Source organism: Hibiscus syriacus, unplaced genomic scaffold (genome assembly GCF_006381635.1).
Source record: "Hibiscus syriacus cultivar Baekdansim isolate YM2019G1 unplaced genomic scaffold, ASM638163v2 tig00117048_pilon, whole genome shotgun sequence".
Taxonomy (NCBI): Eukaryota; Viridiplantae; Streptophyta; class Magnoliopsida; order Malvales; family Malvaceae; genus Hibiscus; species Hibiscus syriacus.
The window spans coordinates 2,820,344-2,892,432 of NW_024063538.1; the positions used below are offsets into that span (position 1 = coordinate 2,820,344).

The 72,089-nt window shown below is 35.2% G+C and overlaps 1 protein-coding gene and 1 pseudogene across 2 annotated transcripts; one reads left to right on the forward strand and one right to left on the reverse strand.

The window, feature by feature from the left end:
- The first annotated feature begins 26,904 nt into the window (after positions 1 to 26,904).
- Positions 26,905 to 29,636, forward strand: LOC120197412. Of its 2 annotated transcripts, none has more exons than XM_039198949.1 (9): positions 26,905 to 27,073; positions 27,162 to 27,346; positions 27,515 to 27,696; positions 27,786 to 28,070; positions 28,149 to 28,207; positions 28,290 to 28,326; positions 28,422 to 28,493; positions 28,644 to 28,967; positions 29,096 to 29,636. In XM_039198949.1, the coding sequence occupies exons 1-9, from the start codon at positions 26,956 to 26,958 to the stop codon at positions 29,157 to 29,159; spliced, it is 1,326 nt and encodes a 441-aa protein (XP_039054880.1). In that variant the 5' UTR covers positions 26,905 to 26,955; the 3' UTR covers positions 29,160 to 29,636. The 2 variants fall into 2 exon arrangements, with proteins under 2 accessions (XP_039054880.1, XP_039054881.1); XM_039198950.1 differs by having other exon boundaries at positions 26,915 to 27,073; positions 28,644 to 28,961; positions 29,089 to 29,636.
- A 14,632-nt stretch (positions 29,637 to 44,268) lies between these two features.
- LOC120197364 lies at positions 44,269 to 45,596 on the reverse strand (annotated as a pseudogene).
- Positions 45,597 to 72,089: the final 26,493 nt, after the last annotated feature.

Below are 72,089 nucleotides of genomic sequence, written 5' to 3' on the forward strand. Positions count from 1 at the left end.
AAAGCTCGTCAAGATTGGTTTATTGAGGGTTTGAGGCCTAAGTTGAAGGAAATGATGTTGGCCTTAAACTTATCCAGTTTACAAGAGGTTATAAACAGATCGAAAGTTATTGAAAGAGCTCAAGAGGAAACGTTAGCAGCAGATCATAATTTTCAGACGGGAAAAAGAATCGGAACGCCATCATTTGCACATCATGCAAAAAAGGGAAAAGGCTCAGGTTCTCAATTCACAAATAGAACCGATCATTCTTCAGCTTCAAGGAAAACTAAGCAGTCTCATTCCTATGTTGTTAGCTCAGGCGGAGCTCATAGAGAGAAACCTTTATGTCAGACGTGTGGCAAGTCACACGGGGGAACATGTAGGTTACTTTCTGGTACTTGTTTCAATTATGGTGAATATGGTCACTTTGCTCGAAATTGCCTGACGAAGTATGGTGATAAATCCGTACAATCTGAGAGATCGGTGGCAGCACCTAATAGAAGCAGAGAGAGAGGAAAATCAGGCGGTCAATCTGAGGCTAGCCAGAGACAAGAAACTCGGGGTGTGGCCCGAGTTTATAATATAAAGACCAAAGATGATCGGGATGATCCAGATTATAACAGGTACATTTCATCTTTTTGATGATCCTATTTTTGTTCTAGTTGACCCTGGTTTGACACACTCATATATTAGTACCAGGTTGATTAAAACTAGAGAAATTCCTTTAGAACCAATCTCTAGTGAAATGATAGCAGTAAACCCTTTGGGGCATAGTGTAAGGGTAACTCGAGTATGTAGAAAATGTCAAATTAAGATTCAAGGGGTTGTGTTCTTAGCAAACTTAATGGAATTACCTTTTGATGAGTTTGAAATCATTCTAGGCATGGATTGGTTGTTTTCGAATCATGGATGGGTGGATTGTCGAAAGAAGCGATTATTTTTGAAGGATGAGAAAGGCTCCGAAATAGTAGTGATTGCTGAAAAATCGAAATCACCCTCCAGTATGATATCAGCCATGACAGCTAAGAAAATGATGGCAAGCGGTTGTGTATCTTTTCTAGCTAATGTGGTAGATACTCGAATACCGAAGGTGATGTTAAAAGATATTCCTACTGTTAAGGAATTTCCAGAGGTATTTTCGGAAGAGCTACCAGGTTTACCTCCAGATCGCGAAGTGGAATTTAGAATAGAAGTTTATCCGGGTACTGAACCTGTTTCTATGGCTCCGTACAGAATGGCTCCAACGGAGTTAAAGGAATTAAAATCATAATTGCAGGAGTTGTTGGATAAAGGATTTATCAGACCCAGTGTTTCTCCTTGGGGAGCACCTGTGTTATTTGTGAAAAAGAAAGATGGTTTCATGAGGTTATGTATCGACTATGGTTAATTAAACAAGGTGACGATGAAGAATAAGTACCCTCTTCCGAGGATTGAATGACTTGTTTGATCAATTAAAAGATGCATTAATATTCTCAAAAATAGATATGAGATCGGGGTATCATCAGTTAAAGATTGAGAAAGAGGATATTTCCAAGACGGCTTTTCGAACTCGATACGAATATTATGAATTTGTGGTAATGCCGTTTGGATTGACGAATGCTCCTGCAGTATTTATGGACTTAATGAACAGATTATTTCAACCATTTTTGGATTAATTTGTGGTAGTGTTTATAGATGATATTTTGGTTTATTCCAAATCAAAGGAGGATCATGATACTCATCTTGAGTAATCCTTCAGATACTTCGTGATAAAAAGTTATATGCCAAATTGTCCAAATGTGAATTTTGGTTATCTGAGATTTCTTTTCTCGGTCATATAGTGTCGGTAGAAGGCATTAGATTGGATTCTAAAAAGATTCAAGCCATTGTAGATTGGCAATCTCCTAAGAATATTACAGAAGTCCGGAGTTTCTTGGGACTTGTTGGTTATTATAGAAGATTTGTGAAGAATTTTTCAATGTTATCTCTACCGCTAACCAAATTATTGCGAAAAGATGTGTCATTTGTTTGGACAGAGAAATGCCAAGACCGCTTTGAGATGCTAAAGAAAATTTTAACCGAGGCTCCAGTCCTTGTGCAACCTGATTCGGGTAAAGAATATGTAGTTTATAGTGATGCATCTCATAATGGGTTGGGTTGTATGTTGATGCAAGAAGGAAAGGTTGTAGCTTATGCTTCTAGGCAATTGAAGAATCATGAGCGAAATTACCCGACACATGATTAGAATTGGCTGCAGTGGTTTTCACTCTAAACATTTGGCGACATTATTTGTATGGTGAGCGCCATGTTTACACAGACCATAAGAGTCTAAAATATTTGTTGACTCAAAAAGAGCTGAATTTAAGACAACGAAGATGGATTGAGCTCTTAAAGGATTATGATTTGGTTATTGATTATCATCCAGGAAAGGCTAATGTGGTAGCAGATACGCTTAGTCGAAAGACTTTTGCAGCTCTAAGGGCTTTAAATACACATGTTTCATTTAATGATGATGGTGTTTTAATTGCTGAATTAAAATTAAAGCCGATATTTCTAGATCGAGTTAAATAGCTACAAGGTCGAGATAAGAAATGCTTAATGAAGTTGAAGCAAGTTGAAAATGAGGAAATTAAAGACTTTGAAATAAGGGATAATGGATGTTTATATTATCGAGGAAGACTTTGTATTCCCGATGATGAGGAATTGAGGAAAGAAATTCTTTGCGAGGCACATTACAGTCCATGGACGATGCATCCTGGTGGAAATAAGATGTATCAAGACTTAAAGAGTCGTTATTGGTGGCCAGGTATGAAAAGAATTGTAACCGAGTTTGTAGCAAAATGTTTGACATGTCAGCAAGTGAAAGCTGAACATCAAGTACTTTCCGGGTTACTACAACCAATGTCTATTCCTGAATGGAAGTGGGAGAGAGTTACAATGGATTTTGTTTCGGGGCTACCTTTGTCACCAGGTAAAAAGGACTCAATATGGGTAATTGTAGATCGATTGACCAAAACAGCTCATTTTATTCCAGTTCGAGTAGATTACTCGATGGATAAATATGTTGAATTGTATATAAATAAATAGTTAGATTGCATGGAGTGCCGATATTGATAGTGTCTAATCCAGACCCAAGGTTTACCTCAAGATTTTGGACATCTTTACATGGAGCATTGGGTACTTGATTGAATTTTAGTATAGTTTTTCATCCGCAGACAGATGAGCAATCAGAGAGAGCTATTCAGATACTATAAGATATGTTGAGGGCATGTGTAATTGAGTTTATGGGATCATGGGAAAAATATTTGCCTTTAGCGGAATTTGCGTATAACAATAGTTATCAATTAAGTATTAAGATGGCTCCATATGAAGCTCTGTATGGGAGAAAATGCAGAACACCATTAAATTGGTTTGAATTAAAAGATCGAGAATTGGTTGGGCCGGATTTGATGAAAGATATGGAGGATAAAGTGAAAATTATCCAGAGCAATCTAAAGATAGCTTCGGACCGGGAGAAGTCCTATGCATATTTGAAAAGGAAAGAAATAGAATATCAAGTTGGAGACAAAGTGTTTTTGAAAGTATCACCTTGGAAGAAAGTATTACGTTTTGGGCGAAAAGGAAAACTGAGTCCGAGATTTATCGGACCGTATGAGATTTTAAAAAGGGTTGGACATGTGGCTTATCAATTGGCCTTACCTCCGGACATGGACAAGATCCACAATGTTTTTCATGTATCAATGCTTAGAAGGTACAGATCAGATCCTTCGCATGTTATCACTCCGGATGAGATAGAAATTTGACCAAACTTGATATATGAAGAAGAACCGGTACAAATCTTAGCAAAGGAAATTAAGGAATTACGTAACAAAAGGATTCCTCTAGTCAAAGTGCTTTGGCAGAATCACAATGTGGAAGAGGCTACCTGGGAAAGGGAGGAGGATATGGAAAATCAGTTTCCACATCTTTTTAATTCAGGTACTTCTTTAAAATTCGAGGACGAATTTTATTAAGGGGGGAATTGTAATGCCCCAAAAATTTATTTAAGGACTAAAACAAAATAAATAAAAAATATGAGGATTTAATTAAATTAAATAATGAAAGATGAGGATGAATAGAATTCATGGTTTAGACTAAATTGTAAGAAGGGATGAGTAAAGGGATAATTTAGTCATATGGATTAAATTGAATTTAATATTCAATTAGTGGGGAATTAATATAAGAGATAAGATGAAGAGGGGAATAGGAGGTCAACCATTTCATCTTCTTCTCTTCTTCGTGGAAAACTCACCCCTTCAGCTCAAAGGTAAGGTTTTCGATTTAATGATTATTTCCTTCGATTTTTGTTGGCGATTGAATCTTTATATGTTGTGGAAGCTAAATGAAGGTTTAAATGAAATTAAAATTAAGTTGTTGATGAGATATTAGGGAATTAAGAAAATGGGTTTTTAGGTGATATGATAAAATATGAAGGTTTATGGATGTTTTATGGTAGAATTGACTTGTCATCAACTTAAATAAGAAATATGAAGTGTTAGAATTGGAATTAGAACATGTTGAAAATTGGGTATGATTCTTGAATCTCAAGTAGGAGATAAGATTTTAAGGTTAAGGATGTGGTAAATGTGTATAAATGAGTTTAGATGAAGGTATTTGAGTTAAGGGTATAAAAGGGGTTGAAACATGGAGCATTTGAGTTGGAATGAAGTGATTTTCGTGCTCAAAATGTAAATTCTGGGCAAGATGCATCGATGCATAAGTGAGTGCACCGATGCATACTTAAATAAATAAACATCGAAGGTAGTTAGTGCATCGATGCACAGGTAGTGCATCGATGCACAGGTAGTGCATCGATGCACAGGTAGTGCATCGATGCATCCCTTAAGATGAAAACATCGAATGTAATATATGCATCGATGCATAGGTTATGCACCGATGCATCTATGAGAGAATGCATCAATGCACTATGAAATGTACCGATGCATGAGTTAAATAAATAAACAAAAATAGCCTTTCTTTTATCTTAAGAAATGAAAGATTTAAATATACTAATATATGATATGGAATGTGTCTTTAATGGATACTTGAGTAGATCGAAACCAAGCTCCCGAGTCTAGCAAAACGAAAGGCAAAGACAAAGTAGCTGAGTAATCAGATTTGCGTATTGGAAATAATAGCAAGGCGAATCAGGTGAGTGCATTTAATTATGTACATAAATGTGGTAATAGCTATAATAACATAATTATAGTTGTAAGTATAGTTATTACCGAATGGAGAACTTTGTGTGCTAAAACGATAAGGAAACTATATTGAGTGTATAGATTTCCATATGGAGCACTTAGTGTGCTAATTGATAAAGAAATCATATTAAAAATATGGATTTCCATATAGGGCATGTTATGTGCTAAAATGGTAAGGAAATCATACTGAGTGTATGGATTTCTAGATAAAGCACTAAAGGTGGTATAAGGATAAGAAAATCATACTAATGGTATGGATTTTCACATAGGGCATTTTATGTGCTAAAATGGTAACAAAATCATACTAATGGTATGAATTTTTGAATAGGGCACTTCGTGTGCTAAAATGAAAGAGGAAGCATACTATGTGTATGATCTTCCAGATAGAGCACTGAGAGTGCTATTATAAAAAGGAAATTACATGAATTGTATAAATTTCCTATGGAATGTATGGATTCCAATAATGATTGATAAATGAGTTTAATGGCATCAATAATGCAAATTATGGTATATATATATTGGAATTAAAGAATTCTTGAAGGGTATATACCAGAATATATTTTGTGTATAGAATTGTTACTTGTGAATAAGTATGCCTCACTAAGTAATACTTAACGTATGTTTATTTCATGCGTAGGTTGAATATAGTTTAGTAAGCAGATATTTGGACATTCAGTCAAGATCGCCTCATCAGTAACCGTATGACATAATGAACTATTTTAGTTATATTTTAGTCGGCATGTAATAGATTTTAATAAAAGTGGTTAATGTATGTTTTTGCTGGAAATACTGTAGGAGTACTGTAGCTATGTATCGATGCACTGTAGTAGTGCATCGATACACATTTAATATTCGATGTTTTATGCATCGATGTACTATTCACGTTACTATAGCAATGCATCGGTGCACTGTTCACTGTTCACGGTATTGTTCATTACTGTTCACAGGTACTATTCATAAAAGAAAATCTTTTGTTTTAAATTCTATATAACGAAGCATAATTTGTATGATATGATATATTTATAATAACATTTATCTTTTAAAAAGAAAATTATTTTTGAATGGATTTTTAAACAGTAAATTGTACCGAACGTGATGGGACATCTGTATCTTGTATACATAAAGGTATATGAGAGATGGGTGTTACAGACCTATTTCGGGAATCACCAGTAGTTACCCCCTGAGCATACTTGTGGGAGACATACCATTAATTCCCTAATAAGTGAACATTTCCTTATATTTTAAAAAACGCAATGCAATCAAACAAATTTTTATTTAATCATGATTAAGCTAGTGTAAATTAAAGGCTTTTTCTAGCTTAAGGCGTCAAATTATGAAAATTAAAGGACCTAAAGGCACAAACCTAGAAGTGTAGGTTCTAATATTAACCTTATTTGATTTTTTACTCAATTATTAAATCGAATAACCAAGATGGTCCATCGAGCATTTAGGCGAGGGCCAACTCGAATTATTCCCTAAATTAAAAGACTAGTTTGAAATCTAGCTAAAAATGGAGGCTCTATTTAACATATTTAATTATGTCAATATTAAAGGTCTAATCAAAGTTCAGGGACTAAAAGCTCAAAGGACTAAAATATCGGGCTCTAAGAGACTAAAAGTTTAAGGACCTAAATCAATAATTTCTAAAGTTGAGGACTAATTAAAACCTAATTACTATATAAATTACTAAACCTAAAGTATTTTTTTAGAAAGTATTAATTATTAATAAATTTTAAAAGTCGAGCAATCGATTCGAGTAATCGTGCATCTATTGTGAAAACTCGACTAGAATTGCTCCCTAATTAAAACTAATGTGAAATCCTAATTTCTAAGCTTATTCGAATATCAATCTAATTTAAAAACTAAATATAGAATTTAAACTATGAAAAAATAATTAATAATAATAATAATTGAAACAACAAATAATAAAAAAATAATAAAAAATAAACATAAACATAAATATAAATATAAGGACCTAATTACAAAAATATTAAATTACCAAGCTAAAAAGAACAAATTGAACATGCAATAGAGACTAAATTAAAATAATTCAAAATGTAAGGGCTAAATCAAAATAAAATAAAATAATAGATTTAGGGATTAAAATGTAAAAACATGCGAAAGTTATAGAGACCAAAACACAATTTTCCAATTTATTTAAACCTAAAAACAATATGTTAAAAATAAAAGGAGAAATTACTAAATCAATCCACAAAATTTTAAAAAAAATTAAAAGGCCATTACACATGACTAAAGTGTAAAAATACGGTTAAATAACAAGGACTAAAAAATAATTTTACCAAAAAATATATATCATGCATAAAAATGGGTAAATCACAAAATCAGTTCCTTTAGTGACCAAAATGCAAAAACACGCTAAAGTTAGGGGATTAAAACAATGAATTTACCGAAAAAGTACACACATACATGAAAAAAAATGAAATAACAATTTTGGGTCCCTTCAAGGACCAAACTGCGAAAACATGACAAACTAATAGGGGGCTAAACGTGATTTTCCCCTTACTTTTTCTATATATACCAACATCTTCCTTTTTTTCATTTTTACACAAAACACAAAAAAAAAAAAGAAGTTCTCCCCTCTCCCTCAGCCGGTCCACTATCGACCACCATGCCTCACCTCCGACCCTCGCACACGGTGGCCAGAATTCCTAAAATGGTCCAACAAATCCAAAAAAAATGTAAGTCACCCCCTAGAACCTCTTTTAGCACTAAAACCACCGAAAAACATTCTAGAAACCCCCTAAATCGCCAATAAACTGTTCGACTTTCCCAACTCCGACGACCCAACGGTGACTCTTTTTCGACTCGAAGGTAACCGATCTAACCCTCTTTTTATTTCCATATTTTCTACATAAAAATAGGTTGGTTACATGTGTTCGAAATTAAAAAATAAAAAAAGGTTTATATGTTATTTGAAATAGAGAAAAAAAACAATTTCTGTGTTCGTTCAAAAACAAAAAGGAAAAGAACTTGCATTTCTAGTGATTTAAAACTAGGAACAGTAAAAAGGTTACTTGAATATAAAGATAAAAAAACCTTGAATCGTTTTTTGCTTTGAACCAGAGTACAATCTTTTCCTTTTTGGAATCCTTTTTATAGATTTTTCAATCTGGTTTTATACCCATATTACAGAAAAATAGAAATGAATCAACTTTTTTTTTTTGCTTTTTTATCTTCTGGAGGCATGGAGATGATGGCGTGCACGGGATGGCTTTGGCCGGTATTGGGCCAGAGAATGATGTGTGTTGATTGGTGGATTGGGCGGTGGGTCGGGTCTTAGTTTCGGGTCAAGTTTGGTTTATTCCGGAGTCGGGTCCTAGGTTGGGTTTTGGTTGAAAATGGTGCTCCCAAAATTGAAAGAAAACTTGGAGATTTTGTTTCAAGTTTGAGATATCAATACATTATTTCAGAGACTCCGCTTAAATATGGAGCAATCCAGCTTGACGACGACGACGATGTAGTTATTATGGTTGGCCTTCATCAATCTTTCAATAATCAAATGATTGAGACTATTGTCGAAACTGCAGATGTTCCTACTTCCTCAATTACTGCACCTGTGACCATAGAAGAATGACCGTCATAATATGTAGATAACCTTATCGGGCAATTCGGTGAAATCCTTGTTGATTTTAGCGAGGACGATGAATCTTTTTTTCCACTTATGGTGGATGATGACACATCAATAATTAATAAATTCGATATCACCGAGGATGCTTCAGAGGGACAAGCCTTCGATATAGAGGATGATGTCTGGGATGCAGTCATTTTTCGTGGCCAAACAATGCAGAATGCTCTGCCAATTTGGGCACATCCACCAACAGACATGCAACAAGAAAGTTCGCAACTCCAGATGCCTCAATATCGTCATGCAGTTGCAATGCATGAGATAAACTATGATTTCATGAGGAATCATATGATTCCTGATATGTCGGATAAATAACCCACTTGGGGACCTCAGATGAAGGATCGACGGAGTTTAGAGTTGGGTCACAGTTTGGAAGTAAGAAGGATGCGCAACTAGCTATGAAGGAGTTTGTATCAAAGCTCATATGGAGTTAAATGTTGTAAAGTCTGATCAAAAGGCATATTTTGTCAGATGTATAAACAACAAAGTCAGTTGTAAGTGAAGAATACGTGTCTCATACATACATCGAAAGATGTGGGAAGTCACAAGGTTCCACAACTAGCACAGTTGCATGTAAAACTCCTTGTCATAAGACCAAAAACACTTAGACTCCGATATCATATGTGTATACATCAAGCTACTGGTGGAGAAAAATTCAAGGATCCCGGTATCAATGATTGTGGCATCAATATGGAATACATTTGGTTATATTTCGTCTTACTACAAGTTATGTATGGCCAAACGGAAAGCTATGACACTCAGTTGTACAATGAGCTGCCATATTTGATGTATGCAATGGAATTTTTATCCCATGAACCATTGTTTGCTCCTATACTTATCCTGCGACCACATTTGATGGATAAGTTATCCCGGGGAAAATATTTTTCAAAGGCTTGTTCTGAGCTTTCAAGTAATCAATTGAAGGTTTTCGTTATTGCAAACGGATGGTTCAAGTGGATGACACTTTTCTATATAGCGTATTCAAACACGTCCTGATGATAGTTGATGCATAAGATGGTGACAGAAACATCTTCCTCACTGCCTTTGCCATTGTTAAAAACGAGTCCGAGGAAATGTGTAATTTCTTTATGTAAAACTTGCGCACCCATATTGTCACTCAAGATTGGGTTTGTATGATCTAAGACTGTTCACTTGGTTTTTAGCCACGATTGACAGACCAAGAAGTAGGTGGTCATTTCCACATACATTTCCTGCGTATTGTATACATCATATTGCTTCCAATTCTATGGCGAGGTTCAAGAATAAGAATATAATGAAAGAGATTATCAGTATAAGTAATTTATTCTTTTTTCCCTTCATTTTTGGCCTTCGTTTATAGTTATACTTATACCTAACTTTTTTTTTCAGGCTACACATTACTACAACCGAGCTTGCATCAAATAATGGAAAATTTGAAGAATTATGGAGAAGATATTTATAACTTTGTAGCTGACATACCTCGTGAAAGATGGGCCAGGTATATCACGATCAAGGTCGACGTTACGGTTATATGACAACCAATCTTGTCGAATATATCAATTCAGTGCTAAAAGGGTCTAGACATCTTCCGGTGGCAAGTATTATCCGGGAGACGTACTTCAGATTGAGTAAAGTATGAGCAGAAAAATGTGCTCAAGTAGAGGTAATACTCAACGAATGTAAAAATTGGGCTCCAAATTTGGAGAAAACAATGAACAAAAATCAAACTCATTCAACATCAATGTATATTCGTAATTTCGCCAGACTGTAATCTGATTATATTGTCCAAGCACTTGTTCGACCACATGAGGGTGGGACTTCTGCCACCTACAATCGTAATCTAAATAAAAGATGGTGTGATTGTGGTTGAATTCAAGCCTTTAGATACCCACGCGTTCACGCGGTTGTTGTATATATGCATGTGAATGTAGACCCATACATTTAATCTGATGATTGTTATAGTCTACATACTATACGTAACTTATAAAGTTTCAAGTTTAAGTATCTCTCGAACGATGCATATTGGCCACCTACTGTTTCTGAAGAATGGTAGTCTAATGACAATTAAGAAGTAGTTGAGGGGTCGTCCTGAATCTAGTCGAATTCATACTGATATAGATGACCCTCAAAGAGAGCAAGGTCTACTGAAGCTATGTAGCCATTGCAGAGGTGAAAGCCACAACATGAAGCACTATCCACATCTCCCAAGACATCGCTTGGGCCAAAAAATCCTTTGTAATTGTATTCTTATGTTGTACCGATTTTACAAAATTTGTCAATATCAATGATAATTTTTCAGTTTTTTATGTTTCATATATAATTACAAACTAGAACGTTTAACTAAACTCAAATTAATGCATTTATTTAAGACATTTTTCAACAAAATAAATGACTTTTCCTCTTCTTTATCCTCTCAATTTTTACATTATTATTTTTCTTATTCTCATTCCTTTCGATGAGTCGTTTGTTGTGTTGACTTGCTAACTCTTCATTCTTCATTGATTCTTTCACTCACTCCTCATCTGAATATGAGATTGAATCTGAATCATCAATATCAGAGTAATTAGACCCAAAATGATCTTTCGAAAATTGTTTGAAATATTCTTCTCACAAATGCATGTTTTGGTTCTCCTATAACTCTATCAACTAACTCAAAGTTTTTAATATCCCTCGTGGGCTTATGACTAATAGATATCCTCCGAAGGCCCGACACAACATACTAACTATTTGTTTTATGTAAAGTTAAGAATCTGAAATTAAATTTCAACTGAATATTTAAATTTAATATACAAATGATTTAGTTAAAAGTTGAGATCAAATAGGATTAGTGTAGAAAATATCATAATAATCTTTCATTCGTTTTGCAAATAATGTAAAAGTTAGTGTAGAAAATATTAACATTATAAAAAATAAATTAAACAAAAAAATCATCTCATAATAAATTTTTACAATATCCAAAATAGAGTAGTTAAAATATTTACATTCATGAAGAAACAGAGTTGAATATAATTCTAGAATCTCAATTAGTTGGAATTAGTTTGAACATAATGTTGTTGAACTCTATGATTAGAATTTGAATTAAAAGGTTTTATTTATCTCCTAATGAATAATTAGCTGACTACACCCATATCCCACAGGCACTATCTTTTTAGTTTAGTGACATATGATATCACCATTACTTGGTAAAATCATTTGAAAGATGAAATGAGGGCAAAGGATATGATTTTAAGCGGAAGTCGTTGTATAGTCCTGTCAAAAATCACTATATAATTCTGATGACTTCTACCAAACACTGTAGTAAATATCTTAATAAAATAAATAAATTTTATTTCATCTTATATAAGCTATTTTTCTCCCTCCATTGCCTCCACTGCTCTCAAAAGCAGACTCTCAATAAAACAAAACCCAATAGTTAGCTAGGCAATATTGCTGGAAAATGTTGATCAATAACTTTTAGGTAAAGTACACAAATGATCCCCGATTATAGGACATTGCTTTGTTGAGTCTTCAATTATTAAAGTTACAAAATAATCACCGACTATTCATATATTTTGGAATCAGATTTTACCATATCACAATTAGTAGGTTAACATTCAACTCAAAATGTCGTTAATTTTTAACAGAAAATGATGAGTTTGGTACACATGAATAGTCGGGTGACCATTTTGTAAATTTAATAGTCGAGTGACTCTACAAAGCAATGTCCTGTAGTCAAGGAATTATTTCGTGATTTTTAATAGTCGATGGACTTAACAAAGTAATGTCTTATAGTCGGAGGACCATTTCTATACTTTATCCAAAAAAATTTAAAGCAACGAGTGTTGATACAAATTATTAGGATTCATGAATTTGATCTTGTAAGGCCAAATTCGAATTCTACCACCATCACTCTTGGTAAACAATCTGTAATTTTCTATGTAAATTTAATTGGGTTTTAGATATGTCTTGATCCTAGACGGGAAAGTCACATCTGACTTAAACTTTTGGTAACAAAAAAAAATCATTGAAATTAAATAGATAACTTCTTTAAAGAAAGATTGCATATAAAATATCGCAAGTTTTATTGTAATATTATGAACATTGAAATCGAATATATTAATCCAAAGAACGTCTAAAGGCCCCAATCACCATTTTTTTTAATGTTGAAAATTAACAAAGAAAAAACTAGCGACAAAAAGAAAATTCTACACGCAAACATATACAACAATAACAACAACAAAACTTTATTTCCATATATAATGGGGTAAGGGGGAGGTAAGATAGTAGGCTGCCCCCAATTTCATTTGAGAGCAGTTTCCGTGGAAGACATCCGACAATTAAAAAATTAAAAATAAATAAAAAATACAATACATGTATAAATAAATACACGTAAACATATATATTAGGTTATTAATGTGCAGTAAGATCCAAGTTTGCCTTGGGTCTATTATTGTGTGCTATGCCCTACAGATTCTTGTAAATAATACTGTAAAACCAACTGCAGAATAAATTTCAATAATCAACTAGAAACAAATTTTTAAAAAATGTCTTTCAAACTTTACAGAATCGATGCACATGTTTTCATTGCATGAGCAGATCCCATTATATTATTGATGGTCTGAATAAGAGGATGATGTTCACATTTTTTAGATTAAATAAAATATTATAGTGGATGATAATATGGAGAAAGAAAGAAAAATAAAAAAATTGATAAACTATATGTATAGAGTTATTTTTTTAATTTTGCTTATAATGGGTATTTATGTATTTTTTTAAGATATGAAGTAGGTAAGCATAAGATAATATATGTTCAAAGATAACTTTCAACCATTTGACATTGAACGCTCACACTTTTGGCATTCTTAGTGCTCGTACCCTGGACCTCAAGAAATAACAACAATTTTTTACCACTGAGATCGCTCGGTTCGTGCGGTATACATGTCTTTAACATTAGGAATTAACATTAGGAAATAGGGTAGCTGGTGTTCGTCCTATAATTAATAACTACTACATATGGACAAACGTGATTGTCAAATAATAGATATATTCGGTAATAGAATTTACAACGATTATATCAAAAGATTATAATCAAGTGAAGAGAATGATGGGTTACCCCAAATGAGCACTAGGATATCTTAGGAGAAAACCATAGACTTTTAGATCTCTTGTGCGGAAGATCGATCACGAATCTTTAAAAAATAATATATGTATAATTTACGGATAACAGACAATAAATATCCCTGTTGATTTTTTTTAATATCCCAAATTGTTCAAATTTTGACCAATCCTTAGGGATGGACATAAGATTAGTAATTTTCAATCTGAGCCAAGTTTTTAAAAAATAAGATTTGGGTAAGTTTGAGTTAATTATTTTTTTGGATATGTTTAAGTCGGGTTAAATTTAAGTTTAAGGTGAAAAATATTTCACCTAATCCTTACACAAACTATTATTATTTGTATATCAACTAAACCCAAACCAATTCATACACATCCCTAATCCCTGCATACACTACTATTTTTACTGAAATTATTCTATAGAATAAATTACCCTAATCATTCAATAGATTCTATCACTAGTGTTTTCCAAATGCAACAATCCTCTGTTCATGTATATTTTGAAATCAAACCATTTTCCTCTTTCAAGTGAAAAGGAAAGTGTTACTCAAAAAAAAAAAAAGTGAAAAGGAAAGTGGCAACTTGGCTACCTTCAAAGTCTCATAAACGCGTTCTACAAACGCCATATGCTTACAGGCTACGTTTATTTAATATCTAAAAATTTATAATCAATTCATCACCTACTCTTATCAAACCCTTGTTGGGTAAGTCATAGATATTTCACTTGTCAACCTTATGCATCAATATACGTTGAAATCAAATTCAACCTACAAGTGAAGCTATCTAATACTAAGCACGATTATATTTTGTATATTAGGGTAATCATTCAATCGAGTCGAATAATTTTTTTTTGATTTATTCAAGATTATGACTACTATTTTACAACTCAAATTTGATGTGAAATTTCTTTGAGTTAAGTAGCGTTTAAAAAATTTGAATTGAGTCGAGTTTTCAAGTTTCTGCTTAAATTTAATTGTAAATATTTTAATATTATTTTATTATAATTTAAATAATTTTTTATAATCATATACAATATATATATATTATTTCTGTATATAGTTTTATATATGATATACATTATCATACAGAGTCAATCGACTAAACTCAAACTTGAAAATTAATTCACTAATTATTAAAAATTTTGAGTAATTCAAGTTTATTGAGTTGTATTTTATAACTCGACTTGAAATTGAAATTTTTTTTGAGTCAAAGTTTTCGAGTCGATATGAGTAAAAAATTTGATTTTTTGAGTCGGATCTAGTTTTACTCACCGCTAGGTATAAGTCTAGAGATAAAAAGGGTAAATTACATATTTAGTCACACAATTATTATTTTAATTCTATTTTGGTCACCCAATTATTTATTTTAAATCATCATTAATTCTACAATTTGGTTTCAATTTAGCGTGATCCGTCTTCGATAATCGTTGTTTGGTTATTGTCCTCCATCATCGATAGCAGATGGTGTCTAATGATTAAGTAAAAAAAATGATGTTTATTGACAAAAAGTGATGGTTGGATCTTGGGTTTAAAAATGGTAGACTAGATTAATATTTTCATCAATGGGTTTTGGGTTAAAAGGTATAATATCATCAATGGCTGATTAAGGTTTTGTTATATGATTTGTGCTTCTTTGGCAAATCATACATTCTGCAGCATTTCCAGCTAGCAATGGCTGGGAAACGATATTGTTTTATAAATTACGTAGCCATGTGTACGATCGCTATAATTGCTCAAGTGAAATAACAACATATGTTTGGTGCATGTCACATGCAGCAAGCAACCCAGTGAAGATGACATGAAACGAAGGTCAACAATGGCCGGTGCCTGCTCCATTGATTAGGCTTCGATTTAGGGTTTCTCAAAACTGAAACTTATATTATATGTCAATGCGGTTACCTTGTCCATTTTCCAATTAAATGACTCAGAGGTGTGGCTACATAGACATAATATTATAGGTAAATTGTGTATTTAGTCACTTAATTATTCTAATAGTTTTGTTTTAGTCACTTAAAAAAATTATTTCAAAACCATACCTAATGTTACATTTTAATTCTATTTTGATCATTTACTATTATAAAACTAGCGATGATGCTAACGTATCACCATAAGGTAATGTCACACCATCAATTAAAATTCTTACCTATTAATGTTGATGAGATATCAATAAAGATGACAGGTTTGATTTACATATGGATTACCTCAATTGTATGTATGTCTTGGTTTATAATTTCTTCAAAGGGATCATGATGTTAAAATTTTGACTAGAAAAGGTGGAAGGGAGGGTAGTCGATTAATGATTATTATGGTCATGAATTTATTATTTATCTAAGCTCAATTGCCACTTTGAAAGCAAAACGATGTTGATTCAACATCAAATCCCATGTCAAGAATTATTTTTTCTCTTGTTTAAATTTGGAGGATAATTATTTTATATATTGATAGAGAAAATATTTTACAAGTAAAATTGTATTAATGGGTTTAGATATACTTATATAATATAATTGTTTTTTTTTAATTTTACACTCGTCTAGGATCGTTGGATAAGTAAAAATAGACAACTGAGATTAATTCCTTTTTTTTTTTCAGTAAACATCTTCTCATTTTTTTTGTTAATCTCAATCGTCTATTTTTACTCATATAACAATGTTAAATATATGTAAAACTAAAAAAATTTACGATATGTAATTGGATATAATCCCCATATTAATATTATATGTCTTATTTAAGATTTATGATTATATGTTTGGTATTTTAATATCCAAAATTAAGATTCAAAGTGTAAATTATTCAAACACATAATGTAACATTAAAATAAACATATTCGAATGTTATGTAATTTGTGTATTAAATAATTTATCAAACTTGAAATCATTAAAGTATGATTTTTTTATTATATGATGAGATTGGGGTGTCTCCCCAAAAATAATTATTTAAAAAAATGTGAACAGTTGGACACTTTCCCTTCAAGTCTCCAAGAATGAACCCACAAGTGTAAAGCAGTTCATATCAGCTCTCAACATCAATAAAAAATCCAAACTTCAAATTCTCGTAAATAAAAAAATAAATTCAAACTGATAAGGACCCAATGGAATATGTGGAGATTGGAGACGGCATGCACGTTTCGGAATGATTGATAAGTTCGAAAATAACACAAATAATATCTTTTTTATACTAAATTTAATAAAATATTATTAATTATATTTTACGAACTACTAGTTGGTATGGTAAGATAAAACACTAGATCCCTTAAACAATGTCAGATGTTCGAATACTGATAATTACGAATGATACAAATTGGGTTGAGAGGGTTGTCATTGTCTCTGTACTATCTGATTCAAATTAGTTGATAAATATATCAGATACAAATTAATATAACAAAATTTTAATTAATAGTTATATATAAACATCAAAATAATAAATGTATTTGTGGAATAAAATAAAAATGATGTTTGGGTGTCTTTGTGGCTATTTTTTTGTTTGTTTGTTCTACATTCAACTATAATTATACGTGTACAAATCGAATTATTTCAGTGACAAAATAGATAACTATTAATTTTAGAAATTTTAAATTCAACTGTCTATAATTATAAAATATTTAATATTATCGAATAATTAAAAATCTTTAAAACAAATACTACTAGTACACCACTCGTAATCATCTTAAATTAATCAATAAAAGTTTATGCTTTCAAGCGTGTACTTTCTTAAGCTTAAAAAATATATCGGGGGTAACATGTTCTAGCTTAATCTAAGCTTTAACAAAATTAATGAGCATATGATTAAGATTGTAGAATGTTTTAATTAGGGATTAAACATGTCATTTTTATTTTCACTTTGTTTTTTTACGTCTTTTTATTAAGTGGTATTTTTTTCTTTTTTACTCTTTTAATTTTTTTTATTTTGCATATTTAATTTTCATGTTATTTTGTTTATTCAATCTTTATCTTTTTTTTCTAATAAAAATGATGGATATTTTTTGTTTGCTTTTGTAGTACTTTTTTTATTTTTTCAATGTAAGATTAATATTGTCTTCTAGTTAGTATTTATTCGATTATCTTATCAATTTATCACTTAATTAGATCCCAGAACTAGTTCTCTCATTGATTATGTTAAATTTTCCCTTAACATTCACATGAATAGTCATTTTAATTACTATTTTTAAAGCACTTTAATAATTAACCTTTCATTTTTTTTGTTAAAATAACATGTTTTGAATGAAAATCATTAGTTAACTTAAAAATTTAAAAACTTTAGAGGTTAAAATTAAATTTTTCAAAAAGATTGAACGATTCAATTTACAATTTTTCAAAAACTGGGGTATAATTAAATTTTTATAATTTTGAGAGACTTAATGAGAATTTTTAAAAATTATGGGAGGGATTTAATTAGGAACATTCAAAATTTAAAAGCTTAACCTGAATTCCTAAAACAATTGTAGGGCTAAATTAAATTTTTAAAAATTTTAAGGGTCAAAAATATAATTTTTCAATTTTTTTGGGGGCATGACCCCACTGGTCTTCGTTGTTTTCTGCCTCTGCACCATGTATACGTAGTTATTCAAACTCAAAATCTCCATGAAGAATAACATTCTCTTTTATCACTGATATTACTTAATGTTAAATTTTTATAAGATTTTCAATTCATTATATTTCATGAAAGGATATTTTCTATTATGAGAATACTTGCTAAAATTATTTTATTTTTCTTAGGCATATATGGGGAGTATTTCATGGTCATGATGTTATACTTGTATTTAAAATTTCAATATAATCAAAATAAATTTGAAATATGAGAGTTAATTCTCATTGCAAAAGTCAAAGATGCAATTTATAACAAATGCAAGTGTAGGACATGCTTTGTTTATTAACATTGACTGTCCAATGAAGATAGAGACAATACATCAGAATAATGAACATTATTTGTTCATTTAATTAAAAAAAATACATTAATTAAATTCTTTATTTTATTAAAAGGGAAAATTAATAAAATTTAAATATACCAGCACAATAATATATTAGTAATTAGAAGGAATATTAGCCAACTAAATCGTCGGCTTTACTAATGAATGGAAAGGATTAATTCGACGAATTATATATTATACACACAGGATTTTTCCTTTTAAAAAGTAGATAAATAATGTTTATTTTTATAATTTTTAATTGTAAAGGAATTCATAAATACAAAACTTAAATATTTTTTGTATATTAAATACATCCCAAATATAAGTTTAAAGCATCAAAAATTAATCTACAATATGTTGTTGAAAAATCATATTAATTTTTTAGTAAAGTCAAAATAAAATTTTAGATAAGGAAATATGAATATGAATAAAATGATGAACAGAGTATAATTATTAAGTTATCAATTTAAAATTAAAAATAAAATGTTTATTTTATTTAATTATAAAATAAAAGAATAAAAAAATTAAACTGAATAATAGTTGGCCAAGACTTAGTTTACCTACTTCCAAAACTAGGAGGATGTAAAAAACAATTGTACCCAGATAATGAGAAGAAATATAATTAATAATTTTACTATTAAAAGAACTTGAAATTAATTGAAATTAAAAATTATAACAAATTAATATTTAATTTAATTAAAAAAAACAAAATAATAGCTTTATCTTTAAAAAAAAGTATAATCTCAATCACATTACACATAACTCAATTCAATAGTAGAATTAGATAACTTATTTAACAATTAAATAATACCTGAAAGCAAAGTAAAACATCAAACTTGCAGTAAAAAGCAAAGAAAATCGTGTAGTCAGGGAAAAAAAAGAGCACCGTTAGTTAATTTATTAAAAACAATAGCAACTTCAGGCTTCGCAAGCAAGTTTAATAGTTTTGAAATAAAAGAGTAAATCATTCATGAATACATGGGCGTTTTTACCAAAATATCACCTTTAGACCCAATAATTACCTGTTAGTCATTCTCTTCTCTAATATTACCGATCTAGCACCATTTCTGACGCAGTGGCAATAAAGTGCGGATCGTCAGCCACGCTTTCGCTGAACCTCTTACATGTATGGAAGGCGGGGATAATGGAAGCCGCGTCTTCTATTATGGACGTTGAATTATTGGTACTCCATTATTGCCCAAGCCTGAAAACTCGATTTTTAAACGCTCCACTCCCCTATAAATAACAACTCTTCTAAATGCAAACACCACCACAAAGAAAACGATACAATTAAAACAATAAAAACAACTAAATAGAAACATTAAATGCAGACGATATAATTCGAACAATTAAATAATAAAAACATTAACAAACAAAATAAATAAAAAGTCCATAATAAAAACTTTACAATTGTTGGTAAACAAACAAAATTAAATAAAAACATTACGAACTAAACAACTCTATCGATGTCTGCATCTTGAATGTGTTCCACAGAGCGGTGATTGTCTGTGTCGATGAGGATTTCTTCGTATAACTTGTTCTTTCTCCTCACTCTCATCATCATCATCATCATCAGAAGCAACTACATTTTGTTAATAAGAGACGAATGACGATGTAGCACCTCTATATAATAAGGACCCTGGAGGTGTATGGCTGACTATCCCACCGCTCACAGAAAAATGTGAAAATTGCGAAAACACCGACATTGATGAGTACGAAAATTGCACAGGAGGTATTTGTATATGTGGTGAACTTTCACCCGCCAAATAATCAACATATAAACCCGATGTTGACTATAAGTATGGAAGTATAATATCCTCCATGAGGGGTCATAAAATCCTGCGACGGTGGCATCTGACCTGACTGTTGTGACATCTGATATGGAAATGGTGGCGTTTAACTCGATTGTGGTGGTATATGAAATGGTTGCGGTGCCATTTGATACGATTGTAGTGTTATCTGAAACGATTGCGGAATGTACACCGATGTAGATGGTGGCTGCTGTGATGGTTTCAGTACTGTAGTTGAGGACGATCCGGAAGCACCTGCTCTCTATCCACGAGTCGGGGGATGATGATGGACGTCTTTGTCAGCGTTGATGAATGTTCATGCCTCATGCTTCATCGAAAAGTAGGAACAATTTCCCATTCCTGTTGAACCATTCATAATAATCATCCGCAACCGAATAATGATCCACATAAATGGGTTTCACAAGGGAGTACGTCCACGTAGATCCTCCCATATCATTAACCATTCGATGTGCTTCAGCAGACAATCGACTTCTTTTTTGCCCCGTCTATCGATGATTTGCATATCATCGAGATTCCTATGTTCTTCCAGAATTGATTGTACAAAACTGAATTGGCGGAGCACACGATCAGTAGGATGTCACTCGAAAATAACATATCATATTAGATGGATCACTGCTAAACATACATCTAATGGGATTCTCAAGTGATGTGGGATACAAATCCTCATTTCTTCAGTAGAATAAGGAATCAATTGAAACTAAAACAAGTACATATAATTCTTATCAAAATAATATTCTAATTATATAACGATAATTTAAAGTAAATAATAAAATTTAAATCATACCTTTGTACCACCCTTTTGATGAATGAGCAACTGAATTTCTTCCAATTCATCTGGTAAATCACGATGATCTTTTCTTGCACTTAACCACCTATTCAATAAAAAATATTCATTATATACTCAATAAAATTATTTATATACAAATTTAGTATTGAAATTACCTCAACAATAGCGGGAAGACCAACGAGTTTTTCACGACCAGACATAAAAAGGACATGTGATACCACGCCCAAGACTGGAGAAGAAGGAGACATACGTCGATAGCATTTTTTCAATAATCAGTTACTCGACACATTTTCCTAAACATAAATGCCAAAACTGCAGAGCCCCACCTGAGTATGCGTGCAATGTAAAAATCTGCGAGGTGACGTAACCACATACAATGAACTTGGTTGCGCGATTTGTCAGACATCAAGATCTCTCCTATGAGCGGTGTATACATTTTAACATGTTCCTCGGAGGCGTCATGAATCAAATGTTTAAAAGTTTTATCCAACCAATTTAACGGTATTCGACCACCGTTGAAATTAGACGAAACACCTCAAAGATACTCATCGCACAATGAATGTCAGTCACCATCCGCCACCCCAAAAATCACATCCTCATCTCGAAGCCCCAAATATGTGAAAACATCCTCCAGTGTAATAGTTCACTCTCCACACGGAAGGTGGAATGTGTGTGTCTCTGGTCTCCACCTCTCAACCAGTGTATATATAAGGTTGGGTTCAAGGTTACAATGCCCTTAATATTTCGCTACATAACCGAATCCAACCTCAGCTAAATATGGCTAGACACGAGTATGTATCTCTAAATTAACGTTACAAATGAATGGATCTAATATATGATATATCTCCTAATTTAATAAATAGTATACAAATTAAAATATAAACTAATAGTAAAAAATTAAATAAATAAAACATTCACAATAATTAAAATAACAGCACAATTTAAAATTATCGTATCAACAAAATGTCTCGAGATATGATTCTCATCTAAACCTAGCAACCCACCTTTCATTTTATAACTGCAAAAAGTAATAAAAAAAATGGTACAATAAAATTTAATAAAATAATAAATTATTAAATAATTATGTTGGGATTTTCGGAAGCTCGAATCGACAACCAAAAATTGCTTGCAAAGAGGGTCGGAATCGATTTTTGTGTTTAAGGAGTAAGGAGATTAAAAGATAGAGAATTGCACAGCGATTTAGAGTGGTTCGACTTCTCAACCAAGTCTACATCCACTACCTTAGCTCCTCACTAAGGATTTTCCAACAAATTCACTAATTTGTTCTTTCTTTTGAGGACAAAAGAGTAACCTTACAAACTCCCTAGTTTTTCCGGGCTAAACTAGAACCTTTCCCTAGCTTTTACACGGGATAAGATAGAACCTTTCCCCTTTACAAATGGATAAAATAAGTAAACAAGAAAACCTCTCTAAGGTAGGTGTTTACAAGATTGAGCTCACAAGAACAAAATATTTACAAGAGAAAGATGAAATAAGATTAAAAAACTCTTATCTTGTGTTTGATTGCTTGGATAATTGTTATCTCTTACTTCTTCAAGTGTCCTTAGCTTGTATTTATAGCTTGGAATGTGTTTGATGTTGTATATAGTCGTTGGGGATATTTTGGAGCTGTTTGGGGATGATTTTTCTACTCAAAAAGGCTGCCCATAACATGATGCATCGGTGCACTATCAAGGTGCATCGATACCCCTTCATTAAATTCAAATAAACTAGTCGTTACAGCCTTGATGCATGGCAGGATGCATCGATGCACTAAATGCATTCGATGTTTGAGTGCATGGATGCATTGCATGATGCATCGATGCATTAGTGCAGGTGCATGGATGCACTGTAGGGATGCATGGATGCACTTTGACACCCTTTAGCATTTTGGCACAAATCCAAATTTAATGGACTTTGAATTATTTTTGAAACCTTTTAAAACTTTGAATAAATTCAATTAAGTCCAAAAACATTTTGTAAATTCAATTCAAGTCCAAAAACCATTTTGCCTTAAATTGTTATATCAAAACATAGTTCAACAATCTCTCCCTTTTTGATATAACAAAACATTTGAAAAATTGTTTTTGGCAAAACTCCCCGTTAATAAATTGTTTAATGAAAAAGATATCAATTGTTAACAATTGTTGGAAAATATATGAAAATGTTAAGCTCCCCCTTTTTCATTAAGAAATTGAATTTTTCAAACCAAACTTCTCCCCTTTTTTTGTTATATAAAAAATAATTAGATCTTTGAAGTTCAAAATAACTTTGGAGAGTAAGTGGTAAATTTGACATTTAAAAATCATTTGAAAAATCAAAGCCCCCCCTCAATAAATGCATTCCAATCAAAATTTAACTTTAAGAACTTGACACTTAAAAAGAAATTGAATTTCTACAAAGAATAACAAATATGTTAGTAGCACATGAAATTCAATATATCCAAGAAATAAAATACTTTATGCAATACCAATTGTTGAAATTTGATATCAATATCATTTGTTAAAATTAAGTGCATATGCATAAAGTTTTCCAAAAATGTTACGCATTTTGAAAATTTTGATATCAATTGTTAGAGAGATATCATTTTCATTTAAACCACATGGATAAACATTCAAATTTAGGTCAAAATTTTAAAATTTGTAAAATCAAAGTTTTTTTTTAAAAAAATTGATATCAATTATTAGAGAGATATCATTTGCATTAAAACCAAATTTGACCAAAATTTTATTATGATGAACTAAAAATTTTGAAAAATTATTAAAACTTTAAAATTGTTCATCATACCAATTGTTTTCAACATACATGAGATTAAAACAAAACATAATCATTTAATATCACAACTCATGCAAGCTTAAAATCAAATGAGCAACCAAATAACCAAAATTAAATCATTAAGCTTAGAGATTACCCATTCCTTTTTCATGTGTGGCTAGAGCATCTTGAATATCATCACTTTCATCACCATTGCTCTCACACACCTACAAGAGACATTATTTTGATTTTGGTATCCAAATTGCTTCAGATCCTTCAACGTTAGTTTCAATGCCTCTTGTTCCTTTCGGAATCCATACTTGTCTAATTTTAAAACGTTTTCCTTTCTTCAAAGGACAAGTATGTTCCTTGTGACCATGATAATGACAATGTGAGCATATTGTCATTATTGAACTAAATGAATTATTTAAAATGATTTCTTTTTCTTTTGTTAAGCATTCAAGCTTAACTTTTAAATCAAAATTTTCTTTTTCAAAACTTTCAATTTTTATTTTTGAAATCTCTAAATCCTTTTTCAAAATTTCATTTTGGCTTTCAAAATCTATTTTTGTTTTCAAAAGAAAATCGTTTTCGATTTTAAATTTTGAAATCATTTTTTATATTTGGAGTTCATGGTCTAAAACTCTGAATATAACCTATTAAAATCATCTTGTAACTCATCAAACGTATATGAATTAAATTCATTTGAGTTAGAAGATACCTCGGGCTCTTCACGAGCCATTAGAGACACCACCTTTATTGGTTCTTCTTTCTTGTTTCCATGGATTTCCTCAAGCTTATTCCAAAGCTTCTTGGCACTTGAACACGAAGAAACTCCTTCATAGATTTCAGGACCAAATGCACACAATATCATGTGCATTGCCTTGGCATTATGTTAAGCTTTCTTCTGTTCTTTGTCACTCCACTTCTCCTTCTTCTTTGGAGAAGAGTAACCATTCTCGATTATCTCTCCCATGCATCAAGATCATTGGATTGGATGAATACCTTAATTAATTTCTTCCAATGATGATAGTTAGCTCTATTGAAGTATGGAGGCTTGTCGTTTGGTAGGGAGTCTTCCATGTGGAACGAGCCGGAGGTGGAAGTCATCTTCTCGGTTGTGTCAGGAATTGGTAGAGCTTCTTCTAAGATCGTCTCAAGTGGTTAAACCTTCTAACGAGTTAGGCTCTGATGCCAATTGTTGGGGTTTTCAGAAGCTCGAATCGATAATTGAAATTGCTTTCAAAGAGGGTCGGAATTGGTTTTTGTGTTTAGGGAGTAAGGAGATTAAAAGATAGAGAATTGCATAACGATTTAGAGTGGTTCGACTTCTCAACCAAGTCTACATCCACTACCTTAGCTCCTCACCAAGGATTTTCCAACAAATTCACTAATTTGTTCTTTCTTTTGAGGACAAAGAGTAACCTTACAAACTCCCCTAGTTTTTTCGGGCTAAACTAGAACCTTTCCCTAGCTTTTACACGGGATAAGCTAGAACCTTTCCCCTTTACAAAAGGATAAAATAAGTAAACAAGAAAACCTCTCTAAGGTAGGTGTTTACAAGATTGAGCTCACAAGAACAAAATATTTACAAGAGAAAGATGAAATAAGATTGAAAAACTCTTCTCTTGTGTTTGATTGCTTGGATAGTTGTTATCTCTTACTTCTTCAAGTGTCCTTAGCTTGTATTTATAGCTTGAAATGTGTTTGATGTTGTATATAGCCGTTGGGGATGTTTTGGAGCATTTTGAGGATGATTTTTCTACTTAAAAAGGCTGCCCATAACATGATGCATCGGTGCACTATCAAGGTGCATCAATACCCCTTCATTAAATTCAAATAAACTAGCTGTTGCAGCCTTGATGCATGCCAGGATGCATCGATGCACTAAGTGCATTCGATGTTTTAGTGCATGGATGCATTGCATGATGCATCGATGCATTAGTGCATGTGCATGGATGCACTGCAGGGATGTATGGATGCACTGCAGGGATGCATAGATGCACTGCAGGGATGCATGGATGCACTTTGACACCCTTTAGCATTTTGGCTCAAATCCGAATTTAATGGACTTTGAATTATTTTTGAAACCTTTTAAAACTTTGAATAAATTCAATTAAGTCAAAAAACATTTTGTAAATTCAATTCAAGTCCAAAAACCATTTTGCCTTAAATTGTTATATCAAAACATAGTTCAACAAATTATAATATAATAAAAATATTTTACCTTCTTAATAGAAAGATTGATAATGGGAAGAAGAGAGAATTTGAGATTTGAGGGTTGTGTTGAGATGGTATTTATAGAAAGATGGGGGGAGACGAGTGATAATCAATGTGTGAGACGGACAGTTGAGGAATGATTCGCGCCTTCCGTATGTGTCAGAGGTTCAAAAAAGGCACGAATGACGATCTGCAACTTTCTTTACGTGGCGCTAGCAAGGACCAAACCCCGCGAAGGTGCGGCTGACGATCCACACTTTATTGTCACCGTGTCAGAAAGGATGCTAGATTGATAATATTAGGGGAGAGGGTGTCTGATTGGTAATTATTGAGTCTAAGAGTTATATTTGGTAAAAGCCCCGAATATATGATGGTTATTTTGGTAAAGAAAAGAAAAAAAATACAGACAAAATTGAAAAGAAAAAAAATCTAACTTTTGCCTAAACGTAAAGTTAGCATCATGTAATAGATTTTCATCAACCTCTTAATATTGCAATTAGAACTCATTTATCATCTCCTCTCTCTCAAAACCTTAAGAAACACAAAGGGAGAGACATAAACATCATGTTATGTTTCAGATCAAACCCTTATGCATTGTTCCTTTTTTTCTTCTTCTCTTTGTTTCTTTTCGGACATGAAACAGTTTCTAGTTCCTCAAATGTCCAGACTTTGCATCTTCCGGGTACTGATCTTTTTTTCCTTTCTGAATAGAAAGTTTTATTTCAGGGATTTTGTTGGTTTAAGTGTTTATATGTTCTCTGGGATTTCAGGGAATTATACAAGTTTAGAGCACAGTGAAGTTTTCCAATGGAGGAAGATAGGAGAAAGGAGGAACCTTGCAGAGGACAACTCGTCTTTGATTTTGGCACAAAAGAGGACTTATAGGAGAGACCCTCTTAATGATTTTCAAAAGTACACCGGCGGCTGGAACATCAGCAATCAACACTATTGGGCCGTAATTTTCTTCGCTGATGTTCTTGTTTTGTAATTGGTTTTGATTATGCTTTGAATCTAGTCCTGCTAGGGGTTTTCTTGTTTTTGATGATCTGATATCAGTTGAAAAAAAAAATCTTCATTCGAATCGAACAATCTTTGAGTATAGTATCTGTCTCTGTTAATGCAGTCGGTTGGTTTCACGGCGGCTCCTTTCTTCGTCGTTGCCGGCGTCTGGTTTGCGATATTCGCTTTAATTTTGTTCGTCATATGTATTCGTCATTGCTGTTGTCAACTGAATTCGTATGGCTACTCTCGGACGGCGTATGCTCTGTCCCTTATTTTCCTCATACTCTTCACCATTGCTGCAATGTAACTCGATCCCCTTCTCTCGTTCGAAGATATGTATGTTCTAAATAACCGCATAATTACTAACTTGAATGCTTAATGTCGTGTTGCAGTGTCGGATGTGTTGTGTTGTATACCGGTCAGGGGAAGTTCTACGGCAGTACAACGGATACACTGGATTATGTTGTTAGTAAGGCAGACCTTACCGCTGAGAACCTCAGGAATGTGTCAAATTATCTTTCTGCAGCTAAGAAAATTAGCGTGGATGCGGCTATTTTGCCGGCAGATGTCCAAAGAAGCATCGATGACATCGAAAAGAAGATAAACTCTTCGGCTTCAACTCTTTCCCGTCAAACAGCCGATAATAAAGAAAAGATCCAGGATGGATTAGACAGAATGTAAGTTGAAGCTTTTAGGAAGAAATTAGATTAACCTTGTAACTTATCATCGAATTTATCTCATGGTAAATGCTGCAGGAGATTGGCTCTTATCGTTCTTGCTGGTGTGATGCTCTTTTTGGCATTCCTTGGATTCCGTAAGTTATATCAAGATTCTAAGCGATCCGATTATCTCGATACGTCTAAACTTAATGCTATTGTTTTGATAACTGGCTGCAGTATTTTCCATTCTTGGATTGCAGTGCCTGGTTTACACGTAAGTGAAGTATCATTAATGTCTTTTAGATCAATTGCCCCATGTTACTAACTCGAACTTCCTTTATCGATCACGTCTACAATTAATGAATGCAGGCTAGTGATCGTGGGGTGGATCCTTGTTACCGCTACATTTATTTTATGTGGAGTATTTCACCTCCTCCACAAGTATGTTCTGCTCCATTTCCCTTGTTCGCTGTATCGAACTCATATAGTTTCCGTCTTTGCCTTTGAATGATTTTTGGCTGAACTTGCTTCCGTGCTACTTTCTTCGATATGAAATGTGCTGTAAATTAAAAGTTGTTTTCCCCGATGCAGTGTTGCCGGAGATGCGTGTGTTGCCATGGATCAATGGGTCCAGAATCCCACAGCTCATACAGCGTTGGATGATATTCTGCCATGCGTCGACAATGCAACAGCCCAAGAGACCTTGTTACGAACCAAGAACGTCACTCATCAACTTGCGAACGTCGTGAATGGCGTCATCACTAATGTTTTTAACCGAAATTTCCCGCCGCAAATGGCACCTTTATATTTCAATCAATCTGGTCCATTGTTGCCGGCTCTCTGCAATCCGTTTTATTCTAATCTCACAAATCGACAGTGTGCAGTTGGTGAAGTGAGTTTGCACAATTCTCAGAGGTAATAACGATAGTTTTTCTATACGTAAAATCCGCATCGAGTGTGTCAACCGTGCTGCTCTCTCGTAAATCACATGGCTCTTCTTCGCCTCTGTTTTTATTTTGTTTGGCTGTATCTGTGTGAAACAGGTTTGGAAGAACTACATATGTCAGGTTTCATCCTCTGGGATTTGTTCTACACCAGGGCGATTGACCCCTCAATTTTACACTCAGATGTCGGCAGCAGTGAATGTAAGTTACGGTCTGTATCGCTACGGTCCGTTCCTGGTTAACTTGCAAGACTGCACTTTCGTGCGTGATGCATTCACGGATATCAGTCATGAACATTGTACCGGTTTGCGCCGCTATAGTCAATGGATCTACATCGGATTAGTAATCGTCTCGGCCGCCGTGATGTTGTCGTTGATCTTCTGGGTCATCTACGCAAGAGAGAGAAGGCACCGTGTTTACACCAAACAGTACGATGCTAGATCCGAAGGCCAATACAAGGGTCGATAGGACCCCGACCCTAACGATCGCGTTCTTATTTGCTCTTGTATTTCTAGTAACATTACGAAATTTTGTACACTATGTTTTTCGGGTCGGATCGTATGCAACGCGGTATATGGCCATGGGCGAGCATAATTAGGGTTTGAAAGCCTGTTGTTGAAGGGGATGACTTCATATTCTCCATGCTCTCTCTGTTTTATGGTGTGCCGTTAGCTGTTTTATTTCATCTTTTGTGGTTATAAATGTGATTTCTAATACCGTTCTAATTTTAAAAGTAAAGGGGTATAGTATATTTGGGTATTTTTTCGTTATAATCCCAGGGGTGAATATTTAATTAAGTCGAATTAGAAGGATAAAGAAATAATTAATTGAACCCATGAGTATTATTTTAGAGAAAATAACCTCAGTGATCGAAAATTTCTTATAATATACGATTTAATCAATTTTTTTACGATTTGCCAAAATGACCAATAAAATCGCAATGCGATCTCTAAATCGCAACGCGATCTCCATTATCGCAATTCAGTTTCTAGATTCGCAACGCGATTTTGACATCGCATTGCGATTTTCGAAATCCGCGTTGCGATTTTAGATAATCGCAATGCGAATATGTAAATCGCAATCGAATATGTAAATCGCAACTCGTGTGATCGCAACGCGATAATACGTGATCGTAAAGCGATTCTGACTATCGCAACGAGATTCTGACTATCGCGTTGCGATAATATAAATGAATGCGATTTCAAAGCGCCATTAGTCGCAACGCGTATTTATTTCAAATTCAAACACGAATATTTACCCGTCATTATTATTAGGTTTTCATATTGAAATTAATGATAAGTTTATGGTAATTTCAATAATAGATTGCTGCCAATACTGCTACTGTTTAGTCTTTAACCTGTGAAGTTAGTATTTGTCTTTGTTTGTCTTTTGGTGAAGTAATGCAATTCATTCAAGTTCAATTTTAGACAATGACCATTTGAAACCGAGAATCGCAACGCGAAATGAAAATCGCAACGACAAAATTCGCGTTGCGATAGCCGTTTCGCGTTGCGATTATCTCGTTGCGATAGTCAAATTCGCGTTGCGATAATCATTTTCGTGTTGCGATTTTCATTTCGTGTTGCGATTTAAGTTTCAGAAAAATATTCTTCTGCAAATTGAAACTTGAATGAATTGCATTACTTAACAAAAAACAAAGACAAATACGAAATTCACAGTGTTGCAAAATTAAGTTTGAAGAATAAACTACTACGCTTTATATTTATTATTGTTTTTGGTATATCTTCACAGTGTAGTTTTTGGTATATCTAACTTGATATGTTTATTGTTTTTGTAGAACTTTTTTTCGGCTCAATTGACCTTAAGGAATAAAATAAGCCTAGTCACTACAATTGCGTCTAAGCTTTCACCTGTACAAAGATAATTTGTTTGAGGATACTTGCTTCGGGCCATGGCTGAAAGTACAACATCCGGGTGGAGATGCTATGTTGACCCATTTGTGGCTTCAGACCATGACACGCGATCTACCCAAGAGTATAGAACGTGGTAATGAAGAGATATGGGCGGGAGGAGTTTTGCTTAATCACTGGTCTACGCTTCGGACACGATGATGTAGGTCGATACACTAGTCATATTACCCTCCATCATGGTTATCCTGGGTTTTTCCTGAGCTGTCAATGGAGAAGCCGAATTTACACGTCGACGACTGACGAGATTATTTATAAGAAAGATTTTCTTAATCACTGGTCTACGCTTCGGACACGATGATGTAGGTCGATACACTAGTCATATTACCCTCCATCATGGTTATCCTGGGTTTTTCCTGAGCTGTCAATGAGAAGCCGAATTACACGTCGACGACTTGACGAGATTATTTAATAAGAAAGATTGTTTTACTCGGATGGATGACGTCGATGTTTCCGAGTATGCCTTTTAGTACTTTTGCATGCCGGCTTTTAGGCAGAGAGGGCAGACAACCTATTCCTAAGGACCTAATTATTGGTAGAGGACCTAAATGCATGGAACCTATTTCCGTGGGGTTCGTATCTATGGAAAGCTACCTGGAATAAGTTGTCGTCTGCCTTTGATGACCGCAAAGTTTGCGTGGCGAGTTCCAAATACACTTTGTCAGGTTTTATTTGGGCCTTTAAGGTAAGAGTTCTATATAATGTTTTCAAAATTATAATTAATTATTTTAACAATTACTAATTTTGTATATATTGTTATAGATTTGGATATTTGAGGCTTTTCCTGACATGCAGACATATGCATTCAAACTTCAATGATATTCCTAGGCTATTTCCTGGAAGAGGAAACGACGGCTGTTGATTTGGGAAGAGTTACTACGGTATATGACAATAAATGATGTAAGTTAACACAAATATTACCATATAAACAAGTTATACTAGTACACGTTTAACTTATTTGAGTTTTTATATGTTAGGAGGCCAACACTCCATTACAGAGGCTGACACCCACGGAGGCTGAGCTTGCCACTGATTGGTGGCAAGCTAGTAAGCATTTTTTTGATGGCACGGATGATGAGCAGCTTCCACTTCGAGAGCCATCACCTCACCTAGAGCCATCACCTGATCGACCACACTATACACCTCTACAACGAGAGCCATCACCTATTTTGTCACATCATCGAGCCTCTTCTCCACTCTCACCTCATGATAGGCGACCGACAAAGATGCCACGACATTTATCTCCCTGTTCTCCACCTCCACCTCCATGGGATGAGTTAGGGGAGTTACGTGATGAGGTCAATGCCTTGCGTGAGGAGGTCAGTACTTTACGCGATGACAATGGTGAATGGCGTGAGGAGGTATCTACTTTACGTGGTGAGGTAGCGACTCTACGTGAGATAGTAGCATCATTATAGAATGAGGTTCATACTCTACGCAACGAGGTAAATTTAAGATTTTTCATTTAACTTGATTTACTCGTAATTTCACTTAGATTAACCATTGCACTTGGATTGCTTAGTAAATTCATTCGGTTGCTGCCAATACTGCTAAACAGTTCTAAAATAACTTAGTATTTGTCTTTGTTTTGTCTTTTGGTTGAAGTTAGTAAATTCATATTTGTCTTTGGATTGCTTAGTAAATTCATTCGGTAGTAGTTTTTCTTCAAACTTAAATTTGCAACTGTGAAGTTAGTATTTGTCTTTGTCTTTTGGTTAAAGTAATGCAATCCATTCAAGTTTCAATTTGCAGAAGAAGAATAATCGTAACACGAAAATGATTATCGCAACGAGAATTTGACTATCGCAACGCGAATTTAGTTTCGTGTTGCGATTTTTGTTTCGCGTTGCGATTATCTCGTTGCGATAGTCAAATTCGCGTTGCGATAGTCAAATTCGTGTTGCGATAATCATTTTCGTGTTGCGATTTTAAGTTTCGTGTTGTGATTTTAAGTTTCAGAAACTATTCTTCTTCTGCAAATTGAAACTTGAATGGATTGCATTACTTCAACCAAAAGACAAAGACAAATACTAACTTCACAGTGTTGCAAATTAAGTTTGAAGAATAAACTACTACCCTTTATGTTGTCCTTGAACATGCACTAAACCTATATGTTGTCCTTTTAAATGTTTATATAAGTGCTTACTTCCGGAATGTTATCTGATGCATTTTGTGAACTATGATAGAATAATGACTTGGGTGAATACCGTGCAAGTTTGAAACATATTTGTGTCTGTTTTCACTGTTTAATATCATGTCTGTTTATTTACTATTTTATGTATTAATTTATTTTTAGCGGCCCGATAAGGTGGATGCTTTATGTCGGGTTTTTCTTGCACGATGGGGTTATGCATTAGACGACGTGCACGTGCCATTAAGTCTCCGTTCACCCCAATAGTGCGAAGACTCTGTAAGAAGAAGCCCGACTCACCTGTCATCGTTCAAGAGGCCTCTCCTATCGTTCAAAGGCCCCTATCATCGCTCAAGAGTCCCTCCCACCGTTCAAGAGGCCCCTGTCATCGTTGAAGAGGTCCCTCCCAACATTCTAGAGCCCGATTCACACGGCATATTATATCGAATTATTGAGAAACCCCTTCCCGTGCCAGACATGATGGATGACTATTGGCTTTCGTATAAGTTACCGGCTAGTACCATTCTGGCAGATGAAGTGGAGAGGAAAAAACTACCGAAAACAATTCTGGATAATACCCTTTGGGCTAAGACCGCAGTTGATTTTTTCTACATGAGCATAGCCAGGGGTGTTATGCTGACATATACAAACTCAACAATGATATGCATTTGTTGATTGATCGGTCTTGGTGGGGTGTGTTATTAGAGGTTGAAGACAAAGGCTATTTGATGGGGGGGTAAGTCTTATATTTTTCTTCTTATATTTCATTTTGATTAATTTTTTTTAAATTTATGTAATTCTAAATAGTCTTTTTTTGTAAACATATATTGATGCATGGTGTCACGTCTTCTAATAATAAGGAAAATCAAGAAAATAAAACAAATACGCGATATACAATTATGCCGACATCTTTTCACGTAGTTCACATGAAGAATCAACGACAGGAATCATATGTGTTGGCTAATGGACAAGCTAAACTTTATCCTGCATGGTGGGAGGTCGATAAGGTTAGTATTTATTTTTTAAATATTTTAAAGGTGTTTATAAATAAGTGCGCAATTGAATTATTAATCCCTGTTTTGGAACGTACTCATTGGCTTCTCGTCGAGCTTCAGCTTCCATCCCTGAAGACAATAGTATATGACAGCATGATAAATTACATATCATTGTCTGATTTGAGAGATATTATTAAGGGATGGAGCTCTCATTTGGCTAAATTCTTGGATGCGATTAATTATTGGACTTATTCTGGAAACAAGAAGCCAAAGAAGTTCAATATTACAGTTATCAGAGACGAGACCGCGCCACAACAAACGCAAGAAGCCAGAGGGGATTGTGGTCCTCTCGTATGCATGTGCTTAGAGCGTTTGACTACAGGAAGTACCGAGTTTCTACCTCCCACCGATAGAGATAGAGGTGCAATAGGCTTGTGGTTTCGGCATTTTATGGCTAGAACGATATATGCGAGACACTGCCTACCTGCATCCGCGTTATGAAAGTGTCCATAAACAATTGGTAAGTCAAATGCAAGTGTTGTTAAGTACCTAGAATTCAATATAATTTGTTGTTTGTTGGTTTTAGATGTGTAGAAAGTGTTGTTTGAGCAAATGTTTGGTTTCTGCAGGTTAATCCTGAAGTGAGCTGCGTGAAATTGATGTGCATAAACAACTGTCTGGGGTACATTTTTTTTATTGTAATTGATTCTTAAAAGTCTGACTTGTTTAATTGATGAGAATAATAATATAATAAGAGTTGATTTGTTTAATTGATGTGTAAATAATTCTTATTTGTGCTTGTTTAATTGATTAAAAGTTGATTATTGATGTGCAAATAATTCTTATTTGTGCTTGTTTAATTGATTGAAATGTAAAAGTTGATTTGTTGATTTCAATATGCATCACATTCGCGTTGCGATAGTCTAATACACTTTGCGATTTTCTCGTTGCGATAGTCAAATTCCCGTTGCGATAATCAAATTCTCGTTGCGATAGTTATTTGCGTTTCGATTATCTCATTGCGATAGTCAAATTGCGTTGCGATAGTTAAATTCGCATTGCGATAGTCATTTTCGTGTTGCGATAGTCATTTTTGCATTGCGATTATCCTGTTGTGATAGTCAAATTCGCATTGTGATAGTCATTTTGCATTGCGATTATCCCGTTGCGATATTCAAATTCACGTTGCGATAGTCATATTCGCGTTGCGATAGTCAAATGAATGTGTAATAAGTGATAACAACTTAACAAATCATAGCAATGTTTAAACTCAAGTTACTAATATACATGGGCCTAACTGAAAACGTTAAAAGTTTACACATAAAATACACATAATACAACGTTTGCATTTAAAAATCACCTAAGTTAATAGTCCCAAAAGGTGAAGCCGGTTGTGATTGGGATTTTGATTTTGATTGCGATTTTGTTTGCTTGACACCATATGAGCTTTGGATTTTGATGATGATCCATATTTTGGTAGAGGAAAAGATGATTGTGATGGCACTGGTGATTCACATGTCAACCTTGTATGACCACTTTCCTTGCACCGACTACATGTCGATCTCTTCTTCTCTTCACCCTTAGACGGTATACGATTGTGACTTTTTGGTCGGCCAGGTAGCCTTCTGTCCATGGCTGGTGGCATAACTGTTTGTAAGTCATCTGGTATGTCCCACTCAGAAGGATGTGGAATAGGGTAGATAATCTCGGCATAAGTCTGTCGATATACTTCTGTAGTGTAGCAATCCATAGCATGTGCGCTTGAATCATCTTGGTTTAGATGAAAAGGAACTTTTATAACATGGCCACACGGATAACCAGATGTTTGCCATTTCATACAACTACACGTCTTTGCATTTAGATCGAGAAGCCCATTTAAGTTATTATCCAGTACTTCAAACAAAGTGTTTGAACAAGGTTCAACTCTCCATGACGTTGACTTCACAACACGTTTCGTTATCTTTTTTTCAGTCCATGGTGTAACACGATGTTCCAATGTTCCTGTAAATTTAAATAAATAATACTTAGTAAATTATATGATAAGTTACGAATTTAAAGAAATAATACCTGCATGGTTTCTTTTCTTGTAGTACCACTGTTGAATAGAGGCTCGAAAAAACTCCATTAACATAGTAATGGGTAATTTCCAGGAATGACGACTTAGAGCGTTGATTGATTCTGCACTATTAGACATCATGAAACCATATCTTGCTCCAAGTTGATGTACTCTTGACCATCTTTCAAACCCGACATCTTCTAGTGTTTGAGCACACTGAGGCAAAACACGTCTTAAACAATTTATATGCTTATTAAAATCCACTTCCCGATAAGCTTTTACAGCCTTCCAGTATGCCCATTTGTGATTTTTTATACCAGCAGACCTTGATTTTAGATTTCTATATAAATGAACACCACAAAGTCCATAAAAAGCATATGAGAAACACCTTCTAACAGCGTTGTCAATTGCGTTTGCCCTATCGGATATGATTGTCAGATTGCTAATAGGACATATGCAATCCCTAAGATGCCCCATAAACCATGTCCATGAATCAGAGGTTTCAAATTTTCCAACCCCGTAAGCTATTAGCAGTATCCCATTGTTAGCATCCATGGCTACTGCTAATAAGTTTACTCCAAGGTATCGACCTTTTAAATGTGCTCCGTCAACTATAATAACTGGGTGCATGCAAGTAATAAACGAACGAATCTACAAAATCATATACACAAGAAATATAATCATTTAAATGTTAAATGCATGTAACTAACAAAAATGAGTCAACAAAATTATATTGATTTACTAACCGCAACACCAATGGCGATAAACAACAACTCAAAGCGTCCATCTCTATCTGTTTTGATATGAGTTACCGACCTAGAATTTTTCAGCTTTAAATTGTGACAATAAGCCGGTAGTTGGGCAAACGATGCTTCTGGCGACCCCCTCAACAATTCCAAGGCATAACATTTGGCTCTCCAAGCTTGAGAATATAAGATACTAATCTTGAACCGAGCATTCATGTCAGTCATAATTTCATGTCCCCGATATACCCTGCCATTCAAAAACATTAACTCAGCCATAAAACCACCCAACACCTTTTTGTTTGCCTGTCTATGGTGAGGAAAAGCTTGGGTTCTTGAACATGTATGTTTATCAATAAAATTCCTAACTTGAAACATTTCGCAATCTTTTATCCTCTTTTCAATCATACGCCATGTACAATTTTTGTCAATCATACACCTTGTTTCGAAACGATCTTTGCTTGATTTGTTAACTTTTAATTGATAGCCATCTTCCACACATTTCGTATAAAAAGCTATCTTCAAGTGTTCCTTTGTATCAAAACAATTATCTTTCTTGATACGAATAATTTTTGTGTAACAATCAACTGCTATTTTTACCAACTCTTCTTCCGGTATCTGAAGTAATTCTGGCATATTCCAGTTATACTCCCGTGGCATTTTCTTCGGGGATTTCTTCTTCTTTTTCTTCTTCAGGGTTATATGAATTACAGAATGGATGTTAACATGTTCATTCACAGTCGTAACTTCCTCCTCATTATCATTAACAACATCTTCCTCGGCAGCGGCTGTTTCATCATCAAAATTTGGGTATTGACCAATATCAAAATCATTACACGCAGGGTCTGTTTCTTCTTCTGAAACATCATCAAAATCTGAGTATTGACCAAGATCAAAGTCCGGGTATTGACCAAGATCAAATTTCGAATACCGACTAGTACTCATAATTTTTCTGTTGGCTCATCATCGTCTAACTGGTTAATACGAAAATCGAAATTTGGTGCTGAAAGTTGATTGGGATTTGGATTAGGGAAAGGTTGTGGGTTTTGAGATTGTGTTTGGTATTGGAAATGTGGTGAAACAAAACTTTCTTGGTGATAAAATTGTGGTAGAACCATTAAATTTTGAGCACCATAAACTGGGGTTGATTACTACCCACTACTGACCCAACTTCACTACTTCTAGGTTCAACAACATACAATGTAACAACATATTGCGAAACACTAATGTAAGCAATGAATGTTCAACATCTTCATTGTCGGTTAACAAATAAACTTTACCTTTTCTCTGATAAGATAGCCTAAATCCACTTAAAGGCTCTAAATTCAATTTATTTGCAACACGTAACATTAGAGTTTCATAAGTTAACTTTTTTAATGACAGTTTTAGTTAAAGATTCATGGGTAAAGGCATATATTGTAAAACACCATGAACATTCTCCCATGACCCTCCAAAACACAAATCTATCCAAACATGATCAACATTAGATGATTTCATTATTGTAAATTAATTTACTAAACAAACGAGCTGCGAAACTAAAACCTGTTGCCGGATGGGAAGGATGTCGTTGGATATAGGAACAGATGTCGCCGGAGAGAATGATAGATGGAGATGTAATGAGTTTCGATTTAGGGATTTAGGTTATGAGTTGATGCTGCTGCATAGTAGTTATATACCCATTTGTGTTGCGAAACTAAAACCTGTTGCGAATTTGAAATTCAGTGATGCGTTAGTCAGAATCGCGTTGCGATCATGTATTATCACGTTGCGATAGTCAGAATCGCGTTGCGATCACGTATTATCGCGTTACGATAGTCCAAATCGCATTACGATAGTCAGAATCGCGTTGCGATCACGTGTTATCGCATTGCGATTTACATATTTGCATTGCGAATATCTAAAATTGCAACGCGGATTTCAAAAATTGCAATGCGATGGTCAAAATCGCGTTGCGAATCTGGAAACTGAATTGCGATAATGGAGATCGCGTTGCAATTTAGAGATCACATTGCAATTTTGTTGGTCATTTTGGCAAATCGTAAAAAAGTTGGTAAAAATTGTATATTATAAGGAATTTTCGGTCACTGAGGTTATTTTCTCATTATTTATCATCTAGTTTTTTCTATCCCGTTAACAACTATTACCCCCACCCCAAAAAGAATACATAAGGGAGTGGCCGATCTTGATTGGATTCAATTTGATAGGCTTATTTTTTTAAATTAATTTAGAATGTTCCTCCTCCCGGTTCTTCAAGGCTTTTCCCTCATTGATATGTAAAATATCGTTAATTTGATGACATGCCACATTACTAAAAGAGATTTTAATTTGATCCCTGTAGATATTCGTTTTTGTCCGGGTCTACAAAAACATTATATTATTATTATTATTATTATTATTATTATTACACATTTGCAGGCCTCACCCATAGCCCAATTACAGTCATCTCAGCAGCCCAGTTACAAGCAGAACGGACCCAAAGAGAAAACCCAAACCGACCCAGCACTCAACCCATTTAAAGTAGGAATTCAAGACCCTTGGCTCCTACCCCACGTATCTCAACCATTTCTCTTCGTGGGAAACTGATTGTGCACTCATGATCTCCTCACCTCACGTCTTTTGCTAAGGACTGGATCTTTTTTTTTAATATAAATAAAGTAGGTTTCCTTTTTCTCAGGGATTTTTCGAAAGGGAAGAAGAAATGGTTGTTGTTTCAACTCTCTTCAAAAATCGAAGAAGTGAATCGAACTAAGGAAAGTGGAATTCAAACTTTTGAATATGGAAATGGAAAAACTTGTCACCAGTGCCGACAAAAAAGAATTAATCTCTTGGCTTCATACAAGAATGTGAAAAAGGACAAGCAATGTACCATCAAGTATTGTCAAAAATGTCTACTGAACAGATATGGAGAGAAAGAAGATGTTGCATTGTTGGCTGACTGGAAATGTCCTAAGTGTAGAGGCATTTGCACTTGTAGCACGTGCATGAAGAAAAAGGGTCACAATCCTACTGGTGTACTAGTATTCACTGCAAAGAAAACTAGGGTTTCTTCTCTTTCAGAATACTTTAAGCCAAAGGACCTGAAAATTTTAAATATGAAAGGATTGTAAATGATATGAGTGTTTCAGCAAAGAAGCAAACAAAGGATTATGTGGCTACTTCACCGAGGAAGCTTGGGAAGTAAAATTCTTTTGATGGAGACTGTGATTCCAAGATGAGCTTACCCATTCGGCCGAGGCATATTTCCAGCGATCAGAAGCTCCGTTCATCGACCGAACTTTGAGAAATCAAGGCGTGAACCCAAGAGTAGCATATCCAAAAACCATGAAATACCCAATGGTGTATTTGAGCAGACTGGAGATGAAGAAATTGAACAGATAATTAAAAATGAAATAGAAATGAGAGAAGGAAAAGAAATGAGAGCTCACCCTTTGGTTTTGGGGCATTTCCTGATGACCGGAGCATCGACTTGAATATTTGAATGGCCAACGTGGGTAACAACATACTTCGACTGTGGCTCGATCTAACAGTTCAATCTCATGTGATCAAAGGTAAAAGGGTCAGTATTTTTATTTTTATTTCATGTGTTTCAGTTGGAAAGAACGGCTGCTATGAATGTGAAGGTGAATATTAAGGTAAATGAAAATCTAAAATATGTTATATACATGGGACCCATGTTTTAATAGCCTGATTCATTTTGTTTTGGGTAACCCACGTGACATAGGACTTTGGGGTAAACTCTCCCTATGGTCATTCAACTATTATGGGTAAAATCCTCTCAAGGTCTCTCTGGTTTTAACACATCCTTTACTTTATTTCCTTGGAATTTTATCTTATTTTGATAGTTAGTTATGGTTTTCATTATTTTAGTCTTTAATTTTTTTTTCATTCATTACTTACAGGTTACATTCATTTCATTTTGTTCCTCTTTGACTTTTTTTTATTATTTTTTTCTATTTTTATTTTGTTTTTACTAACTTTTATTTGTTTTGTTTCAGTTCCCTGTAATCAATGCTACACTTTTAATTTCGAATTATATATATATATTTTTTATTTTATTTATTTTATTTATTATTTTCTTTCTTAACTCTAATTTTATTTTTTAAGGAATCAAATTGAATTTTAAATGATAATAAAGGTAAATAATTCATATCGTATTTAAATTATTATTTAAAATTCTACTTTCCGTGATTAAGGCAACCAAGAAACTAAAATGGTATCAAAAGGGCAGTTCAGGGTGTTAATCCTTCCTTGACTGTAATCGACTCCTGAGCCTGACATATTTGGTAAAACGCAGATTAGGTAAGATGGTGTCTGATCAACCTATATATATTTTTAAATGATCGTTGGCGACTCTGCTGGGGACAGGTAAGTGAGTCAGGACAGAATTAAATTCCGATTGTCTTTTAAGCGAAAAAACAAGTTTAAATTTTAATTTATTTATTCGATTCATATTGTTTATCTTTGATATTTTTTCAAATAAATAGTTGTACTAACGTTTTTCAATGATTTCATATTTTTAAATTTTTCATCCCTTTTTTAAGTGGGGGTGAAAGTGACGCATTCATGAGAATTTATTCTCTGTGCGGGCCTAGCAAGTAACCTTCGGGATTCATATACCTTATTTTTTCGTGTGAATTTATTCTACGTGCGGACATAAGGGAATGTATCCTCTCGAGTTTAACTTAGTCCACATGAGCTTGTAATGGACTTAGGACTAAGGGTCCTGGCAAGCCCAAGGGGGCACCAGTAAGGAAAACTCGAGTACCTCTCTTTAGAACCTAAATCGGGAGACCACATAAAATTAGAGCTCACCTTGAAACTCCATTTCAAAACCTAGGTTGTCTTGAGTTATTTCCTGCTTTACTTTCTGTTCAAAGTATGCGAACTATAAAGATGTGCGGTTAGGACTTGTTCAAAATTAACATGCGGAATAGAGATCATGTCTGGGTAGGAATAAAAGCATGTGGGGGTAGATATCATGTAGGGTAGGACTTTTTATTTTCATTATTGTTTTGATTATTATCATTATCTCACTTACTTTTTCCTTTAATTATTGTTTTCTTTCATTTTATTCTTATCATTTACATCATTCAAAAGAGGTGTTGATTCACAAAAACATGTTCGTTAAATTTAAATAGTTTACATTAATGAACAAAGGGGTTGTAATAGAAGAGATGAAAAACGCAAAGGTCCGACTATGGTCAGAAAAGACTCAGAAGGAAAAGGAGGACTATCTGCAAGGCAATTATGTGTCACATTCAATCAAGAAGATGTGGTGCCCACAATCAAGTACATCAAAAGTCAACTTTCCAAAAATGGGTTGGCAAAGGTTGCAGGGGCAAGATGAGAAAAGGTTACTGACCTGGAGAGTCCCTTCAAAGATAACAAGAACAAGATGGCAAAGCGATAGATGAAATTGGAGGCCATTGTTGACGAATTCAAGAATCAGACAAATAAACTTTAGATAGTTCTTATCGATGAGGGCTCCAATGGCGTTTCCTTTAGGGAACAAGTTGAGCAAAGGATGAAAGGCATAGATGCAGTTATTAGATAATTATGGGAACAAGTACAAGAAGCAACCCGTCACTTGCACGGTTTAGCTAGAGAAGCTAGAGCGATTCGACAGGGTATTCAACCGGTGACGAACGAAGATAGAAGACTAGTAAACCTATTTCGGGTCTAGAAGACTTAGTCAGAATGTACCTTTAGAATGTTTTTGTCTCTTAAGAAATGACAATTTTGACCCAATAAAGATTATTTATAATAACAGACATGTTTTTGGATTGATGCCTCGAACATTTCATGCATCATTGCATTTTGCATATCATTCATTTAAGCATTTTTACATGAATTAATCATACCTTGTGGGGAACTTTGAGGAAGTGCTTTTAACGATAACTGCATTTACACAGTACTGAGAATGGAAGCAAAATTTGATAAATTGAAGAAAGAGCTGGAAGAGAGTTTGCAAAAGATGAAAGTAGAGTGGGAAGCTAAAATGGAGCATTAATAAAAGACTACCGTGGATCGTATCTTGCAAAACCAAAAAGACCTAGTTGACCAAGTAGCAGAAAAACTGGCTAGGCTCAACCAGGAAAGAGGCAATGAGAAGATTTCCTCGACCGGAGGAACCTCTGAATGTGTGAGTGCACATGCAAATCCACCGATACACATTTCTCCCCATAAAGCTTCTAAGTCACCCATTACGCTTCTCTGCTACTGATCATAACATATCTGTCACAATCGCCTTTCGGGTGGGCCTGGAATTGGGCTTTGACTTGAATAAAAATGTTAGAGTCGCCACCAATCATTTCAAAAATATTTAGGTTGATCGGACACCATCTTACCTGATCTGCGTTTTACCAAAAATATGTCAGATTCGGGAGTCAGTTACAGTCAAGGAAGGATTATCACCCTTAAATTTCCCTTTCGGTACCATTTAATTTGTCGGTTGTCTTAATTGCGAAAATTAAAATTTCAATTAAAATTTAAAAACTCAATTCATATTACTTACCTTTGATCGATTAGAAAATTCCCCTAAAAAGTAAAAAATGTTAGATAAGAAATAATAAATAAATGTTAAATAAATCAAAGGGATAAAAAATAAAATAAAAATAAAATTTTAAAAGTAATAAAATAAACAAAATAAAAAAAAGAAACCTGCGAAAAGACAAAAAATGTTAGTGAAAATATAATAATAATTAAATAAAAATATTAAATCAAATCATAAATGAAAATAAATTAGGGGTTAAATTGACAATAATCAAAGTTAAACATCAAAATTAAATTACAAAAAAATGGACTATGTTACGTGGTACATCAAAGACAAGGGGACCAGAAGAAGGATTTAACCATAATATTTGAACGACTATGGAGGAATTTACCCATAATAGTTGAAGGACCATAGGGAGAGTTTACCCAAATTCCTATGTCACGTGGGTTACCCAAAACAAAATGAATGAGGCTATTAAAACATGGGTCCCTTTGAAGAAATTGCCACACATACACCACATGTGCTCTCATCTAACCATACTTTCTTGGTGCCACCATCAAGAGTATTAGTTCTACAGAGCCTTGAATAAATATCTCGTTTACCCAGATTTTCAGGCACAGAGAGTAGAATTTTATAAATAAGAAGTTGACAATTTAGTAGAAGTTTTGATTCCCAAACAAAATCAGCCAAAGAAGGACCTCTAAATGCTATGTTTAAATTTTCCAATTTACAAATCTTTGGAGGATCCAAATACCCAATAATCGATGCCACACAGCTCTCCAGTAAATCTCTAAAACTTTAATCACATGAGATTGAATCGTTGGATCGAGCCACAGTCGAAGTATGTTGCTACCCACGTCGTCCTACGCACGTTGGCCGTTCAAATCTTCAAGTCGATGCTCCGGTCGTCAGGAAATTCCCCAAAATTAAGCACCACCAAATCCATAATTCTTTCGAAAAGATGAGTTGTAACTTGTCGTATCTGGCGAGCACACCGGCACCGAAATAGCACGAAGAATGTTAGCGCCTGCCCTTTAAACATAGGTTTGGCACCCTCATTCTTCAAGATATGAGAAATACATCAAACGAGGTCTTGTATTTGACGGCTTCACCAGACGTCATCATCATTCTTCTACGAACAGTGTCGATTGGGTACGATACTAGGTCAACACCATTAGTGATGAGCCAACCGAGGGTAAAGCTAGCAAAGAAACTATCCTGCATACTTTCAGTCAAAATAACCGGCTTTGGAGAGTTGTACATTCTGAAGTATAGACCGTGGTGCACAACGATTCCGACACATGAGATGTTGAAACCACGGTAAAGACCGGTAATACCATCGGATTTCAAGGTCTTCCTGTAGACATCAACAAGACCATTGAATTGCCTCTCTTATCCCTTTTTTGTATCCTTTTCATCATTGGTAAGATGGGTTTGAGCATAATCCAAGGAGTACACAAAGAGAATGGAAGAAGCACCGGTTGCACCTTTAGATGCCAAGTTTTCGACAAAAACCATTTCCAGTAACCATACTGTCTTTCTTAAAGCGTCATGCCGTCCCCTTGAAATCCCGAAACCTACTTTATTTATCTTCCAAAAAGAAGACCCCCAGTCCAAAGCAAAATACGTGAGGTGAGGAGTGCACAACCAGTTTCCCACTAAGAGAAACGGTTAAGATGCGTGGGGGTTCCACCTGGGGCCTACAAAATAATTGTAATATATAAATTAATAATAATAATAATAATAATATTTTTTGTAGACCCGAACAAAAACGGGTGTCTACAGCTGCCCATCTTTGTACATTCTTGTGTTAACAAGAATAAGGCAAATATGAAAAAGACAACAAGTTTTTATCTGGTTCTCTTTGATTTGAGACTTGATAGTGTTTGTTTTGAGAAACGACATTGCTCATAGGTGATGAAGAGGTCTGGTCGCCTAAGGTTGACACGGTTGTTGTGACACTAAATTGATCCATTGGGCACAATATCCTTCTTCGTGAAGTTGAAATTGTGGGTGACTCATTAGTTGTGAAGTTGAGTTGAACTCTAAAATCCTGAGCACGTTATCGTTCATCGTGAAGTTAAAATTGTTGACCTATTGAGCGCGATAACCCTTTTATGATATTGAAACCGAGCTCAAGGAATTGGGAAGTAGCTCATGGATTGTCTTATAGCCTAATATACCTTGTTGTGAAACTGAAATTTGACCTGAATGAAACTGGTTTTTCATTGTTGTGTACAGATGACTCATTCATCGTGAAGTTGGGTAAATCTTTTGGGTACAATATCCTTCGTTGTGAAGTCAAAATCGTAGGTGAATCAGAAAGTGGATATTTGCTACTAACCTTGGTCTACCTTGGTATTCTTCTCGATTTAAAGACCTAGGTGTGAAAATTTGACCGGAAAGTAGTTCCTTGCTGCTACCTTGCGGTAAATACGTCCTCGAGCTGAATGTAATCGAACTCGAAGGTTCTTGTTAACATATAACTCCTCTCACCTTGAGTTATACTGTACTGGGCTAGGAGATAGACCTCTGTTGTTGCAGATGACTTATTTGCTGTGAAATTAAGTCAATCCATTTGGGCACGATATCCTTCTTCGTGAAGTTGAAATCGTGGATGGCTCATTCGCTGTGAAGTTGAGCTTTGAATTGGATATCTTTCATTGTGAAGTTAAAATCCAATCTTGTGTAAGTTACGTCGTGTCAAGTCCAATATATTCGTTGTGAAGTTAAAACTGACTCTAGCATGAATATGCAAAATTTTGCATATAATTGATGCTAAGGATGCAATGCTCTTATGTGTGCCTAAAACGTTATGCAAAATATGTTATTTTAGGATTTGGAGAGAAATCTCAATCTCTGCTTGTCAGTCTTAATGACTCTTGATTCTGGAATCTTGAATTTTTTATTCTTGATCTTGGATTCTTCAACATGCTTAAATCCGATGTACATAATGTTGTCTTTTAGTCTTGATTTGGGCAATGCCCTTCAAATTTCTCAAGTATGGTGCATAAGCATTGACCTAAGACAAATTTTTCTCCTTACCCTATCAAAATTTTCCCAAATATTTGGTTTCCTTTGCCCCAGCTTCGATCTTGAGCTTTAGAAATATATATGTTGAACTCCAAGATACTTCCAGAGAACTTACGTTGTTTGAAAATGATTTTCATCCTTTGAATTTTCAAAAAATCAAAAACGAAATTTAAAAATGTTGCCTCATTCTAAGTTTCAGAATTGAAACAAATCGTAAAACATGAGTTCATTAGATATCAAAATAATCATCTGCTCTTTTAATCTTTAATATCTGCAGATCTTTGACAAACATCATTAATTCGGTCACCTTGAAGATCATGGCATGCCCCTCTTTCTTGGTTTGACATTTATATCGGATGCGAACAAAATGTCGCAACTAGCATAGTCAATTGCTAGACTCTTTAGAACACTTTTGTTTCAGTTCTCTGAAAACTTCCATTTGTTGAAGCTTTGTAGACTGACCTACTCAAGGTAGTGCAGAAATATGGTCTAAAAATGAGATTTCTGAGTGCTCGTGTGAGTTTGACTATAACAGGTGTTCCTCAACTCCCTTAGTCCATATTCATCAAAACTCCTTATTTAGTAAATTTAATTTAATTTGTCATTGTTTGGCTAGCTGAATTCAACTTTATTGTACATATCTTATAATTGCCTTTTTTCGGCTAGCTAAAGGATTCATGTCATCACAAAGTCTTTGACTTGATAATCACAATGTAGCATACACTGAATTGTCGAGTACCCGATCAATGTCATGGTTTTGAATATAATCTATTATAAAGTCGGGGCTTTCGAGTTTCCTCTATTACCAATTGCTTTAGCGGAATAGCTCAGCTTTATTGTATACATACATATATTTGTCTGGGCATATGAATTCTATTTCTTAAGCTTGTCAAGGAGAACCTGTTATAGTCCCGGTGTTTGCTGAAGGTCAGAAAATCTCATCGTTAGAGTTTAGTTCCCAAGCAACTACCTAAACTAGATTCACCTAGTTAACCATTCCATCTGAGAATATCATGATCATCATTGAACGTCATTAACAGAAGTAGAAACCAATTAGTTTTGCAATTTCGTGCTAGTTGCCCCATTTTGTCCGTTCCTAACACATACCTGAATGTCAAATCCTTAATGGACTTTTCACGAGAAGAGAAAACTAGCTAGGTCCCTGCAAGAAAAGGATATATTTAGGTGTATCTTTTAGATTAGGATCAAGGAGTCGTTGTTCTACAGGGGTTTAATATTATCATTTGTCAAAGATTTACAACCTTAATTATTAAAGAGCTTTTAATTAAGGTGATATTCAAGGAATTCAATATTAAAATTTCCTCATTGCTCATTTCCTTAGAAGGAAACATTAAAAATATTGTGAAAGTGCAAACACAAGTGTGGCTACCATATGTTTGGTAGGCCATCGAGCTGAATAGAATCGGACTCGAAGGTTTTTGTTGACAGATAACCCTTCTCGCCTTGAGCTATACTGTAAATTTGACTGGGATATAGTTTCTTGTTGCTAAATTGCATCCAATCCCATGTATTCTTCTTGACTTAAAGACCTCAATTTAAACTTCAACCGAAAAGTAGACTCTCGTGTTACTGTGCGGTTGATAAGCCCTCGAGCTGAATGAAATCGAACTCGAAAGTTCTCGTTGATAGATAACCCTTCTCGCCTTGAGCTATGGTGCGAACAGTTCCTTTAAGTGAAGGATGACTCCCCTTCGTGGGTCTAATCCGGTCATAATTCTTCAGGTGGTTCCTATTAGCTGGTCTGAACCAAGTGAGATGATCTTTGGATGACTCCCCTTCACGGGAAAGTCATGTGAGATGTTCTTCGAGTGACGTTGAAATCTGGGTTGAAAACTTTATCTGGAAACTAACCACTCGCCATTGTGTTAAACTAAACTGGATCCGCTCTAAATTAATTCTCGAACTTTCCATAGGTCAAGTTGGTTGAGGTATAACGCCTTGCCGCTGAGTTAAGCAGCCACCATCGATATTTTTAAACTCTTTTAAATCGAGTATCTTTCGCCTTAAAGTTGAAACTTGACTCTAAAGCTACAAAAATTATGTACGCAAAAAATGATAAATGTGATGCTCTTAAGTATGTCTAAGATGTATGCACAATGAATTAGTTATTGTTTTATTACTCGAACATAATCTCATTCTTTGTCTGCTGGTCATGCCCTTGGAATTAATCATTTCCCTGAATAGATCATATCTTGGACTTTGTGCTTCAATGCCCCACAATTCTCAGTGGTATGCCCTTAGCTCCCAATATGATAGTTGCATATGGCATTCATATCATGACCTTATACATCATTGGAATTGGATTCATGCGAGTCTTTTCATAGAAGACATTATAAGGTCTAGCCCCATATTAGCTAGGTAAGATCCCATGATGTTAATCTCATATATTTCCTCAATGTCACCTATATGGTTGATCGCTTGTAAATGTATATATTAAGGCAAGCAAATCTGTGAAAGTATACACAATCGATTCAAGTAATATAGGGTAAGTGAGTATCGTCTCCACAGGGATTGGTCGAGAAATATATTTTCACCACAACTAGAACTAATGTCACAAACTAAGTCCTACTAAGTTGTCATCTTAAGTTATAATATTAATAAAACAAAGAGGTAATTTAATGACTGCAGGAAAGTTTGGTCGAGACAAAATAAATATGCAGAATACTAAAATAAATAAAACAAGATAAGTGTTTATTTAAATCAAATACAAATAACCTCACATATTCAGACATATCACAGAGCACTGATACTAAACCCTTGCATTGTCAACAATTATTTCTAAGTCTAGAATGAATTATTATGACTCGCTCAAGTTACCCGACAGGATTACAAGGTATTCTTAGTCGATTGCTATGGAAATACTCCTCAGCGTTAACTACAATCCGTTGTTGTAGCAATCTGATAGGATTACTAGGTATTCTTAGACGATGCTCTTATATTGCCAAGACATGTTTTCCTTAACCCCAGGCGATCTCTCGATGCTCTTACAATGTTAAGGCAAAATATTTAAACAGTAAGCAAAACAGTCATAAGAAAAATATAATTCATCATTCATAAAACATAAAAATATTGTTCAGGCAACACAAAGTTTACATCAAGTAAGACATTCATGGTATTATCAAAGATCATCCAAAATTCAACGTTTAGTACAACCCCAAATAGATAAAGAGTTAAACAAAAAAAGAACAACTCCCAAAATCGAGGGCTCTGTTGTGACGATTCTGATCAGCACTACCTATGCCTTGGTGACCACCCTCTCTCGAGGCATGATCAGCGCTCTGCTAGTGTCTGGTTATGGAGGATTCCAAGGAAGGTCGGTGGGTAGACGGTGAAGAAGCACTGCAGTTGCTTGCTCATGCCTTGAGTAAAGTTATTCTCTCTTCTTCCTTGCCTCCTTTCTTTGGTGGCTACGGCTGGTTATTTATAAGGAAAACTCTCATAGGGTTTTGCATGCTTTTTGGAGTTTCCTTAAATAACCGTTGTCAAATAAATGTCCAGCCATAAAAAGGAAAGGCGACTGTAAGAATAATTAAGGCTTGATTGCATGTGAAGTAGGTCATCCAGCTGGCTTGTGACATAGGCGGTTTCGTCACACCTACTTCAGACTTCGTCAGATAAACCTTGCCTCGACGAGATAAATTTACTCCTCACGTTCTCATTTGTTCCATTGGCCTTTGCAAATTTACGTTGTCATGACTGAAATGTTCTTCCCCTGTAAGTTTCCTGCACAAACACAATCCAAAGAACCCTTTCTCCTCAGTAGCATCAGTCAAACCAAATAAATCTTGCCTAAGCAAAATTTATCCACCACAAGATAATGTAACCTATATGCAACTAAATGCAACTAAAATGCTATGCATACTTTATTTAGACGAGCAATAACTTAAGTGAAAAAACTAGAAATTAAATCTTTTTACAGAGTTATCACACCCCCAAACTTAAGCTATTGCTTGTCCTCAAGCAATGTACAATAGCTAGAAGAAAATTTAAATTGTCATGGCAAAGCAGAGTTAAGAAAATCATATGGTTTGAGATTTCAGCCCTTAACAAAAATTGTTTGGCCTCAACATGTTCGATAGTCTTGTAAGTCAAGTCTCTTCCCTAGTTAGGACTCTTTACTATAGTGTGTGCGTGATTGTAACCAGTCTTTGCATTAAGGTATTTAGAAAACTTAAGTAAACACTTCTCGTTTGTGAAGGTAACAAATTATTTGTCAGGCTTAGTTTACACTCTAGTTATTTATCAACTTTTTTTTCATAAGGGAGTCATCTCATCACAACTACCATTCCACACTCTAGGTAAAAGGGAGCATACCTTCCACCCCAAGCTAGTCGGGCAGAGTCATCCTGTGACTACTTTCATTCACTCATATGTCGAGGCTACTTTTAATTTCTTATGGAGTTTTTATGTTTATACCTTTGCATAGAGGAATGTCCATTCTTATTTTTTTAATTTTTCAAGTTTTCAAACACTAGAGAGTTTTACTTCACCCTTAAAATATTTTTGAAGTCTCGGCAAGCAGAAAGGTTTTTTCCAAAAATTTTACAGATTACCTGAAACAAAGACATCCTACAATCGCTTTTATGAACTTCAAAGAATCAGGCTTAAGGTTGGTTTTCTTCTTTAGACAGTCTTAACAATAATTCTGGCCTAGGCAATCATATTATGCATTCATCATTGGGCATCCCTAATTCATTCCTAACAATAACCTTAACCTGCTTATGTCAATGACAATCAAAATTTTCAACCAATTATCATCAACTGCTTTCTAACAAAGAATGGCAGAATATGAATATGGTACAATACCTCCCCCAAACTTGAAGGATGCATTATCCTTAATGCATGAAATTAAAACTACATGAATCTATATGCAGATGCGAAAAAGAAAAAATAAAATTATGATGGGGTGACTTGGTTCGTCGTCGTTTGGGAGGAGAGGGACTCTCGAATCCTGAGTCTACTGCTACTGGCGAGGGAGATGGCTGAAATATACGACCTGCAGTTCTCTTGTAGCGCTTCTTGCTGACGAGGCTCGTGTTGGAGTTGACTGCTCGGCAGTAGGAGTTGGTTGTGCTGGAACTGGTGCTAGACTAGGAAATGTTGTTGGGACTACTGTAGCTTGACTGACAGGGGACAGAATGGGATCTTGCGTAGGTTAGGACGATGCTGGAGTAAAATCTTCATCGGTGAAGAAGTGGGGTGGAGTATCATTACTACTTCTGGAGATTGAAAAGGAGGAGGAGCTGAGGAATTCTTCTGTGTCGTCTTGGCCTTCCTCTGGTACGGGTGGTACTTGAGTTGCTAGTGGTGGCACATCAATGGTTACTTCTGAGGGAACTTCTGGAATGGCATGCGAAGTCGAGGCATGGAATGTGTTGCCCCCGTAGTGTATTTAAGGACGACACTTGACATACTCGAAGTAGATTTCCATGTGGTCCTCCAGGTGACCGATCTTTTCACGCGTTTCTTGAGTGTGCGTGAACACAATAGCCATTCTAGTCGCGACAACCGATTTTGCTCCTCACTTTAAACCTTCCTGTAGGTCGTCGTCATTGAAAATCATCAACTCGGGGACCTTTTTCTTGGTAATACCTTTCTTGGGTTTAATGAAATCCTGGAAGGGCTCCTCGGGAACCTTCTTATTCTTGCATAATACGGTTATCAAGTTGGGAAACAGAAGGTTACCCCGGTTCCTCTTGGCACATTCATGGATCTGCTCGAAAATGAGTTCTCTAACGTCGATCTTTCTCCCGTATATGATCGAGTGCAAGAGCATCAGTCTCTTCACGAGGACAGTGGGTTGTGGGATGTTGGCATCAACTTGACTTTGAGAAAGTGGTTCCATAACTTCACATGCGGTTTTAGTGCTCGACGATCTACTCTTTTCCTCGTTGGGGCATTTCCTTCGAACTTACATGCGGTTTTAGTGCTCGACGATCTACTCTTTTCCTCGTTGGGGTATTTCCTTCGAACTTGGCCCACCCAAAGCATAAATCCTATAGTAATCCGTCATACGTTTCTTGATCGGCCTCAACCATAAATCGCTTGTGCTGCTCCTTCACTTTTCCCAACTTAAAGTATCGGTTGAGTACAGAGGGGGAAAATCGAATGAGCTTTCCTCGAACATAAACTGTTTGGATAGACGGGTCCTCGAGATGGGTGTAGAATTCTTGTACCATCGTCGGTGCTATGGCTTTGGAATTACGAACAAACTTCTTCCAGTTGTGTTTCTTTATAACGTCCATCATCTCCGATCCAAATGGCTCCTCTTTCTCGGCGGGAAAGATGAATCCATCTTCCAAATAGACTTGACGTTTCTGAAAAATTTTGAAGTGTGCTTCTGCTTCGGCTGTTTGAAAATGTTCAAAACTCTGTGTTGGGGCTGGGGCTTTCCTTTTTCTTATCATTGTTGTTGGTTGATATCAGTGGTGACAATGGGGAGAGAAAAAAAAATTCTTGCTTAGTAATGAGAGGTTGAGGCACGATGAAGAAGAAGAAGTTGAGCAGTTTGTTTCTTTGGAAAGTAATGGGTGGTTTCGGGTAGTTTTGTCCTTTCTTGGAGGGAAAAGATTTGTGCATTAATGAGAAGTATATAATTGGATATAAAGTGGGGAGAAAGATATATTTCCCTCTTTATTATACCGCCAAAACCATGCGCCATAGGGTTTCTTCTCTTCTCATGCATGCTCTTATTCCCCATGCAGCCACGTGTTCTTTGCTTGCCTACAATAAATAAAGTAAATAAAATAAAATGGATAATGAAAGCAGAAAATAACTTAATTTATTTATGTACAAAATTCAAATTTTCATTGCCTAGGCAACTAATTTTGTTTAAATAATTAGAGCAAACTCTTGGGTATCATATGCCAATGATGCCGGTTTGTCGCACATGACTGGGGCTCCTTTGTACTCCTTTAGTCTCTTCCCGTTCACTTTAAAGATGGAACCATCGTTTTGGTTATGTATTTCAATTTCTCCATTATCATGGACTTGGTGTACAATTAATGGTCCGAACCATCGTGATTTTAACTTACCTGGGAATAACTTAAGACGTGAATTAAAGAGCAGTACTTGTTGTCCATAATAAAATTACCTCGACGATATTTTTCTGTCATGCCATCGTTTTGTTTTCTCCTTGTATAGGAGGACATTCTCGTATGTGTGTACTCTGAATTCATCCATCTCGTTCAGTTCCAAGAGTCTTCTTTCTCCAGCAAGCTGAGCATCCATGTTTAGCTTGGTGGCCCAGTAGGCTTTATGTTCTAATTCAACAGGCATATGATATTCCTTTCTGTAGACCAGTTTGAATGGTGACATTTTCAACGGTGTCTTGAATGTTGTGCGATAAGCCATAGTGCTTCATCTAGCTTCGGCGACCAGTTTTTTCGACTTAGGTTGACTACTTTCTCAAGGATCTGTTTGATTTCCCGGTTAGACACTTTGGCTTGTCCATTCGTTTGAGGATTATACACCATATTAATCCTATGTCGTACTCCATATCGCTTCAGTTTCTTGGCAATCAATTTATTATCAAAATGAGTGCTTTCATCACTGATGATAGCTCGTGGTGTTCCAAATCGGGTGAATATATTTTTGTGCAAAACTTTTAACACCGTTTTGGAATATGTTTTAGGTGTAGAAATAGCTTAAACCCATTTTGATACATAATCTATTGTCAAGAGGATGTACAAATATCCGAAAGATGTGGGAAAGGGTCCCATGAAGTCTATTCCCCATACGTCGAAGAGTTCAATTTCCATGATATTTTGCCATGGAATATCGTGCCTTTTTGATATGTTTCTTGTTTGTTGGCATCTATCACATGTCTTATAGAATTCATGAGCATCCTTGAACAGGGTTGGCCAATAAAATCCAGATTAGAGCACCTTCGCTGCTGTTCTTATTCCACCGAAATGCCCTCCATATGGTGACGAGTGGCACTGGTGTAGAATATCTTTATGCTCTTCTTCTGGAATGCATCTTCGAATTATTTGGTCTCTGCATTGCTTGAAGAGAAATCCCAGTAGTAATATCGCACATCATGTCGAAACTTCTTTCTTCCCTGGCTAGATAAATCAGAAGGAACAATACCACTAAAAAAAAGTTAACAATGTCAGCATACCACGACGCAGCACTGACAAATAATATTTTCTCATCAGGGAAATCCTCTCTAATTTCTGTTGTGTCAAGACTATCTTGTTTTTTATCTAGCCTAGACAAATGGTCTGCCAATTGATTCTCTATACCTTTTCTATCCTTAATTTATAAATCAAACTCATGTAGTAATAATATCCATCGAATTATTATAGGCTTCGCATCTTTTTTATTAATAAGATATTTAATTGTTGAGTGATCTGTATGCACAGTTACTTTAGTGCCTATTAGGTATTGCCTAAATTTATCGAATGCAAATACTACTGCTAAGAGTTCCTTTTAAGTGCTGGTATAGTTAACTTGTGCATCATTAAGAGTACGGTTTGCATAGTATATGACATGAAAAATTTTAGTTTTCCGTTTCCCTAGCATCGCTTCGACTGCATAGGCACTGGTATCGCACATGAGTTCAAATGGTTCGTTCAATCTGGCGGGACAACGAATGGTGCTGTCGAAAGCTTTTTCTTCAAATCTGTGAAGGCATTCAAACAATCATTAATAAATTCAAATGGATGATTTTGTTGAAGCAAAAGATATAAGGGTTTACAGATTTGAGAAAAATCTTTTATGAACCGCCTGTAGAAGCCTGCATGTCTAAGGAAGCTTCGCACACCTCGCACACTGGTGGGTGGGGGTAGGTTTGCAATTATGTCCACCTTTCTTTATCGACTTCAATGCCTTTACATGAAATTTTGTAATCTAATATCATTCCTCCGGTCACCATAAAATGGCATTTCTCCCAATTCAACACTAGGTTGGCTTCTTCACATCATTTCAGTACCTTATATAAATTGCCGAGGCATCGTTCAAAATCATCACCCGAGACAGAGAAATCATCCATAAATATTTCCATGCATTCTTCCACTATATCTGAAAATATTTCCATTATACATCTTTGGAATGTAGCTGGAGCGTTACACAATCCAAACAACATTCTTCTAAATGCATAGGTGCTATACGGGCATGTGAAAGTTGTTTTCTCTTGATCCTCCAATGCTATGGCTATTTGATTATACCTTGAAAATCCATCGGGAAAGCAGTAAAATGCCTTTCCCGCCAACCTATCAAGCATTTGGTCGATGAAAGAAAGGGGAAATGGTATTTCGTTGTTGCTTTGTTGAGCTTCCTATAATCCATGCATATGCGCCAACCCGTGACTGTTCTTGTGGTGAGGAGTTCGTCATGTTCGCTTTTAATCACGGTCACACCACCCTTCTTTGGTACAAATTGCACCGGGCTAACCCATGAACTATCGGATATAGGATATATACTCCTGCGTCTAACCATTTTATGATTTCCTTCATGACTACCTTCTTCATGATTAGATTGAGCCTTCTTTGAGGTTCTACCAAAGTTCTATGGCTATCTTCAAGGTTGATTTTGTGCATGGATGTGGTCGGACTGATTTCCTTTAAGTCTGTCATTGTCCATCTGAGAGCTTTTCTGTGCTGTGACAAAACATTCAACAAACTATTCTCCTGTTCGGAGGTTAGGTTGGCAGAAATTATCACTGTTAGAGTTTCATCAATTCCTAGATATGCATATTTCAAATGTGATGGCAAAGGTTTAATTTTAGTTTCAGTGCATATTGCAAGGATGTCTCTTGAGACTTTACTTCATCATATTCTAAGGGTTCCAATTTTATACTTGATCTATTATGAAGAAGTCTCGATTGATCTTTTTTCTCTCTTTCGTATCGTGCATTGGTGTCAATTGCAGGACGTTCATTGTTCATATTTTTGTTGTCAGGGCCATGAATTTCTGAATCCTCTTCTGAGTTTAATTCTCTTGGGCCAAATGTATCTTGTTCGAGCATCTCAGTTGTAGGGTCGTGATACAAAGCGACGTATTCATCGAGTCGTAGAGATTCACCTTGTCCTAGGATTATCTTCTCCTTGACTTCTCTAATACATTGGCACTCTTCTGAATTGTCCACATATTTGATGGAGTTGAATACATTGATGGTGACACTTTGTTCTCCTACTCGTATTGTGAACTCTCCTTTTTCGCAATCTATTAGGATTCTCCCAGTAGCTAAGATTGGTCGTCCCAGGATGATCGGGGCATTTTCATCGGCTTCGCAATCCAGGATAAGGAAATCAACTGGAAAGATAAATTTATCCACCTTTACGATGACGTCCTCTATTCTACCCTCTGGCCGCACATATGACCGATCGGCTAGCTGTAAGATGACTGAAGTTGGGCAGGTGTGATACCCGTCTAGTTTCATAAATATGGACTTTGGTATCAAGTTCACACTTGATCCCAAATCAATAAGAGCTCGTCCTATGAAGTTACTACCAATTGAGCATGTTATTATAAAGCTGCCAGGGTCTTTTTACTTTGGTGGGAGTTTGCTCACTTCTGAACAGATTTCTGTTGTCGTGGCAACACACTCTACTTTCGTTTCTTCGTAACAATGTCTTTAAAAACTTGGCATAGGATAGCATTTGCTCGATGGCTTCAAGTAAAGGCACATTAATACGCAACTGATCCAGAACATCAACGAATTTCTTGAACTGGATGTCATCATCATCCTTCTTCAACCGTTGAGGGAATGGTGGTGGAGGTCTCATATTGTCTGCTGTTGTTGTTGAAAAATTTCTGGCCTCGGCCATGAATTTCTCATTGTTTGAGCGATGCTTTCTACACCTTCAGTTCTTTCCTTCTCTTTGGGTGTTTCCTCTCGTTCAAGATTTTCAGCTCAATCCTCAGGTTCATTATGCCATGGCGAAAACTGTTTGAGTTTTGTCCCCAAACTTGTCATCTTGGTTGATTGTTTTCCGCTCCTTAGTGTAAGAACATTGCATTATTCCTTCCTATGATGTTTAGTGATCTCTGTATCACTAGGGAGGTTTCCTTTTGGGCGAGAGTATAATGCTGTAGCAATTTATCCCACTTGATTCTCCAATGCCCTTAGGGATGAACTGTGGCTTTGCAAAAGTGTTTCTTGGCTTTATAACAAATTTTCTTGATTTTTAATTTTTGCAGAATTTTGGTGCATCAAGGTCTTTATGGAGGCCAAAAAGTCTTTCGTCGAAGCCATAAATTCCTGCAATGATAACTCCAAGGAATTAGTATTGGAATTAGTATTAGAGGAAGAATGTACACCTTTATTGTTTTGCCAGGGCTGATGATGATGTTGATTCTGTAAATGTTGATGATCATAATTATTTTACTATGACCTGTAATTTGCTGCTTGATTGTTGTTGTTTCCTTGATGACTCCATGAGAAATTTGGGTGCTGTCTCCAACCAGGATTTTATGTGTTCGAATATGGGTTGTTGTTGCTCCGATTGTAATTGCCCACGAAATTGGCTGACTCATGGTTTTTCAGGCATTCACTCTCATGATGGTTTCCGTGAGAAAATAAGCATGCGTTATTGGTCACCATGACTTCTCTTACCTCATTAGGACGTTGCAAATTTTTCAACATGTTGGTTATGGCAGAAAGTTGAGCGGCTACCAAATCCTTACCCTCTAATTCATATGCTCCATATGTCTTCTGTCGGTTCCCAATCTTGTATTTGGAAATTGATAATCATTATTTGCTATCCTGTCTAGGATGTAAAAAGCTTCCTCGGGTGATTTGTCTAGTAAGGTGCCATTTACTGAGGCATCTACCATCATTCGAGTTGGTGTAATGACTCCGTTATAAAACATTACCACTTGCGTCCAATCGTGAAAGCCATGGTTAACACACTTGTGAAGTAGGCTTTTGTACCTATCCAGCATTCGTACATTGATTCATCATCTCCTTGACTAAAAGTAGTAATGTCATTACGAAGCTGTGTATTCATATTGGGCGGATTGTATCGCAGTAAGAAACTCTTGCATAAATATGACCATGACTCCATTGAGCCAGAAGAAAGTCCACTGAGCCATGCTCTTGCTCTATCGCGTAGGGAATAAGGGAAAAGTTTCAGTTTTGGCACATCTTCATGTACTCCTTGTTGTCGAAACGAGTCGCATACTTCAAGGAAAACATTAACATGTTACCTAGCATCCTCATTGGGTGAACCACCAAATTGCCTGTTAGAGTTTAGCATGTTAAACATCACCAGTTTGAGTTCGAAATGAGTGGCTTGAATTTCAAGAGAAACTATGACTGGATTGAGATCATCAAGAATCGGGTTCAAATGATCTCGTATTGCTCTTGTCCTTACAACTTGAAGATTGACAGCTGCATCAGGTCTTAAATCTCCCATGTTGTGTTGTATTTGGAGTTGATTTGAATGTTCTTGGAGTTGATTTGAATGTTCTCTGGTTCTTCGTGCTCTCAACCTTTGTCTGAGTGATTGCTCAACTTCAGGGTAAAATGGTTCCAAAGGCTTACCAGAAGATCTCAAGGTCATGCAATAATTAAAACCTACAAAATAAAATAGTAAACTACGTTAGACTAAATAAATATAATGTGACAAAGAGAACTTATTATGGCTAAAAAAATTCTTCAGTTGCCAATCCCCGGCAACGGCGCCAAAAACTTGATCGCTTGTAAATGTATATGTTAAGGCAAGCAAATATGTGCAAGTATACACAAACGATTCAAGTAATATATGGTAAGTGAGTATCGTCTCCACAGGGATTGGTCGAGAAATATATTTTCACCACAACTAGAACTAATATCATAAACTAAGTCCTACTAAGTTGTCAGCTTAAGTTCTAATATTAATAAAACAAAGAGGTAATTTAAGGACTGCAGGAAAGTTTGGTTGAGACAAAATAAATTTGCATAATACTAAAATAAATAAAATAAGATAAGTGTTGATTTAAATCGAATGCAAACAAACTCACATATTCAGACATATCACAGGGAACTGATGCTAAACCCTTGCATTGTCAACAATTATTTCTAAGTCTAGAATGAATTATTATGACTGCTTAAGGTGCTCGACAGGATTACTAGGTATTCTTAGATGGTTGCTATGGTAGTACTCCTCAGCGTTAACTGCAATCTGTTGTTGTAGCAATACCTCTTAGATTAAACTATAGGCATTGTCTATCCTACTCTAGCGTTTATCCCTTTTAGTTGATTGAAACCGCTCCTTATCTCTAAGGTATACAAGTTAGAACTTCACCATCCTGGATTCATTCTATTGCTTACGTCGATCTATCTTAATTCTCTCGAATATAAGAATCACTATCTAGACAAAAGGCTATCTCTCAATGCTCTTATATTGCCAATACATGTTTTACCAAATCCCATGCGATCTCTCGATGCTCTTACAGTGTTAAGGAAAAATATTTAAACAGTAAGAAAAACAGTTATAAGCAAAATATAATTCATCATTCATAAAACATAAAAATATTGTTCAGGCAACACAAAGTTTAACATCAAGTAAGACATTCATGGTACTATCAAAGATCATCCAAAATTCAATGTTTAGTACAACCCTAAATAGATAAAGAGTTAAACAAAGGAAGAATGACTCCTAAAATTGGGGGCTCTATTGCGACGATTCTGATCAGTACTACACCTGCCTTGGTGATCACCCTCTCTCGAGGCCTGATCACCGCTCTGCTAATGTCTGGTTATAGAGGATACCAAGGAAGGTCAGTGGGTAGACAGTAAAGAAGCACTGTAGTTGCTTGCTCACGCCTTGGGTAAAGTTCTTCTCTCTTTTTCCTTTCCTCCTTTCTTTGGCGGCTACGTCTGGTTATTTATAAGGAAAAATCTCCTAGGGCTTTGCATGCTTTTTGGAGTTTCCTTAAATAACCATCGTCAAATAAATGTCCATACATAAAAAGGAAAGGTGGTTGTCAGAATAATTAAGGCTTGCATGCACGTGAAGTAGGTCATCCAACTGGCTTGTGACATAGGCGATTTCATCACACCTGCTTCAGACTTCCTCAGATAAACCTTGCCTTGGCGAGATAAATCTACTTCTCACGTTCTCATCTGTTTCGTTGGCCTTTGTAAATTTACATTGTCACGACTGAAATGTTCTTCCCCTGTAAGTTTTCTGCACAAACACAATCCAAACAACCCTTTCTCCTCAGCAGCATCAGTCAAACCAAATAAATCTTGCCTAAGCAAAATTTATCCACCACAAGCTAATGTAACCTATATGAAACTAAATGCAACTAAAATTATATGCATACTTTGTTCAGACGAGCAATAACTTAAGTGAAAAGACTAGAAATTAAATCTTTTTATGGAGTTATCACTGGCCATTCTTGATAGTTCTTTCGACCATTTCTCCACACATGACGATGTCGAGAAACTCTTGGTGGCAATTTCTATCATGTAAAGTGATGAACTCTTTTACATTCATTGGTGAATGCACTCGAGATGCGACATCCCTCCATCGTTAAACATATCGTTGCAAGCTCTCACCATTCTTCAGTTCGATCAGGGGCCATATCAATCATGTGTTTGTGTTGGCCCAGGAAAGCACTAGCCAAATCCTTCCAGGTACAAACTTGAATATGATTCAGTTGATTATACCATCTTGAAACAGGTCGAATCAGACTGTCTTGGAATCATTATATCAACATTTGATCATTGTTGTGTATTCAGTCATCCTTCGAATAAACATCATAAGATTGGTATTAGGAAAATATGGTTCCATCATATTTTTCAAAGTCGGGCATCTTGAATTTGGGTGGAAGTATCAGGTCTGGAACTAAAACTAGTTCAGTTGCATTCATTTCATTGTGAGAATTATGTCCTTTCATTTCCTTGAATATATTTCTGCACCATTTTTAAATTCTCAAGGATCTCATTCTTGGATCTTCTTATCGCCTCAGGAGTGGATATGTTATGATCAGTGGCAGAGAAACATACTGGGTGACTTAGAAGCTTTATGGGGTGAAATATCTATCGATGGATTTTCATGTGCACTCACACATTCAGAGGTTCCTCTAGTCGAGGAAATCTTTTTTTGTCTCTTTCTTGGTTGAGCCTAGCTACTTGGTCAACTAGGTCTTTTTGGTTTTGTGAGATACGATCCACGATAGTCTTTTGTGCCTGCTCTATTTTAGCTTACCACTCTGCTTGCATCATTTGCAAACTCTCTTCCAACTCTTTCTTCAATTTATCAAATTTTGCTTTCATTCTCGGTTCTGTGTGAATACAGTTACCGTTAGAAGTACTTTCTCAAAATTCCCTACAAGGTATGATTAATGCATGTAAAAATATTTAAATAAATATTATGCAAAATGCAATGATGCATGAAATGTTCGAGGCATTGATTCAAAAAACGTCTGTTATTATAAATAATCTTTATTAGAACAAAAATGTTATTTCTTAACAGATAAAAAACCCCCTTAACGGTACATTTTGACTAAGTCTTCTAGACCCCGAACAACTTCTAACAGGATGATTAGTCTTCGGCCTTCTCCTGTCACCAGTTGAACACCCTGTCGAGCCACTCCGGATTCTTTGGCTAAACCGTGCAAGTGATGAGCTGCTCTTTGTACTTGCTTCATAAAGTCTCGAAAGACTGCATCTCTGGCTTTCACTCTCTATTGAGCCTGTTCCCTAACGGAAATGCCATTGGAGCCCTCCATCGATAGGAGATATATGAAATTCCTCTACAATGGCTTCCAATTTCAACTATCGTTTTTGTTTTTGAAGCGACTCTCTAGGTCAATAACCTTTTCTCATCTGCCTCTGTAACCTTTTCCAATCCAAAGTTGACTTTTGATATGCTTGGTGGAAATCCTGGTCCATTATGAGTCCTTTAAAATGCTGCAGATTTGAATACTCTTCGATTTGTGGGCACCACGTCTTTTTTATTGAATGTGACACATAGTTGTCTTACAGAATGTCTCTTTTTCCATTTGAGTCTTTTCTGACCATAGACGGACCTCTGCGTTTTTCACCTCTTGTATTATAATCCCTTTGTCCATTAATGCAAATTATTTACATTCAACGAACACATTTTTATGGATCAACACCTCTTTTGAATGATGTAAATAATAAAAATAAAATGAAAGAGAACAAAAATGAAAGAAAAAGAGTTAGTGAGGTAAGGATAATAATCAAAACAATAAAACGTCATACCCCACATGATATCTACCCCACATACTTATTATTCCTACCCATACATGCTTTCTACCCCGCATGCGAATTTCAAACAAATCCTAACCTTATATTTGTCTAGTTTGCATGCTTTGAACATAAATTAAAATAAGAGATAATTCAAGCATCCTAGGTTTTGACATGGAGTTTCGGGTTGGGCTCTAATTCCCTGTAGTCTCCCGGTTTAGGTTCTAAAGAAGGACACCCGAGTTCTCCTTGCTGGTTCTTCCTTGGGCTTGCCAGGCCCTTAATCCTAAGCCCATTACAAGCTCATGTGGACTAAGTTAAACTCGATAGAATATATTCCCTTATGTCCGCACGGAGAATAAATTCACACGAAGACATAAGGTACATGAATCCCTAAGGTTACTTGCTAGGCCCGCACGGAGAATAAATTCTCACGAAGGCGTCGCTTTCACCCACACTTAAAAAGGGTTCAGAGCTCAGGTATAGAGCCAGAGGTGAAAAATTTTAAAATATGAAATCATTGAAAAAACGTTAGTACAACTATTTATTTGTAAAAAATAATCAAAGATAAACAATATGAATCAAATAAACAAATTAAAATTTAAACTTGTTTTTCGCTTAAAAGACAACCGTAAATTAATTCTGGCCTGACTTACTTACCTGTCCCCAACGGAGTCGCCAGGCTATCACAGCCGCCTTTCGGGTGAGCCCAGAATTGTGCTTCGACTTGAATAAAAACGTTAGAGTCGCCACCGATCATTTTAAAAATATTTAGGTTGATCATACATCATCTTACATGATATGCGTTTTACCAAAAATATGTCGGATTTGGGATCAGTTACAGTCAAGGAAAGATTAGCACACTTGAACTGCCCTTTTGGTACCATTTAATTTGTCGGTGTCTTAATTGCAGAAATTAAAATTTAAAAACTCAATTCAGATTATTTACCTTTGATCGATTAAAAAATTCCCCTAAAAAGTAAAAATATTAGATAAAAAATAATAAATAAATATAAATAAATCAGAGGGATAAAAATAAAATTTAAAAATTTAAAAAAATTAAATTTTAAATGTAATAAAATAAACGGAATTTTAAAAAGAAACCTGTGAAAAGACAAAAATATTAGTGAAAATAGAATAATAATTAAATAAAAATATTAAATCAAATCATATGAAAATAAATTAGGTGTTAGATTGAGAATAATCAAAGTTAAACATCAAAATTAAATTACAAAGAAATGAACTATGTTACGTGGTGCATCAGAGATAGGGGGACCAGAAGAAGGATTTAACCACAATATTTGAAGAGCTATGGAGGAATTTACCCATAATAGTTGAAGGACCATAGGGAGAGTTTACTGAAAGTCCTATGACATGTGGGCTACCCAAAACAAAATGAATCAGGCTATTAAAATATGGGCCCCTTTGAAGAAATTTCCATACATACACCACCTGTGCTCTTATATAACCATACTTTCTTGGTGCCACCATCAAGAGTATTAGTTCTACAGAGCCTTGAATAAATATCTCGTTTACCCAGATTTTCAGGCACAGAGGGTAGAATTTTATCAACAAGAAGTTGATAATTTGGCGGAAGTTTTGATCCCCAAACAAAATCAACCAAAGAAGGACCTCTAAATGCTCTGTTCAACTTCGCCAATTTAAAAATCTTCGACGGATCCAAATACCCAATAATCGATGCCACGCATCTCTCTGGTAAATCTCACAAATACCCTCATTCTTCAAGAGTAGAGAAAATGCATCAAATGAGCTCTTATATTTAACGGCTTCACCAGACGTCATCATTATTCTTCTACGAACAGTGTCGATTGGGTACGATGAAAGGCTAGCACCATTGGTGATGAGCCAACTGAGGGAAAAGCTAGCAAAGAAACTATCCTGTATACTTATGGTCAAAATAATCAGCTTCAGAGAGTCGTACATTCCAAAGTATAGACCGTAGTACACAACGATTAAGACACACGAGATGTTGAAACCACGGTAAAGACCGGCAATACCATCGAATTTCAAGGTCTTCCTGTAGACATCAACAAAACCATTGAATTTCTCTCTCTTCCCTTCTTTGCATCCTTTGCATCATTGGCAAGACGGGTTCGAACATAGTCCAAGAAGTAGACAAAGAGAAGGGAAGAAGCACTGGCCGCACCTCCAGAGGCCAAGTTTCTGACAAAAACCATTTCCAGTAACTATCTTTATATTTCTTAAAGTTGAAAAGCCTCATACTGTCCCCTTGAAATCCCAAAACCTACTTTATTTATCTTCCAAAAAGAAGACCCCCCAATCCAAAGCAAAAGACGTGAGGTGAGGAGTGCACAACCAGGTTCCCACAAAGAGAAACAGTTGAGATGCGTGGGGGTTCCACATGGGGCCTACAAAATAATTGTAATATATAAATTACTAATAATAATAATATATGTTTTTGTAGACCCAGACAAAAACGAGTGTCTACAATATCCACTCCTGAGGAGACAAAAAAAGCCAAGAATGAGAACCTTGAGAATTTAAAAAAACGGTGCAAAAAAGACATTCAAGGGAATGAGATGACATAACTCTCACAATGAAATGGATGCAATTGAACTAGTTTTAGTTCCCGACTGATGCTCCCACCCTAATTTAAGATGCCCAACTTTGTAAAGTAGAGTGGAACCAGATGCATTAATGCCCATTTCACGATGTTTATTCGAAGGATGCCTGGATACACCAATAATTATCAGATGTTGATCCACTGCTTACAAGACAGTCTAATTAGACCCGCTTCAAGATGGTATAATCAACTGAGTCATATTTAAATTCACTACTGGAAGGATTTGGCTACTGCTTTTCTGGGCCAATACAAACACATGATTGATATGGCCCCTGATCGAACAACGCTACAAAATATGGAGATGAAAAGTGGTGAGAGCTTCCGACAATATGCTCAACAATGGAGGGTTGTCATATCTCAAGTGCATCCACCGATGAATGTAAAACAGTTCATCACTCTATTCATTGATACATTGAAGTCTCCATATATCGACTACATGATAGGAACTGCCACCAAGAGTTTCTATGACATCGTCATGTATGGAGAAATGATCGAAAGAGCTATCAAGAATGGCCAGATAGGTGACATTGAGGAAAGAGTTGAGATTAACATCGTGGGATCTTACCTAGCTAATTTGAGGACTGGACCTCATAATGTCTTCCGTGAAAATACTCATATCAATCCAATTCCAATGACGTATGAGTAATTGCTCCCAACGTTAGTTGAGAGAAATATTGTAATTACAGTTCAATCCAAACCAAGAAAAGCCCCATATCCTGAAGGCTATGATATTAACGCTATATGCAGCTATCATATTGGGAGCTCAGGGTATACAACTGAGAATTATTGGGTAATGAAGCGTAAAGTCCAAGATTTGATCTATTTAGGGGCATGATTGATTCCAAGGACAAGACCAGTAGAAAAAGAATGAGATTTTGTCCGAGGAATAAAACAAGAACTAATTCATTGTGCATACATCTTAGACATACTTAAGAGCATCACATTTATTATTTTTCGTATACATAATTTTTGCAGCTTTAGAGTCAAGTTTCAATTTCAAGGCGAAAGATACTCGATTTAAAAGAGTTTTAAAAAAATTGATGGTGGTTGCTTAAATCAGCGGTGAGGAGCTACACCTCAACCAACTTGACCTATGGAAAGTTCGAGAGTTAATTCAGAGTGGATCCAGTTTAGCTTGACTCAACGGCGAGTGACTAGTTTCTAGTTAATGTATCAAGCCAGACTTCAACGTCACTCAAAGAACATCTCACATGACTTTCCCATGAAGGGGAGTCATCAAAAAATCATCTCACTTGGTTTAGACCCGCTAAGGGGAACCACATGAAGAATTATGATCGGTTTAGACCCGTGAAAGGGAACCATCCTTCACTTAAAAGAACTCTTCGCAGCATAGCTCAAGGTGAGAAGGGCCATCTATCAACGAAAACTTTTGAGTTCAATTTCATTCAGTACGAGGGCTTATCAACCGCACAGTAGCAACAAGGAACTACTTTCTTGTTAAAGTTTAAACCAAGGTCTTTAAATTAAGAAGAAGACCTAGGTTGACTGCGATTTAGCAACAATGAACTATATCCTAGTCAAATTTACAACATAACTCAAGGCGAGAAGGGCTATCTATCAACAAAAACCTTCGAGTTCGATTCCATTCAGCTCAAGGGAATATTAAACACATGGTAGCTACACTTGTGTTTGTACTTCCACAATATTTTAAATAAAATGTTTCCTTCTGAGGAAATGAGCAATGAGGAAATTTTAATCTTGAATTCCTTGAATATCACCTTAATTAAAAGATTTTAATAATTGAGGTTGTAAATCTTTGACAAAAGACAAAATTGAACTCATGCAAAACAAGGACCCCTTGATCCTAATCTAAAAGATACACCTGAATATATAACCTTCTCTTGCAGGGACCTAGTTAGTTTTCTCTTCTCGTGAAAAGTCCATCAAGGATTTGGCATTCATGTATGTGTTAAGAGCGGAAAAAATAGGGCAACTAGCACATAAAATTGCAAAACTAATTGGTTTCTACTTCTATTAATGATGTTCAATGATGATCATGATATTCTCAGATGGAATGGTCAAGTAGGTGAATCTAATTTAGCTCGGTTTCTTGGGAATTGAACTCTAACGATGAGATTTTCTGACCTTCAACAAACACCGGGACTATAACAGGTTCTCATCAACAACTTAAGAAATAGAATTTGTATACCCAGAAAAATATATATATATATATATGTATATGTATACAATAAAGTTGAGTTATTCTGCTAAAGCAATTGGTTATAGAGGAAACTCGAAAGCCCTAGCTTTATGAATAGATTATATTCAAACCATGGCATTGATCGGGTACTTGGTAATTCAGTGTTTTCTCTATTGTGGTTGTCAAGTCAATGATTTTGTTATGACATTAATCCTTCAGCTAGCCGAACAAAGGTAATTAAAAGATATATGTACAATAGAACTGAATTTAGCTAGCCAAACAATGGCAAGTTAAGTTAAATTTATTAAATAAGGAGTTTCAGTGAATATGGACTAAGAGAGTTGAGGAACACCTATTATAGTTGAATTTAAATGAGCACTCAGAAATCTCATTTTTAGATCGATATTTCTGCACTACCTTGACTAGGCGAGTTTACGAAGCTTGAACAAATGGAAGATTTCAGAGAACTAAAAAAAAGTGTTCTAAAGAGTTTAACAATTGACTATGCTAGTTGCGACATTTTGTTCGGATCCGATCAAAATGCCAAACCAAGAAAGAGGGGCATGACATGATATTCAAGGTGACCGAATTGATGAAACAAACCTTAGAATTTAGGTAGCCTACCTCTAAACCAACATTTTCGATCTTATATTTGTAAAGATTTGCAGCTATCAAAGATTAAAAGAGCAGTTGATTATTTTGATATCCAATGAACTCTGTTTTATGATTTGTTTCAATTGTGAAACTTAGAATGAGACAATATTTTCAAAATTCCTTTTGATATGTTTCAAAATTTTGAAAATTCAAAGGAAGAAAAGCATTTTCAAACAAGATAAATTCTCTAGAAGTATCTTGGAATTCAACATATATCTTTGTAAAGCTCAAGATCGAAGTTGTAAAGGAAACCAAATTTTTGGGGTAAATTTTAATGGGGCAAGGAAAAGAAATTGTCTTAGGTCAAGGCTTATGCACACTACTTGAGAAATTTGAAGGGCATCACCCAAATCAAGACTAAAAAATGACATTATGTACATCGGATTTAAGCATGTTGGCGAGACGTTCTCTTCCCTGGCGACTGAGAGTGAAAAAAGTACACCCAGACGGTGTAACTAGTCTCGACAAAGTAAGTGTTTATCCTCCCTGAATCAGATAAAAAAAACCAAATTGTAGAGTCGCCACCAATCTTTTTATGGTGAGATTGGTCACCAAAGTGTCATATTATTTTAATAAAAATTCCTAAGAATTTATTAAAATAATACAACTCGAGTCTACTTACAGAAAAATGAGTTCGGGAGTCGAATACGTAAGGAAAAGAATTAGCAATCCCACAACGCCCAAAATTGATACTGGTATTTATTAAATGTATTTGCAGTAAATAATATATTTGTTTTCTAAATTAAATAACTTAATATAAATACTAAATATTTAATATTAATAACACTATTATAATTAGAATCATGTTAAATTAAATTAATATATTATATACAATAATAATCTTAAAGTACTACTAAAAACTAACCACATAATATTATATATTTAAAACATATAATATAATTAATTAACTCAATGCAAAATAATAATATTATTATGTATTAATTATGTAATTTATCCTAATTTCTAATAATGGATTAAAACACGAACTATTAATGTTTAAAGAATTAAACATGATATTTAACCTAAATATGTATATATATGTAATAATGACTGAAATAAAATTTAATAAAACTGGAAAACGAAATTAAAATATAATAAAACATGCTTTTTAGTAACAAAATTGAATGTATACAAGATTACAGGTGCCACATATGCCATTTGTCCATAACCAAATTACACGCAAGTTCCTCCCCAAAACGACAACGCTCAGGGAGGGGTATAAATAGGTCGAATTAGGCCTAAAATCCCCAAAGCTTCTAATTTCTCTTCTCTGTTTCTCTCTCTTTAGAGAGAGAAGCTCTCACATCTTCTAGAATTCCCTCACCGGAGGAAACCATACGCTGTCGCCGATAGCTACGTGGCCGGATTTTACCCGAACATACCAAAGTAAAGCCCGAGTTGTCCTAAAGCCAAATCCTGTGATTGTTTCTCCTAAGAACCCTAAATATCAGTAGATCTAAACTTTATACCTTCAAAGTTGTCTTCTCCAACTACGCTTGCGCTTTCTGACAATGGTAAGGCTCATCTCTCTCTATTCTCTAATTTTTATGTGGATTGGTTGCTGCCTTGGTTTGCTTGCTCTCTGTTGTTGTTATGTTATCCTCTTTGTAGGTTCTCCCTATTTATAGGGCCTTCAAGTCCCCTTTCAGACCAGTTAAACGAACAAACCCCGGTGAGTCACCGGAGCTACGGTGGTGACTCACCCTAGGGGAGGTGAGTTGTGCGGTGGAGAGGCTGGGTGCATTAAATGCACCCAGATCTTGCAGATCCGGCGAGGACGTGGCACTATCGTGGCATGTTTGATTGGTGAGTTCGTCGGCGGGGCATCATCATATCTACAACGGTGCCGAAATAGCCCTAGGGTTACAATGAGTACCCTAGGCTTTCTGCTGGTTATCTGTGGACCATTGGATTGGCTTCTGGATCGGACGGCTGGAATCTATGCTGCACTGGAACCTTCGTGAAAACCCTAGCTGAACGTGGGTTCTCCTCTAGGCATGTTGGGTTGTTAGGTCCAAGTCTGCTTCTTTACCGAGCCTATTGGGCTGCACGGATTGGATCCGAGTTACTTGTAACATAGCCTTGGGTTGCAGTCGGGCTTCAAGTTGTAACTTTCTGTTTGGGCCTTTGGGTTGTAATTTGGGCTTAACATTTGGGCCTGTAAAATTGTAATAATTAATTATAATAATATAATATAATTATAATTATAATAGTATTTATTATATTTATTATGTATATAATAAATATAATAATAACATATATATATAAACGTCACTCGGACGAAAACCATTGTCGGCAGTTGCCCTTCTTTGCTTATTATTGTGTAAACAATAATAAAGCAAAGATAAAAAGACAAATAGTTTTCGTCAAGTGGCTTTTTATTTGATAAAAATTCATACCACTACTATTCTGTGGAGATCTAACTTTTGATCTGATCTTGCTTCACTACTCTTTTGTGAAGGCTAAATTTGCATTGCTTCACTATTCTTTTTTGTGAAGGCTTGATTTGCATGAGAAGAATATGTTTCACTACTCTTTCGTGAAGGTCAGATTCGAAGTTGATTTGATTCCACTACTTTTCCATGGAGATCGGATTTAGTTGGAAAAAAATCATTCCCACTAATCTTCCGTGGGTGCTATACTAGTGCAATCTTTGGATATCCCTCTTTTAAGGATTCTGAGTTGACTATTCCAATATCAAAATTTGGACTTTCGACTTCTTTTTGGAAAACCTACAAATGTGACATGGTTTGCTATCATGCATTTATGAATGTCATGACCTTATTTATGACTAAAATGTGTGTAATAACAAAATTTCAGGGTATCTTTTTTCTTCGAACAATGACCCCTTTTTGCTATCCATTTTTTACTTAGTCTCCTCATAGATGCATCAAACATAATCATTTTATCTCAACCGATCATCTTGATCCTTTTTGGTTGAACCTGAACTTGCTTTTATTCTTCTCGAATTCCACCATTACAAATGATAATCATTCAATTGATAACAAATATTTCAGACCATTTTCAAGTATCTGAAACCTCGTATGCTTCGATGTTTCATGTATCATGTCATCATATGTTAAAATCAGTGTTAGCCTCAGAATATCATTATTTTCAAAGACTTTTTGTACAATAATACACCATGATTTTATGTAATTCAAATTAAACTACATGTTTCGAAACTTTCAAATCAAAATGTTTTGGAAAAAGAAAATATTTTATTCATACAAAGAATTTACATGGTAAACTTTTGTTTGTAAAAGACAAAGTAGGTATATTTAAACACCAAAAGCATAAATGCTTTTGAATTGGCACACGCAAAGTGTCTTGAGTGTAGCTTCTGTCAAGAGGATCTTGAAATTATGATGAAGGTATGGAGTTCCTCAAATCCTTTTCTCTTAATGCAAAATATCTTTTAAATGCATCTGAATTTACTGGTAAGGTAATTCAGGTCCATCCATTTCAGTAAGGACTAAAGCTCCTCTAGAAAAAGCCTTTTTTATAACATAAGGTCCTTCCCAATTTGGCATCCACTTTCCTCGATTATTCTTTTGAAAAGGTAAAATCCTTTTGAGCACAAGATCTCCTTCGTAAAATTCTCTTAGGCAAATTTTCTTATCATGTGCTCGTATCGTCCTCTTTTGGTACATATGACCATGACAAATTACTTTTATTCTTTTTTCTTGATCAAATTTAATTGGCCATATCTAGTTTGTGTCCAATCTATCTCGTCTAGCTTTACTTCTGATAGAACTCAAAATGAAGGAATTTATACCTCAATTGGTAAGTTTGCTTCTATCCCATAAGTTAATGAAAATGGAGTTGCCCAGTCGTTGTTCGTGCTGAAGTTCAATAGGCTAACAGAGTAAATAATAGTTTATCATGGCAATCCTTATAAGTTTCAGTCATCTTCTCTATAAGCCTCTTGATATTCTTATTAGCTTTCTCAACCGCTCCATTCATCTTTGGGTGATAGGTGGTGGATTGTGATGCTTTATTTGGAATTATTCACATACTGATTTCATCATTTGATGTTCAGATTCAAAGCATTGTCTGTAATAATTCTCTCTGGCAAACCATATTGACAAATGATCTTTTTTTCAAGAATTTATAGATTGTGGTCTGA

What these genes read in the sequence shown, in the direction of transcription:
- LOC120197412 (XM_039198950.1), top strand. Translation starts at nt 26,956, where the DNA reads ATGTTATGTTTCAGATCAAACCCTTATGCATTGTTCCTTTTTTTCTTC. An exon ending in GCAATCAACACTATTGGGCC is followed by an intron (nt 27,347 to 27,514) that starts GTAATTTTCTTC and finishes CTGTTAATGCAG; the next exon opens with TCGGTTGGTTTCACGGCGGC. An exon ending in CTCTTCACCATTGCTGCAAT is followed by an intron (nt 27,697 to 27,785) that starts GTAACTCGATCC and finishes GTCGTGTTGCAG; the next exon opens with TGTCGGATGTGTTGTGTTGT.